The 72,089-nt window shown below is 44.0% G+C and overlaps 2 protein-coding genes across 3 annotated transcripts in view; one reads left to right on the top strand and one right to left on the bottom strand.

Annotated features, from left to right (window-relative positions):
* The window catches only part of AFF1 (ALF transcription elongation factor 1), a 280,369-nt gene extending 277,562 nt beyond the window's left edge, over positions 1-2,807 (top strand). For both annotated transcript variants that reach the window (XM_075544047.1, XM_075544046.1), the window contains exon 21: positions 1-2,807. This exon is cut by the window's left edge and continues 2,503 nt beyond it. The gene's annotated coding sequence lies outside the window, so the exon portion shown is untranslated.
* Positions 2,808-20,482: 17,675 nt separating this feature from the next.
* On the bottom strand, positions 20,483-62,550 carry KLHL8 (kelch like family member 8). The gene is made up of 10 exons (XM_075544045.1): positions 62,374-62,550; positions 49,814-50,127; positions 43,626-44,174; positions 41,600-41,786; positions 35,808-35,951; positions 34,438-34,549; positions 27,381-27,549; positions 26,779-26,938; positions 23,270-23,471; positions 20,483-23,113 (listed from the first exon to the last, which is right to left on the bottom strand). Exons 2-10 carry the CDS (start codon positions 50,024-50,026, stop codon positions 22,990-22,992), a joined length of 1,860 nt encoding a protein of 619 aa, XP_075400160.1. The 5' UTR covers positions 50,027-50,127; positions 62,374-62,550; the 3' UTR covers positions 20,483-22,989.
* Positions 62,551-72,089: the final 9,539 nt, after the last annotated feature.

The following is a 72,089-nucleotide window of genomic DNA, read 5'->3' as shown; positions in this document are numbered from 1 at the left end:
ATCATTTGCACTTTTTCACTGCATGCTGAAGTTCCCAAAGGCAAAATTTGTAGCGAGGCAGATAATCGAGAGACCGGACTGTACGATCAAGCCTTTAAAATAGATTAGTTTCTTATTACAACAATAATCATAGACTAATACAGAATTCAAATTTATCTAAGGAGTGAAAATGAGCGTATAAAATCTTGCCTTTGGCACTACAGATTTATGAGTGTGTGTGTGTGTGTGTGTGTGTGTCTAGTAAATGGGAGAACACTTTCACTTTTTAAAATGTTGAGTATTTCTATCCTCTCTGGAGATCATTAAAATGTGAATGATTTGAACTTGGTATTTTAGTCGGACTCAGAGTCCTGCTGAGCAAAGGGAAAACACTTGTACAACACAGTTGACCAAACTACACAGAGGGAAGGAAGCATGTGAAGGGGGCCGCGTGCCCCTGGTGTGGAAGTGAGGAGGGCGCTTGGTGGGGAGGGTGACAGCAGGGTAATCCGATGGTCAGACATTGTGGGTTGACCAGTAGACCGAATGGGAAAAGCATCCGAGTGTTTTCAACGCAAGGACCGTCACAGGCCTGTGCTGACCCACAGCGTGCCTCCCACGTACATTGCAGCGCGCGGACTGCTATATTATTCTGTATCCTTCAGTTCCAGGTCGCAGGATGTTTAGAAGAAACTCTGTCTTAATTGCTATCATACATATTAATGTTAGTAGGGAGTCCTCGTCTACTGATGATTCCTGGTCAGTAATTTGTAGGCGAATAAGAGGAGACCTCTGAGCCCTCCCTCGTCTACAGGAACCTTGTAGGGAGGGAGGGGGTTAGAGAGCATCTATTTATATTTATGTGAACACATGCTCAGAGGAAGAGGCTCACTGAGCAGGATGTATTTATCGGCAGCACCACATGCTGAAATGCAGCCGCATTTCATTTATCGTGGCTCCAAGGGATGGTGCCCGTGGAGCTTGTACCTTTTATTCTGCCTGACTTGTGATCTTTGGGGTCTCTTTGTCCATCTCAAGTGAGGCCTGAAGTCAGGCTCGCAAAATACAGACACACACACATATGTGTATGCATATAGACACATAACGTATGTGCGTATCATTTTAAAAGTTTGTATATAATATACTTAAGAAAATCCTTACTATGCCTCCCACCAGTGATCAACTATTTTCCCAGACACTACGCAAGATCTTTGTCAAGCGCTGCTTTGTAAACTGCGCCAACTGGTCCACCCTCCACCAGCACCACCACCGTTGAGCAGTATTGAACTCTCGTCACCATAGTCCGAGCTTCTCTCAGAAACACGCGTATAGGCTTCCTCATGGGAAGAGCGAGCCGCGGAGTTAGCCAGGATCTGCTGTGGCCGTACCTGCACCCCCATTTGATCACCCTCACCCCAGCATTGCGGGGACTCACCCAGTTTGTGCTTTCTCTTGGTGCCATTTGGAATGAATGGGTATGTGAGCTTTCCCCAGTGCCACTCTCAGCCTGTCATTCTGCTGTGGGGACACGGAGTTGGCAGGCTTCTGTTCTAGGCATGTGCAAGTGGTGTCTGCGGGCGTCAAGCCTCACGTGTGTGGGTGTCGCCAACCCAGCGCAGTTGTGTATTTCTTGGTGACTTGTGAGCACCGGCCGCGTCCTCTAGTCCAGTTCATCATGAGCAGACAGGCACCATCTTTCCGCAAGGGGCTGTGGATTTCACATGGGCGTGGGGCGGGGTGGGGCGGGGGGGGTGCACCATGCTAAATTGGGTCCCAGGGCACATCCTATCTCAATAGGTACGGGGATGGGTCAGGAAGGGCCAGCACAAGTTGTCCCATGTGGCAGGGAGGAAACACCTTGGCATCTGAGCCCGGCCTGGTAGCACAGGGCAGAGCACACCCCGACAGTGAGGCTGGCCGTGCTGCCCCACAGACAGACCAGGCCGAGGCGGCTTTGCATTCGAGTAGCTGTTTCACACAGACAGTATTAACTCTGCCTTCTGTTCTGTCCTCGGCCATGAATTGTTAACAACGCTGCACACCCCTTCAGACATCAACTATACACTGTCGGTGGTGCGTGCGTGCATGTGTGTGTCCCCATTCTTGTTTTAAATTTTTTTCTCTCTCTCTGAATGTGATCATGTTTGGATGATACCTGAGCAGGGTTCCCTACCCCCTTTTTTATTTATTGCCATTATATATTATATATATTATATATATATTTTTTGCTTTCTTATAACTTTAGAGGAAAGTCAAATCTTGGTATTATTAAATTTGTTTAAATGAATAAATGGAATAAAAGTGAATAGAGTGTCCAGTCGATCAGATGAAGATCACTGGCCTATCTTTAAAATACTATGGGTTTTTCTTTTATCACTGCGGAAGAATGTGCCAGCTGTGTTGTGCACACACACCATGACGTTTGTACGTGACGTAGAATGGAGAAGCAGCAACGCTCTCACGGGAAGATGTGCAACACGTGTTAATACGGGGGCTTCCGTGGATTTTTGTCTATGTCAGCAGCCTGGGGCTTTTGTGAATATAACTTAGCTGCCTTGTATAGTCTTTTAAAAGAGACATACTGATCTGTGAGAGAACTATAGAATGTTTGCTTTTTCTTTTTTCTTTATACACATAAATATATTTTTAGAAGAAAACGTTGCAAAAGATCTCTCCAAAGATAATGTGCCACAGATCTTTTGTTCCTTGTTCTGTTATGAGGATTAATTACTGTTAAAAAATGTCATTGACTTGTTCATCTTTAAATTCCTTTTCACAAGAGGATCGAGCTGTAAAAAAAAAAATTAAAATCTAGAGATAACACTGGAGTTGAAAGCCTGCTTTCCTTTGGTCTGACTGGTACGGTTCTTAGCAGTCACAGCCACACGGGAGCTAGGGTGGATGGACCAGACCTGGCCCCCCCCCCCCCGCACAACCCAGTCCCTTGTCACGCCCAAAGACCACCTGGCCTCAGAATCCCGCACCTGCCCTGTGGGTCAGGGAGAAGGGAGAGCAGGGAGAAGCACCGCTTTCTGCCTGGTCTTTCTGCAGGTCCCCTCACACAGGCTGTGTGGCTTCATACCAGGGGGCTTTGCTCTGTGCCCCGCTGCCCCCAGTGCTCCCTCGCAACTACTGGTGGGGCCAGGCGGGAGGTGGGTGGATGAGGACCCCAGGGTGCTTCATTTACATTTTAAGGCCTTTTGTACCAAAATTTTATCTTCCTCACCCTGTTCTGTGTCAAATCTCATGGTTCTGTGAGCAGTTCACGTGTCTGCCCTGGTTGCGGGTGGAGGGTGGGGGGAAACTGTCTTAATCACATGGTGGAAGAGACACTGAGCGGGAAAAACAGGTGACCCCCACCCTTGGTGGCATTAGCTGGGATAGATCCAGGACATGAACCTTTTAGGCCACCGATATTTCCCACCAAATCACTTTTTGCTCCCTCGGTTTCCTATGCGGGGTCTCCGTCATGTGATTTGGGCTCTGTTCAGTAGGCAGGCTTCTGATGACGTCCTGCGTGTCACCCTTGGGTGTCCTTACTGCGCCCGGCTGCGCCTTTCTGGACGCGGCAGGTGCGGCAGCCACCCCAGGCGAGATCCGTCTCAGACTTCCCGAGGAGGAGCACGTGTTCAGGTGTTTGGGGGCCTGGGGTTATTTGAGGATCGACATCTGTTCACTGTTGGCCAGGTTGGGTGCGACAGGGAATTTTCACAGTCCCGGCTATTTTTCATCCACCGTTTCGGCAGGATCTGGACGTTTCACAGCTGCCCCAAACAGCCGTGAGGCCCGCGGTATTCCCGGCCTGGGATCGGAGATGAAGTCGAGGGTCAGAGCACAGTCCTTTCTCAGCATTGTGCAGCAAGACTGACCGGGCCCAAGCCCAAGCCCAGAGAGCACAGGCGCCCTCCCCTCTGGCAGCCTGGGCACCGGCCTTGAACACTTTCCAAACATTTTGGCGCTTTCAAGGGCTCTGTGCCTGCACTAGATAAGTACCTTTAAGGCACCTCTCTCTGTTCCCGGGACCTGGCGCTTACATCTCCTTGACCTTCCTGCGTGTGCTGAAGGCAGCTACATGGAGGGGTTGATGTCTTTCTACTGCTAAGTGGTCCTGTAAATGACACTCCGAACTGCAGCCCACACAGCTACGGCCTCACGCACAGTTCGCTACGTGTGTGCTTACGCTCTGGGAGTCGCCGGGTGGCATCACGTGAGCTCACATACTCAGTCCCTACCAGAGAGGTATAGTAGGTTCAAGCCCACACAAGAAACTGAAAAGAAAAAAGATCCAGCCATTGAAACCCCCACGGTGGTTCGTCACGGAGAGTCAGACTTGTCTTCAACGGGGAGGGGCTTAGGGAGCCCAGCTGGCGTAGTGGTTACGTGTTGGGCTGCTAACTGCAAGGTCGGTGGTTTAAAACCACCAGCCACCTCTTGGAAAAAATAAAGGGTTGACTACTACCAGAATGAGTCAATTTTCTGGCTATGTGACTATCAGACACCCTGCAATGCCATCTGCAGGAGGTAGTCTTTGAAGGGATGCCCCAAGCCATGCCCCGTGGGACCCAGGATGGCAACAGGACTTCATGACCAGCCCAGTGTGAGCTGGAGAGTAGAACCTTGGTGACAGCCATGAAGCTGGGGAGCGAGTGACAGGCATTCACAATGACTTCGATATACATGTGAGCCTCACCAGTCGGAATACAAAGGAATTAAATATATCCATGGGAAGAAACCATTGTGGGGCTCTTTATAAGATTTATCTCCCAGTTAAAAAAGACAAAGACAAAAATTTTGCAAACTTGTGATTGAGTAATTGGGACACTTGATAAGTAGTTTGTCATTGTTGAATATAAAATTGATCTGAAATGTGTATCTCCACTTGGGAGAGGGGGAGGTGGGAGAAAAGAAGTGGGTGTTAACAAATCCAGGGACAAGGGAACAAAAAGTGATCCAAATCGGTGGTGAGGAGGGTGTAGGAGGCCTGGTGACATGATCAAGGGTATAGTAACCAAACAGAATTACTGAGACCCAAATGAAGGCTGAGCATGATAGGGGGACAAGAGGAAAGTAAAAGGAAATAGAGGAAAGAACTAGGAAGCAAAGGGCATTTATAGAGGTCTAAATAAAGGCATGTAAATATATTTATATAGGATGGCAGTGAAATAGATCCCTGTGCATATATTTATAGGTTTCGAATTAAGGTAGCAGATCGGACATTTGGCTTCTACTCAAGTACTCCCTCAATGCAAGAACACTTTGTTCTATTAAACTGGCATTCCATGATGCTCACCTTCCCGACATGATAGCTGAATACAAAGCGGGTACACAAGCAAGTATGGTGAAGAAAGCTGATGGTGCCCGGCTATCAAAAGATAGCATCTGGGGTCTTAAAGGCTCGAAGGTAAACAAGCGGTCATCTAGCTCAGAAGCAACAAAGCCCACATGGAAGAAGCACACCAGCCTGTGTGATCACGAGGTATCAAAGGGATCAGGTATCAGGCATCAAAGAACAAATCATATCATTTTTAATGAGGGGGAGTGCGGAGTAGAGACCCAAAGCCCATCTGTAGACAACTGGACATCCCCTTACAGAAGGGTCTCGGGAAGGAGACGAGCCAGCCAGGGTACGGTATAGCACCGATGAAACATACAACTTTCCTCTAGTTCTTTAATGCTCCTACCCCCCACCCCACCCACACACACTATCATGATCCCAATTCTACCTTACAAATCTGGCTAGACCAGAAGATGCACACTGGCACAGATAAGAACTGGAAACACAGGAAATCCAGGACAGATATACCCCTCAGGACCAATAATGAGAGTAGCCATACCGGGAGGGGAAGGTGGGGGAGAGAGGGTGAACCGATTACAAGGGTCTACATATAACCTCTTCCCTGGGGGATGGACAACAGAAAAGTGGGTGAAGGGAAACATCAGACAGTGTAAGACATGACAAAATAATTTATAAATCATCAAGGTTGCGTGAGGGAAGAAGGGTGGGGGAGGGAGGGGGAAAATGAGGCACTGATACCAAGGGTTCAAGTAGAAAGAAAATGTTTTGAAAATGATGGTGGCAACATATGTACAAATGTGCTCGACACAATGGATGGATGTATGGATTGTGATAAGAGCTGTATGAGCCCCCAATAAAATGATTTAAAAAGAAGAAGAAAGAAAGACATGTTGAGTCGGGAACCCAAAGGAGCAAGATTAGTAATGCGGCTGGAGAATCCCAATTAAAATCCAGTAGGACAGCTGCTGTGGCGACCTTCCGTGCACCGGGAGCCAGGGGTGGTGGTGTGATTTTTGTGATTTAGGACAAAAGAAAGTGGCCGTTTTCTCATCAATGCCACTTGCAATTTTCTTGAAATGCCCCAAGTCCTCATGATCCTCCTGTGTCTGAGGAAAGCTATGGAGATGACCCCGTTGGGGATCAGTCACCCCAACCTTCTGAGCCGGGCCCCCTGCCCTGGATGAATCCGGCCACCAGATGGCCTCCGAAAGCAGTTTGAATTGGGCCAGCGGTGGGGGTGGGGGGTGGGCAGAGGCCCCCAAATCCACGCTCAGAGTTCCTGAAGGAACTTGGCTGCAGCCCCCCCCCCCCCCCCCCCCCCCGCGCGGCCGCGGCTGTGAGCCCATTGCATGCCTGTACGGGAGCCCTGAGGGGCATGATTTCCCTCCTCCCCTCTGTGTTTATAGTCTATGATATCCGGACAGGAAAATGCATCCTCCGGTCATTTGGGCGCCTCCAGTGCCAGAGGTCGGAAAATTTCATGTACCTACATTCTTTCTATATAATAAAAAAGTCTGACACGAATCCTGTGATATCCTGTTACATGAAGGGCCAGAGCCTTGGGTTCTCGAAGTCATTAACTGCTTGGTTCTACTACCCTCATTTCCTGAAGCCACATCTTTCTTCACTTAGCTGACACACACACACACACACACACACACACACACACACACACTCCCCCCACACACCCCCCAATGCCTTAAGCCCGCCTGCTCTGGCCAGGCCCAGCGAGGGGCTGCCAGCTGCCGGCCCCTCCCAGGGCTCCCTGCTGTCAGCAGAGCTGCAGCGGGGACAGCTGGGAGGGAGCAGCCTCCTCCAAGGTTACAGCTCTCCCCAGGCTCCAATTTACAAAGTGTTACCTGACAAGACCAAGGAGCCGCGGGGCAGCCCTCTGTGCGGCTCATTTAGAAAGCACTGACATTCATTCTGTTTGTGAGAATGACTTACTTCTCTGGCTCTGTCTTGAAAAGAGGAGTAGGTTTGAGGGGAAAGAAAGCATCTCAGGGGTGTTTCCTCCCCTTGGGTGTCACCATCAGTTACAACCCAGGTGCAAGCCCGGCTACCAAGAGCTCTCAGTGCAGTGAGAGCATGAGACAGGACGCTCCCAAGCCTAAGTGTGTTTGTTTGTTTTGGGGGGTACCTTCTTGGAGCCGCTGTGGTGCAGTGGTTACGAGGTTGGCTGTTAACCTAAAGGTTAGCAGTTCAAACATAGCAGCCACTGGAAGGCTTGGCATTCGGCTTCCACAAAGATGTGCAGCCCTGGAAAATAATAGCGCAGCCGTGCTGTGAGCAGAGGGTCTCCGTGAGTCAGTAAGATGCAACTGGACAGCGAAGAGGTTAAATAAAAACCACAGCCAGCTCAGCTCCTGAAACGGAAAGAAACCAAAACCTTAAGCATCTTGTTGTTGTTGCTGTGTGCCATGGAGCCGGCCCCGAGCCATAAGGACCCTCTGAGGGCACCCCGGGCACAGCAGAGGAACCACTGGCAGCGTTCCTCTTTTTCTCGGCCCCCCTTACCGAGCATGGCGCCAACTCCGGAGACCGTCTCTCCTGACAACACGCCCAAAGTCTGGGAGACGGAGCCTGCCATGCTTGCACTCTGGTGCTTCTTCCAGGACAGACTTGTCTCTTCTTGGGGCCTCCATGGGACGTGGAATAGTCGTCACCAGCGCCGCAATTCATGGGTCTTGATAAGCATGAATGTTGAGGTTTTCAAAAGGAGTATCCATGCCAGTGTGGATGGGCGTGGGGAACCGGGGCGGGGGGGGGGGGGGCGTGAAAGAGAGGACGGAATTCTGCCTTTTTGGTGATAAAACGCCCAAGTCCATCCCTTGGTGGGTCTCATAGTGGCCATATGCAGGTGGCCTTAAAAATGGACTCCCACTTCTGAGTGGCACAACCTCCTCGTGAGGGTGCAGTCAGTTCGTCAAGTCTCTGGTGGTCTCATCCGTGTGGTGTTTGCCACGGGCCTTCTTCCCCAGATGGTCGTTGCCAACTGGCCCGATCATCCTGCTGCAGCTCAATTCTCCTCAAAAATACAGATGCCACAACCTTCTCGGCTTGAAACCAAGCAATCAGAGAAACACTTTGCCCTCGGGCTTCCTCTGACTGCCACGGAGTCTGGGTGAACTCACAGTGACCCTAGGGGACAGGGTCGAACTGCCCCGTGTGTTTCTTTACCGGAGTGGAAAGCCCGTCTATTCTCTCGGGGTGCAGGTGATGGTTTCGAACTGCTGACCTCGCAGTTCGCAGTCCGGCACGTAACCACCGCGCCTCCAGGGCTCCTTAAACTTTGAAGGCACCGGTGAAATGAATGTAAATTTTATCAAGAGCTTCAGGCGTCCTAGTACTCCCTCCAAGTGCAATGCGCAGAATCGCCACCAGAGGGCAACCACTCCTTCATTTAAGCAAACACACAGCCGCTGCGGGAGCACGCGGGTCCCGCCTCCGCGGGGCCACTTCACGCTGCAGCTAAGCGAGAGGCAACACCCAGGGCTGGCGAGGCTGTGCGGACTCTGGACCGCGCACGTTCCCGCTGGGAAAGTAATTTGGTACAACTCGGCTGTGCCCGCAAGACTTAAACAGCAATTGACCGCCCACCCCAGCAAATTCACTTACAAGCCTAATCAAGAAAAGGGAAAACATATGGCCACATGAAGACACGCTCATGGAAGAATGATGCATAACGGCGCCAAATGTCCAAATGCCCGACATGTGAACACTTCAAACTCCACTGCTGTCCACTTGATGCCAACGCACGGCAATGCAGGGTAGACCCGGGCCTGTGGGTTTCCCAGGCAGACCGTGGCTGGCCTTTTCAAAGGGGCCACAAAGACGGGCGGCTGCGTGGAAGGAGCCCGCGGCCACACTGCGCGCAGTGCCACGCCGGTTACCGCAAACAGCGCCTGGGGTGGGCGGAGGGAGGGGGCTGCCCGGGGTGTGGGGACAAGTCTGCTGGTGCTGGCCACGCGGGCGGCCGTGGGCATTCACTCCCTGGGAAATGGAGAGAGACGCGGCGAGGAAAGCCAACGAGGGCCCTGGCGCGGGGCTGTAAGAAATGGCCGCGGGTCCTGCCGGTGCCCAGACAGGAAAAGGGATTAGTGTTTGCAAGTGGAGAGAGGAAAACTGGGAAATTTATGGCCAGGTAAGAATTTTATTACTTTTGGCCAAAGGCCATTAAAACAGAAACAGCTTAATTTTGTTATTTAAGAAAAGTGTCCGTTTCCGGCAAAATGCAGTTATTCTCTGAGTCTGCCTCCGTTCTTAGGAGCCCCATCCACGCCGGGATTTGTAAGGAATCAAACTAAAGGGGCTAAGGGAAGTCGGCAAAGTGGCGCTGCCCCGGTGAGGCATGCCCGGCAGAGAGAGGCCTTCGAGGGACAAGGCGTGTCTGCCCAGGAAAACCTCGCGCCTAGTAGAGCTGCCCCTGTGGGTTGGGGAGGCTGCCTTTCTACGGGAGTAGAAAGCCCTGTCTTTCTCCAGCAGCGCAGCTGGTGGTTTCCCACTGCTGACTTCGCTGTTAGCAGCCTAGTTTGTAAACCATTATGGCACCGAGACTCCTCCAGTGCGCCTATGCCAAGTTATCCATCTCTTACATTTCCTGAATCGTCCGTTTATAATCTCTAGTTTTGACTCCAAGAAATGGCATGCACAGTGATAAATGCACAAAGCTCCTTCTGTCAAGGACTGTGTGCAGTAAATGGTGGAGGGGGGCATATCTGACCGCCCCTGGCTTCCCTATAGCCAAGAGGCGGAGTCAGAGAAGTCCACGCTGCACACTTGTTTCCCTATGCTGACGCTGACGGTTCCGTGCTGGCTCTGAGAATTCATTGCCATGGTCCATAGAGCTCACATGATACAATCATGGGAGTCTGCTGGGAATTAACAGGTTAGCACAAGTTAGGATCGGTAAACAGTATGGATACAATTCTCGATCCACAGCAGTGTTTCTCCTCACACAGCAGCCAAGCCACTCGGGTCCTCAGCCTCTCGGCCACATGGTGCCTCAGTGTGCCGGGAAGCCAGCCTGTCACAGCGCCGCCCCATGGTCTCTGTGGCACAGCCTGTGGTGCCTCCTGTCTTGGCCTCTGCCACTTCCAGCAGAGAGTTGGAAAGTGCTCCTCCAATGGGCTCTCTCTCTCTCTCTGCTGCTGCTTCAAAGGCATCCTTATGGTCGGGGTGGGAGTTGAGTGTGGTAGTGATGGACTGATCAACCCCTTTATTAATGTTACATCACTGTGTCAATCCCTCTCATTGAGGGCCTATAGAGACTTGCTTAGAACAACCATGGGAAGCAATTTCACTCCACCCCACGACTAACGGAGGTTTTTGACGGCTGCCCGGCAGGTCTACTGAGAAAGTGAAGGGGGTGCCCCTGCTGACTAGCAGCAGTGACACCGGCCACTCTGCTGCTGGGCCTTGTGAAAAACTTGCAGCCCGGAGGGCTCCACCGCTGTTGTTAGCTACTCAATTCCTTACAAACCAAATCCTTTCAAAGGTTTTACCAGGCCCGTGGGCAAGAAAGAAGTCTCTAGTGGCCAGTTTACAAGGGGGCTCCTGAGCAGGGTGCTCACAAACAGTAGTGATTCCACAAAGAAACTCACTGCCATCGTGTCAATGCTGACTCATGGCACCACCCACAGGGCAGGCTAGAACTACCCCCTGTGAGTTCTGTTTACGTGGGAGCAGAAAGCCTGGTCTTTCTCGCTTGGAGCAATGGGTAGTTTCGAACTGCTGACCTTGTGAATCACAGGCCAACACCAAACCCAAGCTCCCACCAAATGATTAGCACTGGCGACATTTAGGACAAATGAACACTTCCACTCAAAATTCAAGGAAAGCCCTTCTAGACTACTGTGAGACCAAGTTAAAACATCCCTTGTCCCACAGAAGCGGTGTAGATAAACTGGATTGAGTCTCAACTGTTAAAAACATATTAAGACTTGCTAAAAAAAATTTTTTTTAATTGTACAACTACTCTCCTTTATCAGAGGGAGTGGGCCTTATTGGTTGTATGATAAACAGTGGTGACTGCTTGCTCTAGATGGCTGATATGCTCCCTCAAGGAGAATAACTGACCTACTTCTGATGGCCTTTAAGTGCATAGTCATTCGTAAGCAGCTAAGTTTGGCATATATTTGGGGGAGTCAGCTTGGGAGAAATCCTTCTGTATCCCACAATTCCCCCTTTTGTTTTATACATAAAATTTAAAAGAGCCACAGTGGCTACATGGTCGTTTTCCATACATTAAAAGCTGTCAAGGCAAAACTTCATGATCTAATTAATATAGCCCAAAAGTCAGACTTAATAGAAACATTTAGAATCCAGGCGCTGGGGATAAAGACCCCTTATGGCCATCTGCTATTGGAGAAAGGTATGAGAGAGATTGGACACCGTGGCAGGAAGAAATAGAGCCAAATAGGAATGTGTGTTTCTATAGTTAAAGCTGCCGGCCACACAGCAAACAGCTATGTGCTTATAAGAGACAACCTCAGATCAGCACCATATGGGAGGGTAACGTGAGGAACAATCCTATGAGAATGTGATTAGGACTTACCTATAACTCGCAAGGGGGGAGGTCCCCCTCCAGGACTAGAAACCTAGCCTTCCAGGCTCCTTTGCGAGACAATGAAGGATTCGTCCTTAAACACCCTCTTCCCGTTCTCTGCTCCTCACGGTATTTGCCTTTAAAAGTGCCATAGAGGCCGCATGACTCTCCTTCACATGCCTTAGCTTTCTATAGAAGCAACACGTGAAGCCAGGACAAAAATTGTGATAATGAGCAGCACTGTTAGGCTGGAACCCAGGCTATGAGAAATACTTTGAACCCAAGCACGAGGGTCCAATCCTTCCATGCCCTTCACCAATTGCTTAATTATGTCAGAGCCAGGAGATGCCTCAAGCCTCTTTGAATGTATAGAAAATATCCTTTTTAAGCTGATCAACATCCAATGAAATGTTTCCCTTAAACCCTTGCAAATGCTTCCTGATCAAATCCCAATCATGCAATGTTACATTATATAGGTAAGGAGTTATACAGAAATCAGTTACATTCCAATCACATTATAGCATTGACAAGTCCAAAATCTTAATCTTTCAGTAAAACAGTCTGTAGTAATAGTCCAGTCACTATTGTATAAAATGTTTAGTTATGATAGAGTCCCAGAGTTTCTCTTAGACCACGTCAGCAATGGAAGAAATATCTCAGCAGTCAGCAATCGCCATTCTTGGGAATCTGCGAGGTCTCCTTGACGTTTTGGATAACTTCAGTAGCAGGACACACATCAGCTTCCCTGCTTTCTTCTGGGCCTTGCTGGCTGAAGAGAAACCCACGTATCTCCTTTGCTTGTGAAAATATAAACAAATAGCCCCTCTCTTCGGGGTGTCATTAACCTGAAAAAGGAATTATGATTAATATTGGGTGGCTTTTCCATATATTCCTAGCCCATCTTTCGCCAAACATGGTTGTGTCCTTCTAAGCAGAGTCCATCAGCTTTATTCTGTAAAAAGATAAATGCATAGCCCTTTCTCCAGGTGGATGGACCTGGATCCCAAACGCAGTTTCCATCAGCTTCGGATTTCTTAGGATCAATTTCTTTTTTTTTTTTTTAACAGTTTTTTAGGGACTCATACAACTTTTATCACAATCCATACATATATCAATTGTGTAAAGCACATCTGTACATTCTTTGCCCTCATCAATTTCAAAGCATTTGCTCTCCACGTAAGCCCTTTGCATCAGGTACTTTTTTTCCCACTCCCTCCCCGTTCCCCCCTCAGAATCAATTTTCTCTGTAGAATTATCTGCCCTAATTTTGTTACAAGTCTTTAGTAAGGAGGAAATTTTTTTGATAAAATGACCAAATGAAATTCATCATATATAAGATTCCTCTTCTCCCCCTTCTGTTTTAATAACTTAGATTTCAAAGCACTGCTCGCAATCTCAGTTAACTTGGTAGGCTCAGACCCAGGAAAACTACTAGTTAGATAGCCTTCATTGTTATGTAAATTTTCACTCCCAGCTCTAAGAGAACTAAGAGAGCTAAATTGTGAGAACTTCTTACCATACTTTGAAAGACTGAAAAAATTCTTAATACATTTGTTCAGCTGTTCTTTAAGTAACTTACCAAACAGACATTTTTTTCTCCAAGTTTACCAATAAGGTCACAGGCTCAATTCAGCCGCTTTGTTCTTCAGGCTTCTTACACTATATTTTACAAACTTGCAATAGTCTCTCTTGGTTAACTTCAATCATTCCTTCCATGCTGGATTTAGAGGAAGTTAATGGGAGGGTCTTAGGCCCTCTTGATTGCTCTAAGGAAATCTCTCTGTATCCAAAGTTTAGAAACCTTTTCCCTTCAATTTCTGATTCCACGTGGGGGCGCTGGTGTTTCCACACACAGCATTCCAGAAGACCCCTTGATTTAAAGGGTGGTCAGATTTCTTAAGTACTCTTTCCTGAGAGGAATGCAAGGAAGCAAAAATTGGCTTAAGCAATCTTTTATAAACCATGATATATCAGAATTCATCACTGCCTTAACTTTTTCATAATCCTGTGCAATAATTCCAGCAACAATCACAACACCTTGAGGATTTACATTAGACTTTCCTAATAAACAGGTAGCGGACCCCAATTACCGCTCTTAATAATTTGATTTAATCACAGCTTTTGGCTTTACTTCACAACTCTGATCAACTACAGTATTTTTAATTTATTGGGTACTTAGGTTAAAACTGTTAGGCAGCTTAGCCTAGGAAATTGGGAAGTCCATTTACGCATGCCCAGGAGAGCCAGCAAAGGACAAAGCTGGATTTTTCCGCGGGTGGGCCCAGATGGGCGTTACACCTGGAGCAGCCCACCTGGGCCAGGTGACTACAATTCAGCCAATGGGATCAACCTGGGGTCGTTCACCATGCCTCCCCCGGGAATCCTTGAAAAGGCAGGGACCGAGAGGGAGAGGGGCTTGCTTGGCTGATCTGGTCATCTTCGTGGGAGGAGAGAGATCCTTGCGTGACCCGGAGCAGTCTCTGCCAGGCCACATGGTCAAAGGAATCGTATGGGTGCCACGTAAAACCTGAAGCTTCTTTTAACTCTCATTAAATTCACTTGGATCATGAGTCCAACTTCGGGGTGAAATCTTTCTCACGCGGAGCCAAGGACAGAGGCTGAAACCTAGCCGGGAAGAGAGAGACCTAAGAAAACTTCCCGATAGAAACTGTATTACTCTTTCAATAGGAGGTTCCTGCTTTTTAGAGTCAACAGGCTGCTGCAAGAGCTTCTGAGCCCTTGGTCAGTCAAGCCAACTGCCATGAGAACAGAGGCTGGGCTTTTGCCTGTTTGGCGAGGTCTGGTCTCCTGCTGTGAGGCTGGGAGATACCTGAGATTTCTGACATTCAGATTCTCTTGCTGGGTTAGGCCCAGGCCTTGCTCTCTGAGCTCTGTTAGGCCGGACTTGATTAAGCTCCTTCCTCTATTTTCCCTCCCGGAATCCTTTGCTAATGGCAAGCCTTCACTGTTGAACTTTGAGCGACATTGACTCAACCCATGAGTTCCTTTCCTGCAGTGTGGGCAAAGTTCAGGGTTTTTTAAACCTGATTTCGATGGCTGCGGCCTGCTCTCCCTACACTGTCTTTGAAGATGGATGACCTGTCTTCCCACAACTAAAGCGCTTTCTTCTAGGTCTAATATAATTTGCCAATGCAGCTGCCATGAGGTTGGCTTTGTTTTCCTCTGTCTCTACATTCCTGCATATCCTGAGATAATCTAGCAGTGCCATGTTCCCTGTAGGGGCGCAAGGCATTTACAGTGCTTATTAGAGAAATCATCAGATAACTTATGCACTAGGTCTCTTACTGCCTGGACATTCTTTACACACTTGGAAACAGCATCTTCCAGTCGGGACACAAAGTCAGCATAAGGCTCATCATTCCGTTGTTTTATAGCCATGTAACTCGGCTTTCTCTCTTCTGATGGAATTACCTTTTCCTAGGCCCTTAAGCAAACTTCATGTATCTGTCTTATTGTCTGTTCAGTAAACTGCAGTTGAGGCTCAACTGTGATATAATTCTCATCTCCTAGCAATTGATGAATTCCTATATCTATCCCATCCTCAGCATTCTTGCGTGCTCGTACAAGCTTCCTTCCATAGCATTTGATATTGCAAGGATTCTGAAGAGTAAAGGCAAGTTTTCGCCACAACTCTCTAGTCTGTAGGCGTCCAGCTCTCGCATGCTCCTAAGGCCCTTGCCATGCTGATTACAAAATGTGAGTCTGGGCCATAATCACTGCTTGAGATCTTTTAGCAACTTGAAGGGACAGGCACTGTGAATTCCTTGTGGGTATTTCCCGCTAGGCTGTCTGCTAGCAACCCTAACAGGATGAGATATTTGAAATTCTAAATCCCCTTCTTCTGCAATCCCTCTTTCTCCTCTCTACAGGAAAGGTGCTTTCCTGTACTTTGCTTTACGTCTATTCTCCGAGCTGCTCTTTTCAATCTGTAGATCTAGGAGTTCCACTTCCCGAACTTCATCTTCTGTGCCAGCTCTCCTAGTTTGCATTTCTTTGGAGCTGATCTACCTCCAGCCCTGGCTTGTTTAATTGTCTTACAAACGCTAGTCTTTCTTACACTAAATTCCAACAGGGGAGCAGATGCTTTTACTATGTCCCCTTCTGACTCAAGCTGTTTTTTCAGTTGTGCCTAAAATATTCTCATCTGCCTGAAACCCATTCTGACTGCTTCTCATCTAATTTAAGTTTTGCGTAGCTTAGATGCTTCTCACTAGACTGGTCATCCTCATTCTCTTCCTCCTGCAAAAGTTTCAAAACCATCTTAACTTGAACTCACAGAGACCACGTCTCCATAGGGATCCTCTCCCCATCTCTGTGCTTTAAGTTTACAATGACATCCTCCAAGGTCTCTAGATCAAAAATTCCTTTCTCCGGGAACCATGGATTATACCTTTTTACTACTTTCAGAAAATATTGCATCTTTTTTTACTATCCTTATCAGAAGGGAGTGGGCCCTATTTGTTGTGGGATAAACAGTGGTGACTGCTTGCTCTAGATGGTTGATAGCTCTCAAGGAGAATAAACCCTGATCTACTGATGACCCCCAAGTGTAGTCATTCACAAGCAGCTGTTTGGCATATACTTGGGGGAGAAAGCTTGGGAGAAATTCTTCTGTATCCCACATCCCAAGAGACTTAATTCACCAATGTTGCTGTTCCTTAGAGTGATTTTAGCAATCTTCGATTGAAAGGGTTCACATTTGGAACATTTCACCAGTGGAGGTAAACCCTACTTCTCTGAGGGAAGCTCTCACTCATAGAAGCAACCAGGATGTATTTGCGTGCTGTCCAGTGAAGAGAGAATCGCGGTTGATCATCACGTGCAGTCTAGTAAGGCGGAGAGCATGGCGATGATGGGGCGCCTACACCACCACTTGTCTGTCACATTGCCGCGCTGCAGTGACTTAGTGTTGCCATGACTTTCTTTTCTTAGGAATCTCAACTGTTTTATATATTTATTAAAAAATCATTTTATTGGGGGCTCGTATAACTCATCACAATCCATACATCCATTGTGTCAAGCACATGTGTACATTTGTTGTCATTTTCAAAATATTTGCTTTCTACTTGAGCCCTTGATATCAGCTCATTTTCCCCTCCCTCCCCCTCCCTCATGAACACTTTTTCTGTTGTCCATCCCCCAGGAAGGAGGTTCTATGTAGATCCATGTGATTGGTTTCCCCTTTCTCCCTCACCTTCCCTCCACTCTCCTGGTATCGTCCCTCTCACCATGGTTCTGAGGGGTTCATCTGTCCTGCACTCCGTTTCCAGTTTCTAGTCACTGGTATTTTCAAATGCCAGCTAGTTCACCAAGAGAACAGGTTTCGGCAGAGCTCCCAGACTAAGACGCTATGAATAAGGAATAGATTTTCCACTTCCGAGGCACGAGTCACTGCAAATCTTATGGAGAGCAGCAGAAAACTGTCAGATACTGCAAACCTTCTCAGAATAGCCCAGGACAGTGCCAGAGGCAGAGGCAGAGGCAGAGGCAGAGCCAGAAGATGAGCCCCGCAGGTTGGAAGGCACTCAAAGTACAATGAGTGGAAAAGAGTGGTCTTTTCAAAGTAGAATCGACCAGAATGACATAGATGTAGTAGTCTTCGGGTAAAGACTCCCTAAGCCGCTAGTTTCCTCGGTCCTTGTGGTGGCGGCGCCTCCATTTCGGAAGAAAGTTTGAGAAGGGTAGTTGGGTTGGTACCAAGCAAGTCAAGAAACTGAGGGGCAAAGCGCCCCTGCCAAGCTGGTTTGCATGAGAGGGTCCAGGGCCCCAGGAGCGCTCCCAGACCAAGCTGCTGGCCAGGCCAAGCCCCTGGCCACAAACGCCAGCTATCTAACAGCGGGATGGAGGCCGTCAACAATAGGCACCTGGCCAGACTGCGGGGAGCAGCTCCAAGGTCTGTCTGTGCGGACCTGCAGGCCAGTCCCGCCAGGGCCCCCTCTCTGGCCGCTCAGTACATCACCAGGTCAAACCAAGGGACATACTGGGGAAGGGAAAATAAAACCAACTGTGAAAACAATCGAAAGCCCATCACGCGAATTCCAGAGTTGGGATTGTTTTTTTCTCCTCCCTAATGAGAAAACAAACCATTGAACAAGAACATTAAAGAAAATCACCAGAGATGGGATTCAGCCAACTCACATCCGTCTGCCAAGCCCAGTCCTCGCTCAAAAGACGGGCACTCTGGATAGCTGCGGTGCTGAGCTATATATAAAACGGGCCGCACCAGGAGGGTGGTTAAGGAAGATGGACTGTCTCTCTCTGCCTTGTGTCATGTTCCATTCATATCCCGACCTCACCCAGCCCCCGGTGAGGCAGAAGGCAGCACAGGGGGGTGCCCAGCCAGGCGAGGGGGGATGGTGCGGTTCTTTTCTCATGTCCAGGCTGCTGCCTTTGAGCTCACTGTGGTGATCTCACACATGGACGGGCTGGGGGAAAGGCTGTCCCTCTTGATGATTACAAGTAAAATAGGGGCCTTTAAAAATTTAATCAATGTAAAGGCACCTTGGCTTATACCAACCCCTTTTCTATCATGAATACTGACGCCTCGATTCCAGCTCAGTATCAATAAATGTATTTTTTGACAAAGGGAAAACATATATATAAGGAATACACAGTCACTGTACCAAAAAGAACTAGTCAACATTCAAGCATTGCAGAAAGTGGCATATGATCAAGAACCGATGGTGCTGCGTCCAAGCTGCACTGAAGGCATCAGCAAGACAAGCCTCCAGGGAGGACGGAATACCGATGGAAGCGTTTCAACACGCTGATGAAACACTGGAAGCACTCGCCCATGCCAGGCAATTTGGAAGACTGCTACTTGGCAGAGATCCCTATTTGTACCTACTCCACACGGTGACCCAACAAAATGCTCAGATCATAAGCACGTCATTGACATCACATACAAGTAAACTTTTGCTGAAGATCATCCAAAAACGGTTGCAACAGTACATTGATAGGGAGCTGCCAGTTCAGGCCAGATTCAGAAGAGGACACGGAACAAGGACTATCATTGCGATGTCAGATGGATCATGGCTCAAAGCTGGGAATACAAACAGAAAGATGTCTGCCTGTGCGTTAGAGACGATGCAAAGGCCTAACAAACTATGGATAGCCTTGAGAAGAGAATCCCAGAAAACGGCAAAGCTTAGTCAAGAAAGGTGTGCATCAGCGTTGTAACCTCTCACCAGACCTACTCAATCTGTATACCAATCAGAGATGCTGGGTTGGTAGCATAGACTACGGCAGGAGCATTGGAGGAGCCTTATTAACTACCTGGGATATGCAGAGGATACAGGCTTGCTTGCTGAAAGTGACACCTTGAAGCATTTGATGAAGATCAAGGATTACAGCCTTCAGTGTGAATTACAACTCAATGTAAAGAAAACCAAAATCCTCACAAAGGGCCTAGCAGGTAACAGAGAAAAAGATTAGTTATTAAGGTTTCAGTCTTGCTTGGACATAGACTCGGTGCTGGTAGCCATCAGCAGTCAAGAGATCAAAGGATGCATTACATTGTGTAAATACGCTACTCAAGACCTTTTTAACATGTTGAAAAACAAATGTCAGAGGACTCAAGTACGCGTGACCATGGTGTGCATGGGTTTTTGATGAGCTCATATGCATGAGTTGAGTACTGAATACGGAAGACCTACGGAGAATTGATGTATTTGCATCGGGGTGCTGGTGAAGAACATTGCAAGTACCAGGAGCTGCCTAAAGAACAAACGGATCTGCCTCGGAATGTAAGCAAGGATGGCAGGATCGGAGCTCTTACTTTGGACTGTCATCAGGAGAGAGCAGTCCCTGGAAAAGGGCACACTTGCTAAAAGGGCAGAGACAAAGAAGACACTTGACAAGGTGGGTTGACACAGTGATGGCAACAATGGGCTCTGATGTGGCACTTTGTGAGGCCGTGTGGGACCAGGCAGTGTTTGGTTCTGCTGCGCAAGTCGCTCTGCGCTAGAACCAACTCCTGGGCACTTAACGACACGTGACGGATCTGATGCTCTCGGTGGCTCGGAATTGACTTTTCAAAGAGTGCCGGGACCGTTATTAAGCAACGGCAGCGCTGGTGTGAGTGTGTGTGGAGCTACAGCTTTGCCGGGGACAACGTTCGAGTTATGTGGCCTCATTTCTACACAGTGAAAGGCTCGTGTTCTGAGAGACAAGTGCTTACCTTCAGTCACTAAGATTAATGAGACACTATCCCTGCCTTTAACCTTTCGTTTCTGAGCAGGAAACAAACCCTACCATCTTCATTCAAACATCCAAAAAACAACCTCATGGCCATTAAGGCGCTTCCTACTTAGGGTGACCCTATAGGACAGAGAAAACGGCTCCTGTGGGTTTGGGCGCGTCCATCTTTACAGGCGTGCAAAGCCTCTCTATTCTCCCTCCAAGTGGCTGGTGGCTTCAAACTTCTGACAAGCTGTTGGCAGCCCCATGTGTAAGTCATTACATCACCAGGGCTCCTCAGTGAAAGATATTCCAGAGATGAAAGACTATTACAGCCAACTGATTAACACAGATTTGCACTGATGTGAATCCAATTCTTTGATCCATACGAAGGTCATATGTACGTACCATTTTTACTTTTGATTCTCCAGAGAGTTATCACACATTTATAAATGGTTTCAAGAAAACATCAGTTTTATTGCCAGTCATTTCACAGGAAGGAGCAGAACCATTGACATCGCAGTAATGGCTTCTTTCCATAGGGAATCAGAGACCATGGATAAAACACGAACTGGATTCTAAATGCATGTCTTCTTTATCAGACAAGAGATGGGGGAAAGAGAATTAAGAACAAGTTTACCATTTGTAAAAGTGGATCCAAGTCCGCTTACTCCTTACCTGGGCATTTGCTGTATTATACATTCAAAGTTCACTTGGGAATTCAGAGTGACAATATCCCTTTGGGGGAGTACAGTTTATTCAGTAACTTAAAAAACAGTCAACTAATTGATGACACAGGAATACAGTGAAGTTAGCCCAAGGCAGTATCAAGTAACTGGTCTTAAAGTGGCAGTGCAACAAAAAGCAGCGACATTAACGATGATGGGAAAATCACACGAAAGTACCTGAAACATTTCTTGAAGAAACAATATATACATTTTCACCCATGTTTTCTCCACCTGTAATTTTAGCTCTATTTCACATCACTTTTGGGCAGGTGCTATGAGCATCGGGGGTTGACCTGAGGGGCCATACCACAAATTTCCCATCTTCTGTGAACAGTTCATCTCTTCATTCCTATAGACTGTAATTGATTGTCCCAAGCTCGGCAGGTGCTGCTCTTGTGCGCTATAATGGACAACTCCATGCACCCCTGAGATCTCACAAGCACCGCCTCTTTTACAAGTGTGACCTGGGTGCCGGTCTAGTATGTGAAAGCCAGAAATAACCACATCCTAGTCTGATGCACTTCCAACCTCTGTACGCGTAACAAAATCAAAGACATGTTCAAGAGAACAACATTGTAGATGATCTTAGGAAACAACAATAATATGAAGTCCCGTTTCCCACTTATGAAAATAAATGATCACAAACACTAGTAACCACAGCTAGGCAAGCACTGCACGTCCTCCTCTGGACAGGAGAGATTAACCGTTTCACCCATGTTTTGAGACCTATTCTATTAAACCATTGGAAGTCAGTTCTGAAGAGCCAACTCCTTCGGGTGACTGAAGTATGGTTATAGCTATGCGAGAGAGCATTGTTTCAGATCCAGCAGTGACTTGTGAACTTGTCCAGTGGCTCACAGTAGAAAAATAACATAATTTGAGAACACTGGAACCTGCTTTGTGGAAAGAGCTCTATCAGCCAGCCTGGGCTCTCATCTGCTTATTGCTGCTGTGACATAACCAGTCACTCGGCGTCTGCAGTCTGGTTTCTGCTTAGCTGGGCTGCAGACTGTCTCAAGGGCTGTTAGAGGTCTCAGTCGTGAAGTTCAGGGCTGGTGGACAGGCGGGCGGGCTGCCTGGCAGAAGTGACCCTGATGACTGACAGGCAGTGAACTAGGCTTAAGTCTAAGGTGTGACCAAAGGAAGGTCAGAAAGGTCTGAGGGGTGATAGGGGTGATGCCAAACTACATGGCAAACAGAAAATACAACAGGGTAATATTCCTAATAAATATGTATAAAAAGATACACATATAACCAGTAGGCTATTTTACAATGCTGGTTATTAAACCATGAGTTGATTCAGTCAGTAGTTATGTCAATATCCTGGCTTCAAAGTCATGGGTAGAAATATTTTAAATTAGAGTTCAATAAATATACACAGGGGCAGTAAGTACAACTGGAGAAGCTGAGGTTTAAAGCGTTTTCTTTTTTATCAACAATGCCTTTTATTGGCTGATGAAGGGCTTGCAACAATCCATCTTGGGTTCAAAACCAAGTGATGGCATCAAAGACAGGAGGCTGTCAGGGACCCTCGTCACAGTTAGAGAACCCCACTGAGCCCTACAATAGCATCCTCCCATAACCACTGTAGCTCAGGTTTTATTGTTTATAAAATGAGTGCTTCTTTTAGAAGATGAGAAAGAAAATCAAACTGTTGACTCACTCAGAGGGAATCAGATCAGCTAAGTCTGCTGCTGTCCTAACAATTCAAACTTAGATCCAGGGCATCGTAGCGACTCCCATAAACACCGGTAAGCGCAGCCAGATGGCACTGCACAAGATGGGACGCTTTTCCTATGCGTGCACATGACCGAGGACGGGACTCCTCAGCAATCACCTCTAACGAGAGCAGCTCCCGCCTGTGGCTGGTCCTCGACCCAGGAGAAGGAGCTACTCCCACTCCCCACCCCACCCGGAAAAATCCACTGCCCGAGTCTAACACCTTTAGGAAACATCAAGGAAAAAACCACTAAATGGCTCCTCGTAACAATCTGATTCACACAATTTAAAAAAAAATATTTCAAGGATTTGGCACTACTATGAACATCTTTTAGAGCAGGTGTGTTTTCAAGTGAGGCTGTTTTCCGTTTCTACTCCAGAAGTTGTGCTTTGTCACAACACAACAGGTCCCATTTAAAGACGACTCCAGTCGTCGTGTGAACTGTCCAGAGTCCTGGCTGGACTTGTCCTGGCTTTCTTGTTTACTAGGTGAGATGACTGGCTGGTGGCTGCAACACACGTCACATGCAGTCAACCACATTACTGGATCCGTGGCCCACATCTCGGATCTGGCTCGTTAAGCAGTCACACACAGTCACCCCTGCTCCTGCTCGGCAGTGGGACACAGATCCAACAAGCTCCCACCTGGAAAGACAGAGGAGAAAGGACATTTTGAAACAAGAGCATATTGAATTCTGGCGAAACAGTAACCAGAGACAACATCTCCTTACTGTGGGGCTAGTAGAAATAAGGTTCGGAGCAATTATTGTTCCTGGGAGCTCCCGCAAACCCGGAGATTACCTATTCAGCACCGGATCGAAAGCTTCCACTGTGTTCAGGTAGGCATTGCCATTGTGGCCACCCACGGCGAAGATCTTTCCCATCACTGTGGCGATCCCCACTCCGCCCCGGGGAGTGGTCAGTGCAGCTACGTAATCCCACCTGTTGCTTCGAGGGTCATACCGCTCAACTGAACTCAGGGGAGAATTGTCATCAAATCCACCTGTGTGGAAAAATGTTTTAAAAATAGCATTACTGTTCATGGCGCTCTCAATCCAATCATTTCTCTCAGTCGTCTTTCAAAATAGAGAAAACGCACAACAAATGACAACGATTAAAAACCTTAAAATGGGCAGAATGAAAATCTCCTCCGTAAGCCAGTGGATGCTTTAGGAGAGAGGGACAAATCCACAAACATTCCTTATCCCGGCTTCCCAAGGCCAAGGAGGACGCTACTGGAATGCTTGCCTTCTGTGTGTCCGCGGGTCCCTTTACTTGTTTAAATAACAAGAGGTCTTGAGAAGGGAATCAACTACACCGAATCACATGAGTCTCATCAAAGATAGAACAGTTTCTCACTGTTTCCCTTAATACCCTAACTGCCCACTTCAACGGCGAAAATGGCAGACTACGATTGAATTCTAGCAATGCAATTGCTAAGATTGTAAAGTAAAAACGGTGTGCCTTCTATGCAGGCCTGCAAAATAGCTTGCTCAAGCTGAGGAGGTGCTTCCCCAAGCAGCCAGGCCGTTTGCACAGTGCTGCCGCAGGAGAAATGAGCACAGCACAGGGGCCGCAATCCCTCTGGGGACAGGGGTGGTAGGCAAGCGCGCTCGGAGGGTAGAAAGAGACCGTGTATGTCTGAGGGTGAAGCACAAAGTCTGTTACCGTAATACTGCTCTTTCCATTAAAAATAAGCGTGTCTCTTTTCAGGCTCTAGTTCATCTAAATGAGTAACAGCTCTCTTTGGTGACTCAGCCTACTTTCTGTGAGCAGGAGGTGGGGGGGATGAGGAGCCATCTGTTTGGGGGCAATTCTCTGTCACACGCGTCATTACGAGTCAGTCAACCCGACAACACTTACACCACCACCAACAACCTCATGTAGAAACAAGGTCACTAACAAAATATCACTATAGGCAACTTCTCTAATGGGATTCGTTTTTATTAAATCAGACCTATTTGAGATGCAATGTAATTACAATAAAATTCACCACATGAAATTTTACAATTAAACAAATTGTGACAGATGCATACGGTACTGTCATAATCACTAAAACTAGAATACAAAACGCTCTCAATATATGAAGTTTTAGCTGTTCCACGGGAGAAAGACCAGGCTTTCTACTCCCCTAAGAGTCAGTCATGGAAACCCTACAGGGGCAGTTCCACCGATGCTAGAGGATCACCATGAATGGCGCTGTAGTTGGTTAGCCATTTCTGGGGTTACTGCAGTGTGCCAGACTCTGAGATGTTAACATGCATCATTCCTAATCCGTAAGACAATTCTGAAAAACAGGCATCCTGTTCACCTTTCACAATCCTTTAAAGGGCTCGCTAATGATGGCAGAGTAACACACTCAGGAGCTGTTGAAAATGCAGACTCAGATCTCTCCTGTGCAGGTCAGCCAGGTCCCCAGCTACTTCCTGTGCGCATGAAGGTTCTCGGCGGCACTACTTGTCGCTTTGTTTATCCCACTGTGGTGACTTCTGTGTGGCTGTGACGTACGAAGCTAAGCTACCGGCTTTTCAAATAGCAGGGTCAACCACGGAGGATAGGGTGAGCACAGCTTCCAGATGAAGACCGACTGGGAGGGAAGACCCGGAGGTCGACTTCTAAAATAACTGGCCACTGGAAACCTCAGCAAGTGCAGCAGAACACCTGGAAGACTAAGGTGCGCCTGACTTTCGCTATGGTGTCTTCTACTACCACCTGGGGATGCAAATGCTGGACGGGGAAAAGGAAAACTGAAGAAGAGATGGTGGTCTGAGCATTGGTGCTGGTGGAGAACACCGAGTATGCCACGCACCGCCAGGAGGAGGAGCACAGCTGTGTGGGAGGAAGCAGAAGAGAGGAGTGGTTTCGCATCGCATGCCATCAGGAGCGACCAGTCCCTGAATAAGGACATCGTGCTTGGTGGAGGGGAGTGAAGAAGAGGAAGACCCTCAACAAGATGGGGTGACACAGCAGGGCCAACAAAGGGCTCCAGCACAGGAAGGGCGGTCAGGGTGGCAAAGGCGCAGGCAGTGTTTCATCTTATTGTACACTCGGGGTGCTGTGAGTCAGAACCAACTTCAGGCCACCAAACAATAACTAGGTTCCTTCTCACTCTGGATATCCATAGGCAAAAAGCAATCTATCAATAGCCTTTATGCATACGGCTTGCTAAAAACGCTCAACATGACGTCCCTTGAAACAAAGATAAGAAAAACAAATCTAAGACTTGATTTATGCCAGCAAAGCATATTCCCTTGGTGTGCGAATATAAGGCAAAAAAACCCAACTAATTTAAATGTAATCCCCTACTTTAAATATACTTGCGAATCCTATTAAAAATGAGACAGTTTAAACATTGAAAATAGATTTCAACAAGTAAAAGAAACAAATATAAGCTTAAGAGTTCAAAAGTGTATCTTAAAATGTTGTTGGTAGCTGACCCACAGTGCCCCTACACCCAACAGAAGGACACGCTGCTTGGTGCAGCGCCTCCCTCACAATGGGGCCTGTGTTCGCGCCCACTGCTGCAGCCACTGTGTCCACCCAGCTCCTGGACGGCCTCCCTCTCGTTCCCTGCCCTCTACTTTGCCAAGCATGTCGTCCTTCTCCAGGCATGGTCTCTCCTGTGAGACAGTCTCACCATCTTCCTTTAGCAGACCACGGTACCCATAATTCTCCATCAGCACCGCAGTTCAAACACATCAATTTTTCGCTCAAAAAACTTAAAAAAAAAACACAACTTACCCTATATACTCGAATATAAGCCGACCGAGTATAAGCCGAGGTACCTAATTATTATCTGAGAAATCAGAAAAACTGATTGACTCGAATATAAGCCTAGGCTGGGAAATGCAGGATGTGAATTAACACAGAGACCAGAGGGGAGAGACGGAGCGCAGCCACAGACACAGAGACCAGAGGGGAGAGACGGAGCGCAGCCACAGACACATCCTTACCAGTTCAGCTGCCAGCGTAAGTGAATCACTACAGGTGCTTCTGCGAATTGGAGCCGTCCACGTCATAGGACGGCTCTGATTGGTTAGATGTGAGTAAACAGACATTCAAAGCCCTGCAGTGTCAGCAGGGCGTTGAATTGAACAGCAGAGGAACGGTAATCACGCACGAGATGTTACACCTCGCTGGGGTACCACTGACCCGTGTGTAAGCCGAACCCATTTTTCAGCACATTTACACGAGTATATACTGCAGGTATAAAGGCAATATACTTTTTGTTACTGTGTTGTAGATGACATTGTTGCATTGTGTCCTGGAATAAATTAAGCTAGAAAGTGTGAGAAAAATTGTCCACTCACCCACAACATACAAGCACCCATGGAGCTCACTAACTCCGTTGCCTGCTCTTCGCTGGCCCATTTCTTTCACTTCTATCCACTTATCCAGATGTGGGTCATACTTCTCCACACTGGACAAAGAAGCCACTCCATCATTTCCACCAACTGCATAAACATGGTTCTCAATGGAAAAGAACGACAAACGCAAGACATTAGACTTTGCATCGATTTAGATGCCCTCCTCCCTCGTGGGCACTGTGAGGGGGAAGCAACTGGACAGCCCTAACAGCAGCAGCAACAGGAAGGTCAGTGGCTTGACACCAGCAGGTGCTCTGAGGGAGGAAGACAGGCGTGCTTCTCCCCTAGGGAGCTACAGTCTCGGAAACCCAAGGAGCAGCTCTACCTTGGCTTTCGGGGTCCCTGTCAGGTGGAATGGATCCCACGGCAGCGAGCTGAGTTGAGATCAAAGACCAATGGCAGGCTAGAGGGTGCTGACGCCAGTACATGGTCATTAACAGCTGCATACTGGCGACATGAACACGTGCACACACACTGGCTCTGTTCTGACTCAGCTAGAGATGTGATGGGACGCCTTGCCCTGGGCAAGCTGCCACATGACTTACGATGAGAGCCACTGAGCCAACGCCTCCTCGGGGAGTGTTCATTGGCGCCACAGTACTCCACTGATCAGACTCTATGTCATATCTCTCCACATCGTTGAAACAAGTGTTGTCATCTAACCCTCCGATTGCATAAATCGGGCCTCCCAAGGAAGCCAGGGCAATCCCACGCCTGTGAAGACAAGAGCACACACATGAGTCTCTGGGTTTGTTCCCAGGAGGAAAACATCAAAAACTTGTTGATGAGAATGCATTTGTGATGCTAGCGTTCAAATCATCTGTGGGGACAGTTTGTTATTTTCAGATTTAGCAAAGCTGCTGAAGAGGTGTGATGACAAGGTGCCTGTGAATTGAGCCCCTGGGGCTATGCAGTGAGTGCAGTCTGCAGAAGCCCTGGACTCGGACTAACTATAATGCCAAGAAAACCCTAAAAAACAGAGTCCAAAAGATCCAGCTGGGAAAGCATCAAGTTGCCTAATTCACAAGTTCATGGATTTGCAGAGATGGGTCTGTGTGGCGTGCAGAGGCCAGCCTTAGTTCTGAGTTCAGTTCATTGTAGAGCTCTGTCTTCAGTTTCACTGAATCAATAATAAGAACATTAACTTTTACACAGAAGTTCAACACCGCACTGCTTTATTCCTGAAGGACAATTATCCCTCCTCCTGGAAAAGGAGGAGAGTCCACATTAAGAGCTAACTGGGAGTGGGGGAACCAACCCGGGAACAACAAGTGAACTGAAATCAGTGGAAAGAAGGGCTTAGGATGCCCAGTGGGGCTTAATCAAGGGCAATGTAGCAGCGAGGAATTACTAAACTCGAATGAAGGTCGAACATGATAGTGGGACAAGAGGAAAGTAAAAGGAAATAGAGGAAAGAACCAGGAGGCCAAGGACATTTACAGAGGTCTAAATACAGGAAGGTATATATGTTATTATATTTATATATAATGAGGGGAATAGAACTATGTTTTCATATCTATAAGTTAAGAATTAAGGATGCAGATGGACACTGGGCCTCGACTCAAGTACTCCCTCAACACAAGAACACTTTGTTCTAACAATCCAGCACTCTATGATGCTCACTTTCAAAATGGGTACATAAGCAAAACTGGTGAAGAAAGCTGATGGTGCCTGGCTCTCAAAAGATATAGCATCCTGGGTCTTAAAGGCTTAAAGATAAATAAGCAGCCATCTAGCTCAGAAGCAACAAAGCCCACAGGAAAGCACACTAGCCTGCGTGACCACAAGGTGTTGATGGGAGCAGTTATCAGACATCTAAGACCCACAACAAAATCATACCTAATGTGAATGGGGGTGGGGGTGGGTTTCCTGGAATGGAGACCCAATGCCCATCTGTAGACAATTGGACATCCCCTCACAGAGGGGTCACAGGGAAGAGATGAGCCAGTCAGGGTGCAGTATAGCACTGATGAAACATGCAACTTTCCTGTAGTTCTTCAGTGCTTCCTTCTCCCTACAATCATGACCTCAATTCTACCTTACAAATCAGATTAGACCAGAACGTGCACACTGTTACAGATAAGAGCCCCAAAACACAGGGAATCCAGGGTAGATAGAGCCAACAATGAGAGTAGAGATACCAGGAATGACTAGGGGAGAGTAGGGGAAGGAAGGCAGAACCAATCACAAGGATCAACCTACAACCCTCTCCCAAGAGGATGAACAACGGAAGTGTGGATGAGGGGTGACGGAGGGGTGGGAAGAAATGGGGAGCTGATATCAAGGCTCAAGTGGGAAGAGAATGCTTTGAAAATGATGATGGCAGCATATGTGCAAATATGCTTGACACACTGGATGGATGTATGGATTGTCCTAAGAGCTGTAAGAGACCCCAATAAAATGATTTAAAACGAAAAGAATTACAGTCTCAGGAACTCACTGGGGAAGCTCTACCCTGTCTTATGGGGTCACGGTGAGTCGACATCGACTCTGTGGCATGAGTTTGGTTCTGTTATTATTATACTCTCTTGGGAAATCTGATTATTTCCCTTAATTTATGTTACCTCAAATAGATACTTCCAAACATGTGTGTAAACTTCTCCCTCTAATCTGTCTTCCTGGTTCTTCAATCTCTATGTTAATCTACAATGTAACTTGTTCCGCAGTAGGAATAATTTTAAGACAGCTCAATAATCTTGACTCCCACGATTAAAGAAAAGAAAGAGGGCTTGGTGGGTCTGATTAAATCACTTGAAGTCCTTTATTTAAAATTTTTATTTATTTATTATGAATTAGGTGAAAAGTTTATAGAACGGATTATCAGTTTTATATCCAACAATGTAGTTTACTAAATCTATGATTTTTTAGTGTGATAATTTTATTCTTTAAAATTATGCTATAATTTATTCATTTCCTCTCAAGTTTAAAAGTCTGTTACATCTGGAAATCTACTTGACTTCCCCTCTATTTGAAAATTTATAACTACTCTATTGCTTCTATTTACTTTTAAATTGTATTCATTACTTTTTTTACATGAGCCCTTTCACAGCAGACAATGCTCTCTGGTTAGCAGCAGCAGAGGAAGGCAGAGGGTCCAAACAGGCGGGCACTGCGGTGTGGCACTGCAGGTCTGCAGAGGATGGGACTCCAAGGGAAAGGCCAGAGGAGGTTTCTGGGCCGGGGAGCTACCACCACCCAGCAGTCCAGGCCTATACAAAAGCAAGGAACGAATTCTGTTGGCAAGAATGAGTTTAGGTGTGGTTTCCTTTCAGCCAAGAGCTCAAAGTTCAGCCCACACCTTGTTTTGGTGAGACCCTAAAGTAGGAAAACCAGTCTAACGTGCCCAGATTTGACTTACAAAACTATAGGCGGTTATTTCAACAGCTAAATGTGTGGTACTTTGTTTTACAGCAACAGAAAACTACTATGCCCCATCCTAAGTCAAGCAAACATTTCATCCTGTTTACTACCTAGTTTTTTCCAAGTGACAAACACCATAAATACCCTATTTTTACATAAATACTGTTTGTGTTATACATTTTTTCCACAAGCGATGCGATGGTGTCCTGTGCGTGCTATGCATGGTGTATGGATGTGCATATTCTTTCCATGGGGCCTGCCTCTCTCTCTCTCTCTCTCTCTCTCTCTCTCACACACACACACACACACACACACACACACACACACACAGTTTTATTTAGTTCAGAAAGCTAAGGACCATCCTTGTCTCTATGTTTTCCTTCCACCTCTCATATCTAATCACCATAAACCCACTTTCGCTTCATTGCTGCTCTGCAGGAGAAAGATGGGGGCTTTCTTCAGTCACAGTCTTCCTGAGGTACACTCTTCGGAAACCCACAGGGGCAGTTGGTTCTGCTCTGTCCTACAGGGTCACTATGCGTCCTTCCTGACTCTATGGCAGTGAACTGTCTCTCAGAGAAGCCCTGGTGGGTAGTGTCGTGGATTGTAGGTTGGGCAGCAAGGCCAGCAGTTCAAAACACCAGAAAGAAGAGGCTTTCTACGCTCATAAAAATGTACAGTCTCGTGAACGCACAGGAGTAACAAGAAGACGGGGCTTTCTACTCCTATAAAGAGTTACAGTCTTGAGGGGGGTGGGGAAAGAGGAGCTGATACCAAGGGCTCAAGTAAAAAGGCAATGTTTTGAAAATGATGGTGACAAGAAAAAGAAAATGATTAGGGCAAAGAATGTACAGATGTGCTTTATAGAAAAGATGTATGTTTATGTATGGATTGTGATAAGAGTTGTATGAGCCCCTAATAAAATGTTTAACAAACAAACAAAAAAAGAAATGTATAAATCGTGAAGAAAGCGGATGGTGCCCGGCTATCAAAAGATATAGCATCTAGGGTCTTAAAGGCTTGAAGGTAAACAAGTGGCCATCTAGCTCAGAAGCAACAAAGCCCACATGAAAGAAGCACATTAGCCTATGTGATGATGAGGTGTTGAAGGGATCAGGTATCAGGCATAAAAGAACAAAAAATCTTATCTTTGTGAAAGAGGGGGAGTGTGGAGTGTAGACCCAAAGCCCATCTGTAGGCAACTGGACACCCACGTACAGAAGGGTCAGTCAGGGTACAGTGTGACAACGATGAAACATACAACTTTCCTCTAGTTAAATGCTTCCTCGCCCCCCCCCCCCCGCCCCACTATCATGATCCCAATTCTACCTTATAAATCCAGCTAGACCAGAGGATATAGAGTGGTACAGATGGGAGTGGAAACACAGGGACTCCAGGGCGGATGACCCTTTCAGGACTAGTGCTGAGATGAGAGTGGTGATACCAGGAGGGTAGAGAGAAGGTGGAGTACAGAGGGGGAACCAATTACAGTGGATGGGCATAAAGATTGTGATAAGAATTGTACGAGCCCCCAATAAAATGATTAAAAAACCAAAAGTCTCAGAAACTCTGAAGGGCAGTTCTACCCTGCCTTATGGGGGTCACCCTGCGCTGGCATGGACTGGATGGCAGTGAGTGAGTGAACATCTCTCATGCTGGGCCCCTGTTTTCTCTGGCTCTCTTGTTTTAGCATGTGCTTTACCCTGCACCGGGGACTTAACCAGTGCTTGTTGAATCAATCAATCAATTGAGTTCCTGGAGATGTTACAATCATGGTGTTGGTAAAACCGCAGCTTGAAAACCAGTGTTCATGAGATGAGAGCAAAGGATAATATATTTTTAAACTTGGTTATTTTACATGTGAAAACTGTCTTGGAATGTATACTAAAAAGACTTGGGGAAATACAACTAATAAATAATTTGGAAAAATCATAACAGATGTATATTTGCACAGTTGGAAAACTGTTGTAAATGCTCTCAGTACATATTTTAGAAGATTAAAAACATTCAACTATTTTGACAGAAGTTCAATTCATTCCTTGGCTAAAAAATAGTGTAACCGCATGACAAAATAAAGATATAAAGATAAAAATTTAACTTTGGGATTTTCCTCACCATTAATTCATGTATCAGAATTAAAACAAATCATGGATCGTTCCTCTGTAGCATCAAACCCCATGAGAGTACTAAAATATAATCAGTACATCAGCGGGAAGTCCTTGTGTATTTTACCACTGGCTCTCAGATCTCCCTCTAATCTTTCTTCTTTGAGTCGTGGAGAAACCTCAGAAATACTTCTGGTCAAATCCGTCAAGAACAGCAACTAACGGGAACGTGTGCTCATGTGCTCTGCCTAAAATGGCTTTTATAATAAATTAACTTTTATAGAATGTTGCTACAACTTGCAAACCTATCAAACCACTGTGTATGAGCTATGTGGCTTTTGGTAGTCTTAAATCCATTTATTTTTAAAAATAATACTGCAATTGAGAATATTTATATGTTTTGTTCTCTAAACAAAGCTAATCTTAAACAGTATTTTCCTCATTTACTGTTCTCTTTTCTCTGTACTGTATTTTCAATGTGTAACAAAGAGCAGAATATCTATGTTAGTTTAGTAGGCAGGTTAAATGAATCACTCCTCAAATCTTTGAGACCTTCATCCATTTGCTGAATTTTAAATTTGAGTTAGAAAAGGGGAAATCTAATTTAATCTATTTGTATAAAACACCAAAGATCTTCCTGACATACCCAGCCACCATTCCAGGCACTGGAAGGAATTAATTACTGCATGCTCTATTGCTATTGTGTTGCACAATCAACCAATAAGTATGTTTATGCCTATGAATCCTCCTAAAGCGGCAGTCTCAACCTTTGGGTCGCGACCCCTTTGGGGGTCAAAGGACCCTTTTGCAGGGGTCGACTGATTCATAACAGTAGTAAATTACAGTTATGAAGTTGCAACGAAATAACTTTATGGTTGGGGGGGAGGGCTCACCACAACATGAGGAATTGTATTAAAGGGTCACGGCATTAGGAAGGTTGAGAACCAGTGTCCTGTCCTAAAGCAACGTTCATTCTCTTAACCAGATATACCCAGTGAGCCCTCCCTCTCCAGACTAAAACTTTTACTATGTTTTAAATGACATGGCTTTCAGATGTCTAACTAACCTGCCACCCCTTTTGTTATGACCCGTTATCACTGTCACCTTCCTAACAATAAATCTTTGTGGACCCTCCTGAGAGCATAACTATCAACATTGATACTATACTAATAGATTATTCAACATCCACCCAAAATAAAAATGTTAGGAGTATTTTTGAAGCTGCACAAAGAGTCTGACTCTTTTACTCCTGGCCCCTTTGAGAGCACTTGGAGGCCACTAAGAGGCACAGTGAAAAAGGCGGCTACCACCGTACAGCTCTCACCTGTTCCCGTGGAGACAGCTACAGCTCTTTGCCCGTAAGAGCCGGTTCAGATTGGTCTATATATACTTTCTAAAACATATGAAACAATCAAGCCTGATTTTATAAGTAAATGAGACTTTAATAAGAAACTCTTCAAATTAAAAAACTTTAGGGTTTTCTTATAAATCTGAAGTATATTTAGCAGATTGTGGCTTTTGAACTCTGATTTGATCACATGATACAAGCTATCCTTCCCACTTTGGGATATCTGAAAATTTCATACTAATATCACTAATAAAAGTGTTGAACAGGTTAGTTCTAAATCATGCTGCTATAGATTTTCTCCCCTTAGATGAGGGAAATTAGTCTACATGTTTTAATTTATTGTAGAGAAAAATTGTAAGCATTAATACTCAGCAGATTTAACTAATGCAACTCTTGATTTCCTGACTGCTGCTTCCAGAAGTATTGACTGAGATCCACTCAAGGAGGCAAAATCACCTTTGGCTGAAAACTAGCAGTACTCAAGAAAGTCTACTAGCTTTGTAACTTTTCTGAAAAACCTCAATTATTTTAAAACAAATTTAGAAAGCAACAATACTCTAGTGTAGTGAAAATGTCGGCTACTGTTATAGTACTCTAAAAGATGAATTCATTTTTAATTTTAAAAAAGATATCAACAGTTATTATAAAGCATCACCTTAAATGCTTTACCAAAATGTGTTCAGGAAGGTATTCAAAATTTCTGAAACTGTGAAAGTTATGATATTCAATTTTAAGAAACTTCCTCCACTTTTTACCATCCAGTGTAAAGAAATCTCCAGGCTGACCTACCTCTTTGTGTTCATTGATGCCTTCGTCACCCACTTATTAGTGAGTGGGTCAAACATCTCCATGCTGCCCAAGTGCTCATTTCCATCATGTCCACCCACGGCATACACTTTCCCTGTCCAAATAGAAAAGTGCTCTCATTTGATTCCTAATATACAACCTGATAATATCGTTAGTTTAAAAAGACAATATAGCATTAAAATGTCTATGGTAAACAATTCTCAACAACTGTTACTTTGTTCAAGATTATGATCGGCCACTTTAGCAAATAAATGTAAGCTTCCCTATTATAGGAGGGCTGGAGCATAATGACCTACACAACCTTATCTAAATGCTCAAACATTATCCTGTAGATTTGCAAAACTGTTATAATCATGCTATAAATCATCATTTCAAAGAATGTTTAATAAAATTGGGAGTGGGGTGCTCTTAATATATTATATAAAGAAAATATAAAACTATAAATATCATCTACTTTTTCAAAAGATAACAAAGCAAAACACACAAAGATTATAGATCATGAAAAAATAATTTACAAATTATCAAGTGTTAAGGAGGGTGGGAGGGGAGGGGAGGGAGGGGGAAAATGAGGAGCTGATACCAAGGGGTCAAGTAGAAAGAAAATGTTTTGAGAACGATGAGGGCAACAAATGTACAAATTGCTTGACACAATGGATGTATGTATGGATTGTGATATGCAGTATACGCGTTCCCAATAAAATGATTTTTTTAAAAAGAAAGATTATATATCAAAATGTTAACTGTGACTTTGGATGTTCGGGTTATAGATGTTTTTTAATTAAAATGTTTTATATTTTTCAAAATGAGGATTTATGCTTTTATAATCAGAAAAATAGTATTTTAAAGTCTTTTAAACTTTTACTGATGATTCTGTAAATAATTCATTAGATTAACCAGTAAAAAAAAATCTAATTTTAGTAGTAGCAGTGATATGGGCGTAGGAAAAAAAGCGGGCATATATTATTCTTGTGTAATGGACGATTTTAATCGGAAAATTTTTTATTTTCTGCAACTGTAACTCTTTATGGGAGCAGAAAGCCCCATCTTTCTTTCCATGAGCAGTTAATGGTTTTTGAACTGCAGACCTTGGGGGTAGCAGCCCAATGCTTAATCACTACACCAACAGAGCTCCCAAATATAACTTAGAATAGTTTATTTTAATTCTTTACCTTTTTCTTATTCATTTCCACATTATTCACAAATTGTACACACCGAACAAGTGAATTATCACTAAACAAATATATTAGTGATAAGTTAAGAAATATGATTTCACAATTTTCTTCCGTAAAGAAACTCAATGTTCAAATATTAGAGATTATGATAACATGATGTGATTTGAAACAGTGTACTACCTTCCACAGAAATCACACCAACATGGCGCCTTCGGCTATTCATCTCTGGTCCAAAGAACCAAGTGTTCCTGTGGATAGAATAGCACTCAATGCTGCGGAAGGGGTCACCAGACCCGCCTCGGCCACCAACACAGAAAAGCACACCTAAAGGCAAAACCACAAAGATCAACATTCACTGGCAATGCTTATTTGTAAAACTCATACAGAAAAGTATTTAGGCAACTGGAATTTTGTTTGATGACCAAGATAAATGAAACATAATCTAGTGGTACCATTCGGTAGTGCTGTCACAGTACTAGATGTTCTTTCTTTTTTCCCCATCAGAGAATAGGTTCTTTCTGCTTGTTAACATCCCATCACAGTAGGCTTTATTCCTCCTCACCAACTCTGTGAAAGTCCTCCTGCTTGCTAAGGTCATTACAAAATCCAACAAATTCCCATCATGTCAAAGTTGCCTTTTGGTTCAGTCATCTCCTTTTTCTCTCATGTTTTCCATATTCCACTCTATATCTTAGCCCACTTCTCACAAATTTCAGGCTCACGCTCAAAAACATCAGCCCTTCGCTTTCAGAATCACGTCTCATGCTCTCCAGTCTACATTTCTTCTTCAGGTCGGTCCCACAGGCATTTCAAACCCAAGATGTTCGACTCCAAATGCTTCTCCCTTTCCTTGCCTAAGTAAGCAACATCTTTCCCTACTGGGTCCTCCCTCTCCCTCTCCATTCCCACTGCCAACCTTTCAGTCCAGGCACATCAACTCATCACTCAATATCTTGTTTTAAAACTCACTTTTTACACTATCATTCGAGTAATTCACTAAAAATTCTTTCAACCACTTTCCTCCTGACATTAACAGAACTATATACTTTAAAATGGTTATAATGCCAAATGTTATGGTACAGACCAGGGGAAGTCAAAAAGCACTGCTATCAAGGTTCCAATTCTTTTTTCCCCTGTTACTTATTTTTTTTAATCGTTTTTTAGGGCTTATACACCTCTATCACAATCCATACATACATCAATTGTGTAAAGCATATTTGTATATTCATTGCCCACACCCTTCTCAAAACATTTGCTCTCCACTTAAGCTCCTGGCATCAGGTCCTCATTTTCCCCCTCCCTCCCCACTCGACCCTCCCTCATAAACCCTTGATAATTTATAAATTATTATTTTGTCATATCTTGCCCTATCTGGCGTCTCCCTCCATCCACCTTTCTGTTGTCCGTCCCCCAGGGAGGAGGTTACATGTAGATCCTTGTAATTGGTTCCCCCCTTCCAACCCACCCTCCCAGTTCCATTTCTTATGTGCACAAGCTTATTCCAAATAAAATAAAACAAGCTTAAAGCATGTTTCTGTGCTTGTAGGTGGCTACAGAGAAGTTCTATAGCAATACACTTACCCCAGTCTTACTGGGTCCCTTCAATAAGAAAAGGAAACAACAATTGTGAGGTCAAGGATTATATCAAATTTTAAACAAGACTCAAGTGGCCATCTTCCTAAGTCACTGAAGCTTTGCATCAAGTTTATAGGAATGCTGCCCATATAAAACAGCAGATTCTTAGTTGAATCAAGAATGCTAAAGTCAAGAAGATGTCAAGCAGAAGGCAAGAGAACGTGATTAACATCCCCGTCTCCCTGTGAGCAGGACTCGCAACATCCTGTTTGCTCCTGTCTGATTTTTTAAAAAAAAGAAAGAAAAGCCAAGAGAAGGAAGGCTGTCAGCTCTGATGAATGAAGAAACTGTGGACAAAGTCCAGAACTGGTGCAAGAAGGCCACAGAATTCAAGACCAGCTCCCCCAAACTGTCTCCAAATAAACTTGCTCGACTGTCTCTATGAACAGCTGTCCCCTTTCCCAGGAGACCACAAGGAGGACACAGTGTCCAGTTCCTATGACTGAAGCGTTTGATCAAAGTCTACAGACTGCTGATCAAAAGTAGGAAACACAGAAAAGAATGTCAAATTCTCTTAAAATTCAGATTTGTTTTGTCTTTTTGGTTACATGAAGGCTGGATGGGATGAACCCCCTCAACTACTGCCCTGAGATAATCTTTGAAATTTAAATGAAAAATATCTCCCAAGGTCTTCTTAAGACCCAACCACAGTTTAGCGCAACAATTAAATGTCTGCCTTGAGTACTGTGCTCTCTTTAGCTCTATCTATATAGACTTCCAGTAAGATGACATACTGTGTGAACCCTCTTCACCAAAGATAAAAAAATTAATGAAGAAAAATCTGGAGCTCTGAATCTCTAGACCAGCAGTTCTCAACCTGTGGGCTGCAACCCCTTTGGGGGTTGAACGACCCTGTCACAGGGGTTGCCTGATTCATAACAGTAGCAAAAGTACAGTTATAAAGTAGCAACGAAAATAATTTCATTGTTGGGGGTGTCACCACAACATGAGGAACCATATTAAAGGTTCCTGGCATTAGGAAGGCTGAGAACCACTGCTCTAGACCACAGAAAGACTACGTATCCCTGGCACGTGGAATGGCCATGGGCCCACATTGAGGTGTTTGGGCAGCTAACAAGGGCTGCCATGGTCCCAGGCCCAACAAGCTCGGCTTAGGGCTATTTTAAAGTGGCAGAGCAATGGAATGCACACATTTATGGGCCCGAAGGTCTCGCCTGAGTGGTGAGTCAAGAGGAGAAAAACCGTGAGTCTTATAGTAACATTTATTTATTTATTTTACTTTCATCAACAAACACACACACCCTCCCCAAAAAGTTCAGGAAACAAAACCACAATGTCTCAGAGAAAACAATTGATTACAGCTCATACAAAGAAACAAGGCAGAATGACACAAACTAGCAACCATTATACAGAGTAAAAGGCCTTTCTGGAGAAGGCATGGCCTTGGGACAATCTGAAAATGAATTCAGAAGAATAATTCCTAAGTGCTTTAAAAAGAGGGAGAAAAAGATCAAGACCGGCAAAGAAAAGAAAAAGGAAAACTATGGAATTCTGGAAAACACTAACAAATCTGACGAAAACAAATGAAATATGAAAAACCATACAAAAAGAGCAAAGGTAAATCCAGAAGACTCATGCTACAATCTCTGTAATAAATAATACATTACAAGAACAACGCTGTAGAACTGAAGCAACAGAACAATGAATTAGCTTGAACACAATCTTCTCAAAATCAAACTACAAGAACAATTCAACAAAAGAACCCAAAAATCCATAGAATATCTAAAAATTATGTGAGATAGTATCAACAGGAATAAGATATACATGACAGGAATTCCATAGCAGGAAGAAACATTAAACACACACAGAAAACTGTCTAAGAACTTTTGGAAGAAAATTTCCCAAATATAGTAAGAAGAAAATAACCATACAAGAAGCCGAAAGAAGCACAAACAAGATAGACCCCCAAAGACAATCACAATGTACCAAGTCAAAGAGACCCAAATTGTCAAAAAAGAAGTTACACTCTATTTTTAGATAGTACAATATACGCAAAAAACCTAGATTGAACAAGAAAACTCAGCTAATTTAAAAGATTTAGCAATGTGGTAGGGTAGAAAATCAACATAAAATAAATTGCATTCTTATATATTAATAGAGAGCTCTGAAATCAAGAAAACAATACAATTTACAATAGCTACGTGAAAGATAAAATACTTAGGAATAAACTTGACCAGTGAAACAAGAGACTTGTACAAAGAAAACTACAAAACATTCCTACAAGAAACCAAGAGACCTATAAAAATGTACCATTATACTAGGTTCATGGATAGGAAGGTTTAACATTGTGAAAATGTCAAGAGCACTCAAAGTGGTCTATAAATGAAATGCAATTCTGGTACAAATCTCAACACCATTCTTACAGAGACGGGAAAAGTAATCAAGATTAGCAAAGTACTACTGAAGAAAAGCAAAGCAGGAGGCTCTCACATCCGAATCTCAGCACCTTCTACATAGTTATGGTGGTCAAACAGTCTGGAACTGGTATTTAAGATGAATAAGATAATGGGATAGAATGAAGAACAAAGAAATCAAGCCATCTACCTAGAGTAACCAAGTTTTGACACATCTGTTAGGAAAGAGATTGTTTTGGTGCCGTTGTTCATAGATTGTGAACCAATCCAATGGCACCTGAAAACACTAACTTTCAACAGGAGCCCTGGTAGTACAGTGGCTAAGCATTCAGGATTCAAACTTAATTAAAGGTCAGTAGTGTGAACCCACAGCTACTTCATGTGGAGAAACACATGGCAGCCTGTTTATGTAAAGACTTAACCACCCTGGAAACCCCATGGGTTTCAACTATAACCGGCTTGTTTGGGGTATGACTTTAAAATTTTAACTATACTACCTCGATGAAACCCCATTTTCCTCACAGCCAGGTACTGTTTTGTTGTCCTGAAAGATGTTCCATAGGTTTCTTTCATAATTCTACATTGTTATTGTGACATGCTGTTGAGTCAATTCTGACTCTATAGGATAGAGAATTGTCCGATAGTGTTTCTTCGTGTTAATATTTATAGGAGTAGATCACTAGGTCTTTCTCCCTCAAAACTGATGGTGGGCTCAAACTCCTGACCTCTGGTTATTAGCTAAGCACTTAATAATTCCACAACCAGGATTCCTAACTCTATATTCCGAGTGGCACTGAGTCAATTACAACTCACAGTAACCCTGTATAGGGTTTCTGTGTCTGCAAATCTTTACAGGAGAAGCAGCCTTATTATCTCTCTCCTGGGGAGCAACTAGTAGATTTGGACTGCCAATCTGAAGAGTTGGCAGCCTAGTACACAGGCCAATCCCTAACCACCAGCAGCCAATGTAGATCTCTCTATCCAGAATTCATTCTGAATTCCTGGACCTCACTTAAATTTTCTCATTTTTCAAATATATTCTCAGCCTACTTCCTGCCCTTCCTTCTGATTCACAGATGTACCTTAATTATTTCCCTTTGACTTTCTTGTTGTTGTTAAAGTGCCATCAAGTCAGTTCCTACCCATCGCAATCCTATGCACAACAGAATAAAACACTGCCTAGCCCTAAGCCTTCAGCTTTTGATCAAACAAATCAATAGAGTTTATGGGATATGGAAGTCTCTGTTTCAGATCAAATTATTCATTCTGAAATGGGAATACAGCATTGTATCTGAGAGCTTGTGTGAACTGTTTATAAAATCTGAAAAGTGTGGAAAGTAGAGGTAAAAAACTTAAAGGCATGTCTCTTAAAATGCAGGCACACTTCAGATTCTAATAAGCTCTACTTTACACATGTTAAGATCCATTTATTAGTGTTTTTCTAATATAAAAACTAATATTCAACACATAGTATGTGTCAAGTTCCATACTTGACCATGGGGATACAAACCTAAAAAAACCCAATTTCTGTCTTTGGAGAACCCAAGCCTGTTATGTAAGTAAAATAAAACACAATAGCCAACGTGGTACAATAAATGCCAGTGGAGTGCTCTGGAAGCTCAAATAGTAGAGCAGTTAATTCTGCTTAGAAGAATCCAGGAAGATAGGAGCCCAGATGGCATAGTGGTTTCCCATTGGGCTGTGATCCATAAGAACCCAGGAAGGCCTCAAAGAAAAGATCTTTCAGTGGGCTCTTCAGTGTGCATAGGATGTCCTGTGACTTTTATAAAAACTGTCATTCATGATAATAATTATGTATATAAAATCTCATTTTAACCTACTACTGTAAAGTAATCCAATGTTAATGATCTTACTATTAAATTTGGGCATCTACAACCAACCCTCAAATATGTCCAACAGAGATCCTTCCTGAAAAGTTGATAAAATAAATGATTTAATTACCAGCAGTATGCTTTCTTGGTGTAGTCCGAATGGAGTATTCAAAGTCAGGTATGGCTCTGCTACTCAAGTGAAGGTGGTAATTTCTTGCTTCATCCAATAAATCTCTACATTTAAGATTTTGTTTGACAATCTGTTCTTTTGCCACAACACCCATAAGAAAGTCAATTGGCAACAACGGCAGCCGAACCTAAGATCATTAATAGTTACTGATACAAACACTTAAGTTGTCATTGGATAGTTTATTCACTATTTTCATTGTAGAAGGTCTCTTTTTAAAATTCATGGCAACTCCCCTGGCTTTTCTAGCACATAAATGAAATTCAATATGCCAAACTCTAAGCAATTTCTTGTGTTGGTCTAAACTTATGAAATCAGAGTGCATGTTAAGAGAATATATCTGCTCTTCTGAGTCAGATAAAGTAGTTCCTATCACCATTCAAACTGCTCAGCTCCAAAAATGGTACTGAAATAATCACAAGGACCCCTTTACCACTACAGACATAATCAAAGCAAAATTGTCACGCTTGTCCTTTTGATTCTTCAGGCTAAGATTTAACATCCAGAAACGTGATGCATTTCTTACTTAACAAACAAATGTCCCTATCAGAACAAATGAATTCAGTTTTCTTTAAATCATTTAGGAAAGCTATAACTCTTTCCCATCATATGTCTCTTAAAAGATGCGTTGATTTTCTAAGGTACTGAAAGGAATGATCAAGCTAGCTAATAGTAATTTTTAATTTAAAAGCACGCAAACAAGTAAGACATAGCTGCAAGATAATGAAACTTTGTTTCTGTTGACAAACTTATTTTCAGAGTAATTCTAAGACAGACATTCCAGAAGGGTGCTGGAAGTAGATAAACACTTAACTGCAAAAAACCCCCAAAACAGAGATATTGCTCTATGAGCTTGAAAAACATCAGTCTCACTTGCAATATCTATGATGAGAACACTAGTAATGACAAACAACTCTACTCTCTGTAATATTTATATGCTAAAATTTATGATAATCCTGTTTTACATGATAAAATAGTTAGCATAATTATTGCAATCAAGTGCTGCTCTCAGGCACAATGTTAACAGCATTTAAATTTGCAAAGCAAGAACAATCCTCTTTAAAGCAGTTTCACTTTTATTTCTCAGAAATAAATGAAGGAAGAAACAGGAGAAAAGAAATAAAAAGCAAAGTGTACATTTTTAAAGGGCCTATTTATGCTCTTCTTATCCAAAAAAAACCTAGTTAAGTAAAGCAGTAATAAATACATTTTGAAGTTAGACAAGTCAAACTACGGACAAAGTAAAGAAATAAGTAGCTAAAGTCTCATCTCTCTTTTTGCCCAAAGTATTGTCTTGTGATTCTTACCAGAATGAATTTATGTGCACTCAAACTCAAATTCACTGCCACTGAGTCAATTCTGACTCATGGTGACCTGGAGGCTAGAGCAGTTACTGTAGGTTTCAGAGACAGTTACTCTTTAAGGAGTAGAAAGTCTCATTTTTCTCCCTCAGAAGGCTGATGGTTTTGAAGCTGACCTTGAGGTTAGTAGTCCAACAGATAACACTATACCAGCAGGGCTTCTTTATGTACACTAGGACTGAGTATATTTTAAATAGATAGCTCAGTTTAATTTAGAACCTTCATTATGAAACCATTAAGCTATAAATTTTATCAATTTAGACTTATTTCCTCAGAATGAAGTTCTATTAGCAAAAATAAAATACTTATACCAAAAGTTTCAAATCAAAGTGACTTATAAGAAAAAAAATCAAAGTGACTCAGTTATCCCAAGTTATCTTCAGCGATCTCAAAAGAATATTCTAAATATTCATATGAAAAAACAGAATATTGATTCAAATGCACAAATTCAGACATCTTTAAAGTGAATAAGTCAAAGCCATTTTCATCAATGGATTATGCTAACGATTTCTAAATTCCTTCCAATAATATATCCTTTTTCTAAGAATGAAACATGTTCACCTGCTTCCTTTTCACTTCATTTCTGCACAGCATCTTTCAGCCCCTACCTGTGCAAGTGTTTCATCCAGCCATTTGGAATGATGCTGAGGATTAGCAAGAAGCCACTTGATGGCAGCACTATAGACCAGCTTTTCGTTCTCAATATTCAAATCACTGGAAGACAAAAGCTTATGGAGATGCTGGGGTGACACACTTACGAAGTCCTCACACTCCACCACTTCAGTAAAGTGCTCACAGGCATACTGGTCAGCCATGTCCATTAAGTCGATTCGATTGTGACTTTCTGCAAAGGCTCTTACTGCCAGGCAATTCGAAGGATGAAAATGTAACTTCATGTACTCACAGCAAGCTCTAGCTACCAGTTCAACCTGCAGAATACAGGCTGCATATAAGAGAGGCTGGACGTTGTCAACAGTCAAAGTGAGCCGAGAAGAATAGACAAACTTTACCAAGTCTTCTATTGCATCACCATCAAAATCTCTGATCTCAATCAGTGTCTGCTTGGCTTCAGCCATTTCAGAGAGAAACATGGCTCGGAAGTAGGGAATAACACATGCCAATACCAGCTTGTGGCAAGAGATTAGCTTTGAGCCAACCTGTACAAGACAGATAAAAATAAAGTAAAATTTATTCAGCTTACCATCAAAATCAGCATCAGATCAGCATAAAGCATGTGTTGAGGCAGAAACCTCAAAGATAATGTCGAACTGTAGTGTATTTATTTTAACAATGTAAGTTTTTGGTTCCTTACTTTTCCTCTAGGCCAGTTTCTTTCTTTTTTTTTTTTAATAATCATTTTATTGGGGGCTCATACAACTCTTATCACAATCCATACATAAATTGTATACAGTACATTTGTACATTCGTTACGCTTATCATTCTCAAAACATTTGCTCTCCACTTAAGCCCCTGGTATCAGCTCATTTCCCCCCCTCCCCTTCACTCATGAACCCTTGGTAATTTATAAATTATTATTTTGTCATATCTTACTCTGTCTGACATCTCCTTTCACCCACTTTTCTGTTGTCTGTCCCCTAGGGAGGAGGTTATATGTAGATCCTTATAATTGGTTCCCCCTCTCTACTCACTCTCACCACTGGTCCTGAAGGGCTCATCCTCCCTGGATTCCCTGTGTTTCCAGTTCCTATCTGTACCAATGTACATCGTCTAGTCTAGCCAGACTTGCAAGGTCAAATTGGGATCATGATGGTGGGGAGGAAGCATTTAGGAACTAGAGGAAAGTTCTATGTGTCATTGTTGCTACACTGCTCCCTGAATGCCTCCTCTCTCCTCCCCGCGACCCTTCCATAAGGGGATGTTATGGGTTTTTTCCCTTGTATATGCTGATATAAATAAAAAACAGAAATTTCCTTTTATTTTCATTTAAAATCTCAAACAAGAAGTTGTTTGAAGGGGCAAGATAGTGGCTATAGTGAGGAGGGCGTGGGGTTTCCCAACAAAATTCTCCTAAGACAGCCTTTGCCGCCCTCAAGAATGAGCGGATGCACTGTTAGAAGAACCCAAGTCTCCTGGCCTCTTTCTCATCAACGCTATTTTCAGTTTTCGTAAAACTTCTTCATAATAGGCCCCTTTCATCATCTCTGAACTCTGAGAAAAATCTATCAAGACTATTCCTTGGGAGTCCCAAGATGCAGTCACGTTAGCATCAGAGGGGCCTGTCTGCCTTGGTGTTAAATGGTCTACCAGATCCTCTGGAAGCCATTGCTCCCATTGGACCTTTGTATTTTCAAAAGCATTCTAATGAGACTGTGCTTTTGAAAAAACTTGTCTGCAACTATCCACTGATTACAGAGCTGTGTTTAGACCCACTTTGTTTGGAATGCACCTGTCTATATGAACGAGAACCCTTGCAGCAATGATTTTTGAATTATCTTCATATAATAAATTGTGATTTTTTCCATATTGGCTCATATTTAAGAACATTTTATGAGTATATTATCTATCACTTATATCCAGGCATGATTCTAAGTGTTTTTCCACATAGTAACACATCAACACTCTTATGAGTGGATATTATTATCCTCAATTTATCGGTGAGAAGATTAATGAAGAACACAAATACATCAATATTTAGTTGAGGTGACTGAAAGATCTTATGTCACTAATGTAGAAGAAGGAATATCATTAATTTAAACAAACACAAAATGTCTGTCGATGTGATACTATATTTAACTGAACAGAATTCATGAAGCATGGTTTAGATTTTATTGAGACTAAAATTTTAGCTCATACTGTAACACGGAGCTTGGCATGTTTTCAAATTCACTTAAGACATAAAATGGGGTTTTAAATCTCATATAAGATATTCAAAAAATATAAAAATCACACATTAAACATTATTGTTCAATTAAAATTATACAAAGAATAAATACTACGTGTCCTAAATATGAATGAATCTGCTAATTAACATGGTTTTTATTAGATCTGTAAACATGAACAATGCAAAATGTCTGGGGCTAGGGAGAAAAAATAGGTTATGAAATTAAGTATGTTGAATATTAGTATTAATAAAATGAACTCTTACACTGATAAAAAGTATGAAATATAATCTACTAATCAAAATGTGAGTAATTTCCTTCAGATTGCTTAATAAAATGAGACAAAGGCAAAATAAAGCACTTTCTTTTCAACATGGGATGTAGCTCATAGGATTTAAGCATTCTTAGTTTTATTGCTGATCTAACATTTTAGTCCAACCAGAAAAACTATATGACAAGCCAAGCAGATATCCGTTTGAATACACTAAATAATCTTCTGGATTAGAGGTGAACCAAACTAAAAACGAGCTTAAATGCAGACCAACTCAACACAGAATTTCAGAAATTTCATTGACTTTCAATTCTGATTTACAAAATGAGTCTAACATCCAAAGGAAAAGTTGGAGGTAAAAAATTATCCATGATTCAATTAACTACTGTCAACTCACTGGTATTTATTATCCAAATGATTTGGAACATAACAGATTATTCTGAAATTTAAAATCTTTCCCTAAATTTGCAGAAAGTGAAAAACCCTTGAATCCTCATACTTACTGGGGCTGATAGATTGTTCTTAATTTGTTCACAAGTATTGGTATCCCAAACAATATACACACATATATATCTATTAATAAATCATTTTATTGGGGGTTCTTACATATAATAGTGCATGTGTCCATTATATTAAGTGGATATATGCAGATATTGCCATCAACAATTTCAAAACATCGTCCTGCTTCTTAAGCCCCTTGATGTCAGTTCCTCTTTTTTCTTTCCAGGCCCTGCCACCCTCGCAAACCCTTAATATATTATGTATTGTTATTTATACATGTCTTCCAATGCCCCTTCTATCCCTTCACCTACAATCCTGGTACTCGTCCCCCTGGAGGGGTTATTTCACCATCATTGCTATCAGCTGCCCCTACCCACCTTCCCTCTCATTACTCGTGTTACTGTTTCTGAGGGGTCTGTCTATCCTGAATTCTGTGAATTGAGAGCTCTCGTCTGTACCAATGTATGTAAGCCAAACTAGCTGGATTTGGGAGGGAGGACGGAGATCATAATAGTGGGGGGCAGAAGGATTAAGGACCTAGAGAAGTGTTGTGTTTTTCGTTGGTGCTATACTGCCCCTGGATGTATCTTTTCTTCCGTGTGGTCCCTCTGTGCTGGAATGTCCAATTATCCCTGGATGGGCTGTAGGTCTCTACCTCAAGCCCTCTTCGTCACCTAGATGAGGTTGTTTATTTTTGAACTTCTGATGCCTGTTCCCATCAACACCTCATGATCACACATGGTGGTGTGCTTCTTGCATGTGGGCTTTGTCGATTCTCTCCTAGATGGCCACTTGTTTGGCTTCAAGCCTTTAAGACCCTAAACACTATACTTTTAATAGCTGGGCACTATCTGCTTTCTTTGCCACATTTTCTTATGCACCCAGTTTGTCTTCAGAGATCACGTCGGGAAGGTGGGCATCACCCATTGCTAGATTGTTAGAACCAAGTGTTCTTGTGTGGAGGGAAAACTTGAGTAGAGGCCTAGAGTCCATCTACTACCTCAATGCCTTATAAATATATGTACAGAGGCCAATGCTCCAATTTTTATGTATTAATATATTTACATATGTACATATCTATGTATACACAGTAAAACTCTATAAATAGTTTTGCTTCCTAGTTCTCTTCTACTTCCTTTTACCGTCCTCCTTGTCCCACTATCATGCTCACTCATATTTGACTCTCTGTAGTTCCTCTCAGTTAGATGACAGTAGCTGCAACCCCTCCAGAAACTCTCTACAGTATTTTTAAGCAGAATTTTCCTCAGCATTTGAAAACATTTCCTTTAAGTAAACTCTGAAAAATAGAATTAATTTTTAAAAGTTTTAAAATAACTCCTGATATGACTGCCAAATTGCAACCAAAAACACTGAACCAACTAGAAAGCCACCAAATATGTTTGAGAATACCCATTTTGTCAAATTTTAAAAGCACTAAACATTTTAAATCATCACTATTTTAAGAAGCTATTTTTAAAATTCAATCTCACTTATTTTAGCACTTTTAAAGTTCTCTAAAAGGCCTTTTCATCCAAGTCTAAACTGTCAACTTCAGAAAAATCAGCCAATGCGCATCCTCTGGAGCACAGATCTACTCTGACAATCGGGCTCGCCACCACAAGCAATCAGCTTAGCTCCACAGGAAATTGTTGTCTGGTTAGCCTGCATCCCAGGGTGAGTGAACACAGTAAGATTCCTAAACTCCAAGTCAAAAGCTTACCTGGTCAATAGCAATTCCTTAACTTCACTCATAATAACTGCTGCTCTGGAATTCCAGAAGTCAAATTAACTAAGAAATAATAAATTTAATTAATAGCCATTTTTCCCTCTGCTTACTCCCCTCATTTATTCTCACTTATGTCCCTTCAAAATAGTACCCAAATTTTTCTCTTTTGTTGTCTGAGAAGCACTTGTTTTCCAAAACCTTGTTTATCGTAAAGGTTTATATACAAGCAGATGAGTTTCCTTTCTATTCAAAAATTGTGTTTAATGTCGTTGATTGTAATCCCCACAGTGTAACAAGCACTCATCCCATTTCCTCCTTCTTTCCGAATTCTTATGAACTTTGTCCTTAAGTAAATGCTGTCCTTTGGATCTCAAATGGTTGATTATTCTAAACTGCATGTACCTTTCCCCACTGAGACCTGTCTGTTTGGCTGAAAACTGAGCCATGGAAGTGAATGCTTTCCCATACCTAAGGGCCTTAGTCTTGGGGGTTCCACCAGTCCCTACCTAACCAGTAAGTCTTTTTACACACAAAAACTCCACTTTTATTGACATAGAATTCATGTACCATACAATTCGATGATTTAAATATATTAAAGAGTTGTGTAGTCACCACCATCAATTTGAAAACATGTTCTTCGTTCTTGTATGCATTATGATTAGCTCCCCTTTCCTCCCCCCCCCAGCCCCCAAAGCTCTGCTGCTGTAACCCTAAGAAACTATTACTCTAATTCTATATATCTAGCTATCCTGAATTTCACACCAGAGCCTTGGTGGCAGTGGTTATGCATGGGGCTGCTAACCACAACGCAGGCAGGCAGTTCAAAAACCACCAGCCACCCCACAGGACAAAGACAAGGCTTTTTCTTCCATAAAGTCTCTGGACTAAAGATCTCTGCATAGTGGACTTCCTGGATGCAGACTCAGGAGATCTCTGCATAGTGGACTTCCTGGAATAGTGATGGGCATCGCACCCCATGAGCAAGTTAAGATGAGAGCCTTTTTGCAGGATTCTGGCTTGAGTGGGGTGCCTCCGGGCATTTAAGGGGGGAAGTTGGACTTGATGACCCACATTAGTGCAGCTGAGTGCCTGTGGGCTGGGGTACACTAGAATGGGGGGCTTCTGGGCACTGAATTCAGGGAGCTGGGTTTGCTGACCCATGGAGCTTGAGCTGAATGCCTTCAGGGTGACCCTTATAACAGAATTGTATGCCCTTTGGACATTTATTGGCAGAGTAGAATCTTTTTAAACATGTCCTGGTAAGCAACTATCCTGAGCATTTCTCACTGGTATTACAACTGGCTACCTTCCTTAATACACCCTTTAATCATGAGTTTTGTCCATGAGGTTCTGTGCAGTCCCTACAGTGGATATTAGAACCCGAAGAAGGAAAACAAAGAGCATTACTTAAGAGAGTAAAATAACACATTAGAGATAAAGAAAAAAAGGCAACCTTACCTTTAAGGTGACATCACAGAGTTCTCCATTTTCATAAAATCGCAGGAGAGAACCATGAAAATCTCTCCATGCTTCATTTGCTTCAAAAACAAAGGTGTCATCGCCATCAGCATCACTAACTGAAGATCTGTTCCTTACTGGCTGGTGCTGCTGCCTTTTCCCTTTAGTGAAGTGATTCTTAGCTTGTTTTGCACTTGTAGGTTCTGAAGCCATTTGAGAGATTCTCCTTTTAATATAGCGCTCTTCTCAAACATTCCATTAAACTTCAGACACGTGCCAAAATCAACTCAACTTCCATTTCCAGGTTGCTGAGACTAAGAAACAATAAAGTACACATTAAAAATCCCTAAGAGAATAAATAAAAAACAAAAATTATTATTAGTAATTATAATTTACTGGACCAACAGGTAATATCACAATAAATGGAGAAAAGACTGAAGTTATCAAAGAGTTTGTCTTACTTGGATCCACAATCAATGTTTATGGAAGCACCAGTACGGAAAGCAAACGATGTACTGCACTGGGTAAATCGTGGCACAAGACCTCCTTCAAAAAGCAAGGATGTTACTTGGATGAGTAAGGTGTGCCTGACCCAAGCCACGGCAGTTGCTCTTTGCCTCATATGCACGTGAAAGTTGGACAATGAGTAAGGAAGACTAAAAAAGAACTGAGGCATTTGAATTCTGGTGCTAGAGAACTATGTTGGAAGTATTATGAACTGCTGAAAGGACAACGCAATCTGTCTTGGAAGAAGGCCAGAGTGTTCCTTAGAGGCAAGGATGGCAAGACTTTGTCTTGCATCCTTTGGACACAGTGTTAGGAGAGATGAGTCTCTGGAGAAGGACATCATTGTTGATAAAGTGAAGAGGCAGAATAAACAGGAAGGCCCTCAAGGAAGCGACTGACATCGGGGTGCCCCCTGCGCTGAATCATGCACAGAAACAGGCAGTGTTTAGTTCTGTTGTCGAAAGGTCACTATAGGTTGGAACCAACCTGATGGCAACAATGAATAGGTCAAATAAGCACAGTCCTAATTTTACAATACAAATTTAAAGGGAATTTTCTAGTTTTTATGTGCAGTGTTACACAATTCACCTCAGCTTGAGTTAGTCGCCAAAATAAACAATAACCTGGGCCAATAAGCAACTCTTAACTATACATAATAGTTTATCTGACCAAAATGGACTGACTACAAATAACAGTAAAGATAACACAACAATCTCTAAATGCTTAAGAATATACTTCTAAGTATAGAAAAAGTCTCAAGGGAAATTAGAAAACATTTTTAATAGAACAAAATGAAAATGCAAAGTATCAAAATGTGTTAGATGTAGCTAAAACAGAGCTAGGGAGGGAATTATACCATCTTACGGTACCAATAAAATAAAATAGAAATTATAAGGCTCCACAAGCATTGAAAATTTTGTTAGGTAAATACTATGAAAAACTCTACATGCAAGCATAAGCATGACAACTTGAAATGGGTCAATTCCTTAAAAACCACAATCTATAAAACACATCCAAGAGCTATCGCAAGTATTACTGTCACTATTAAAGAAAGTGAAGTTTAAAAACTAGTTTCTAAACTCAAATGGTTTCTAGCAAATTCTAACAAACATTTGAAGAAATCACATCAACTCTACATTCTCTCTTAGAATACAAGAGTACTTTTATATTCATTTTATGAAATATTACCAATACTAAAATCAAACAGTGTATAATGAGAAAGCAAACTACAAATACCATATATACTCTTGTATAAACTGCATATTTTTAATGCAGTTTTTGTGGTAAAATTAGGTGCCTCGGCTGATATTTGGGCCGACTAATACTCGAGTATATATGGTATCTCTCATGAACTTAAACAAAAATAGCTGCAAAATGTTAGCAAAAATAATCCAGCTGTACACGGGTACAGACAGGTACTGGAAACAGAGAATCCAGGAGAGATGAACCCCTCAGGACCAGTGGTGAGAGAGGAGACACTGGGAGGGTGGAGTAGAAAGGGGGAACCGATGACAAGGATCTACATATAACCCCATCCCTGGGGATGGACAACAGAAAGGTGGGTGAAGGGAGACGTTGGACAGTGTAAGACATGACAAAATAATAATTTATAAATTATCAAGGGTTCATGGGGGGCGCAGAGGGAGATGGAAAAATGAGGAGCTGATACCAAGGGCTGAAGTAGAAAGCAAATGCTTTGAGAATGATGATGGCAACAAATATGTAAAGTGCTTGACACAACGAACGGATGGATGGATTGTGATAAGAATTGTACAAGCCCCCAATAAAATGATTTTTAAAATTGAAAATAAGATAGTAAAGAAAAACCACACAGATACATTAACTGATGCAGAAAAAAAATCTTTGACAAAAACTCATCATTAATAAAAACTCTCAGTAAAATGGGAATAAAGGGAGCATCTTAAATTTGATCAAGGGGTAGACAGACAAAAACCAAAACAAGAAACTATTGCTAAAATCTGACTTCACAGTAAAAGAACAAGCGAAAGCAGGCAGGCTGTTCAACCTCTCCAGCAAGTGCTACTCCACGTCATATGGAAAGTTCTCTCCAGTGCAATCAGGCAAACAGGTTTGATTCGTAAAGGAACACAATTTGGACTTTTTAAAATGAACAAGCCTGTTTATGATTATCTTTTTTGTCAGGTGCTGTCGAGTAGGTTCAGACTCTGACTCCGTGTGCAAAAGAAGGAAACACTGCCCATTCCTGCGTTATCGTCACGATTGTTGTTCATTTTTGCCCCCCACCCCGTGATATTCCATCAAGTTGAGAGTTTTCCTTTCTCAAATCCAAAACCCAAACTCACTGCCACTGAGTTGAATCTAACTCAAAGACCCTGTTGTAGGACAGTGTTATTTCTATGCGCCTCTCATGTCATTCCAAATTGCGTTCCTTTAAAATAGAACTGTTCTTGCCGGATGGTGCTGCAGGAACTTTGTGTGTGATGTGGAGTAGCACTCACAGGAGAGAGTGAATGAATACCACTGCCTGCTTCCTTTCCTGCCTGGCAGGAAAGCACTAGCGCTTTCACTGTTAAGTAATAAATTATCTACTCATATCTTGTGCCCATTTTTATTAGGTTATTTGTATTTTTCTCTTTGTGGTGATATAGTTTTCCACAGATTTTTGAAAGTGGCCCTTTATCTGAAATATTGCTGTTTCCCCCCAACCTGTGGGTCCTCGTTTTACCCTTTGGATGAAATCTTTTTATGCACATAAATGTCTCTGAGCTGTATTTACTGTGGGGGACACCCTTCACAACCCAACAGGTCCTAAGGGGAGCAATCTATGATCCTTATCAGGAGAGAGTGGGCCCTACTTAGGGTGGGGAGGCCTGCTGTGGATGGCAGACAACTTTCAGACAAATAACCTTCAAGCAACCATTTGCTTGCAAGCAACATCTTGAAATTGTCGTTATTACGGGGGACATTGTGGGGAATAGCTTTTATTTAGGAGAATGTAACTTGGATTCATCTCCAACTCAGGAATGTGAAGGCCTTCCTCCACCAGTCTATGCCTCCCAGCCTCCTTAAATATGAGTGTAGAGAATTTGTCCACATACACTCTCTTCTGGGTTCTCAGTTTCCCACAATGTATGCCTTGTACTAGGTTTTTCCCCAGTTTTTCATTGATGGTCCTTATGGTTCCAGGGTTTATAGTTAGATCTTTAATAGATCTTGAGTTAATCGTTGTCTATGGTGTGAAGTATGGGTCTTGTTTCATTCTTTAATAAGTGGAGATTCATTTTTTCCACGGATTGAAAAGGCTATCTCTTTCCCACTTAATATGTTTTAGTCCTTTATCAAATATCACGTGTCTGGAAGTACTTGATTCTACAGGTGCTAGTTCTGATTCTTGATCCTAATCCACTGGTCTTCATGTCTAACACTGCACCAATACTAAGTTGTTTAGATTAGTGTGGCTACATAGTAGGGGTTTTTTAATTGCTATTGAGGATTTGTCTATTTTTAAAAATCATTTTATTAGAGGCTCATACAACTCATCACAATCCATACATACATCATTGTGTAAAGCACATCTGTACATTCACTGCCCTCATCATTCTCAAAAGATTTGCTCTCCACTTAAGCCCTTGGCATCAGGTCCTCATTTTCCCCCCTCCCTCCCCGTCTTCCCCCTCCTTCATGAGCCCTTGATAATTTATAAATTTTTATTTTGTCATATTTTGCCCTGTCCGACGTCTCCCTTCACCCACTTTTCTGTTGTCCGTCCCTCAGGGAGGAGGTCACATGTAGATCCTGGTAATCGGTTCCCCCTTTCCACTCCACCTTCCTTCCACCCTCCCAACATTGCCTCTCTCATCACTGGTCCTGAAGGTATCATCCACCCTGGATTCCCCGTGCTTCCAGTTCCTATCTGTACCAGTGTACATCCTCTGGTCTAGCCAGACTTGCAAGGTACAATTCAGTTCATGATAGTGGCGGGGGGGGGGGGGGGGGGGGGGGGGAGGAAGCATTTAGGAACTAGAGGAAAGTTGTATTTTTCATCAGTGCTACATCGCACCTTGACTGGCTCGTCTCCTCCCCTAAACCCCTCTGCAAGGGGACCTATAGTAGGTTTTATCCTGGGTTTCTCTCCTAGGTTGTATCCTGGGTTTCTCAGATAAAATTGGTGACTTTGTCCATTTCTTTTACAAATTGTGCTGGGATTTGGATTGGAATTGCAGATAATTTATATAGTGTTTTGGGTAATCCTAGGCTATGCTCATTATCTCCTTTTAACTTATAAAAGCAAACGGGCGTCACAGAACTTTACTCACTTCCATTCAGTCCATTCTGAATTAGTGACCCTCATAGCTTATGACACCACCCACTCTTCTCACCCCAGAGAGCCTGCCCCGTGGGGTGTGGACTGTCAACTCTGCAGCAGCAACGGGGCTCCTCATTGAACTCCAGGGCATGAGAAACACAGGTTAGATTCCTGAAGCTCTCAGTATCAAAGAAGAAAGGATAATTGGCCCAGTGTTACATTACAGCTAGTATGTTTGCTTTAAAAATTTTCATATACTATAAACATTTTATAGTACTTTGAAGTCACCTATATAATGATTACATGATACACTTGATTTTGTAGGACTTTACAAAGAAGGAGCAGAAATGACATTAAGTTGTGTTTCAGGAAATTGGGAGTTTAACTAGCTATATTATTGGAAAGTGAGTTTAACTAGCTAAATTATTGGAAAGTACCTAAACGCTGAGCCTCAGTTTCTTTATTTATTCAAAAATCAGGGTTGGCCTGGGTCAGCAAACTTTTCTGTACAGAAAAGCAATATAATCTGTAGCAAGTACTCAACTATGCTTTGTGGTAAAAAGACAGCCAGATAATACATGAATATGTAAGTATAGCTGCGTTCCAATAAAACTTTATTTATATAAACAGTCAGCAGGTTGGATGAATTTGGCATATGGGCAGTGATTTGTTGGCCCTGGTTTAATCACTAAATTTCCTTCTAGTTCTGGACTTTGAGAGTACCGTTTCTCCATTTAAAATGACAAAATTTAGAGAAATCTCTTGGTCATAAGGAAAATTTAAAGTCTCACATTGGGACCAATAAGTAACATAGCAAACAGAGGAAAGATTGAAGTTTCCAAAGATTCCATTTCACTCTGATGCATAATGAACACTCACGGAAGTAGCAATCAAGAAATGAAATGATACGTTACATTGGAAACATCTGCTGCTAAGGACCTTTTCAAAACCTTAAACTACGGTGCACCTGACTCAAGGTGTGGTACCTTCAATAGCCTCACCTGCACAGAAAAGCTGGATAAGTAAGAAAGGCCAAAAAAGATGGATGCATTTGAATTAGTGTTGATGAAAAATGCTGAACTGACATGGGCTGACAGGAAAATCAATCTGTCTTGAAAGCAATCTAGCCAGATGCTCTTTAGCAAAGAGGATGGCGAGACTTCCTCTCGTGCACTTTTGACACATTCTAAGAAGGGACCACGGCCTGGGAAAAGGATCTTGGAACAGGAGAGAGACACTCAACCAGACGGTGTGGCACAGTGACTGCAGCCACGGGCTCAAACAGAGTAATTCTGAGCATGGAACAAGAGAGGGGCATGTCTCCTTCTGTGGCAGTGTTTTTGTTAGTGGATGTTGTGCTGTGCAACAACAGGAATACATTTAAAGGACAAGGAAGGATTTAGCATGTACAATTTGGCAGTAACTAAACAATAACGAGCGGATGGTCACCTGTGTGGGCGCCTAGGCCTATAGGAGGATGCCTCAAAAAGTTTGTGAAAACTTTTCATTATTTTCATCCCATTTCTCCATGAGATGCTGGAAGCCCTTGTATAGACACAGTTGACGATACTTTTTAGACAAAATCAAACACCTTGTGAGATAGGTTTTCTGGATTTGAAGTCTCCTTAGAAAACTCAACTGGCCTCCTAAAATTCACAAAGTTCACGTTCTGCCCTCATGGAGTGAGCAGGACCTGAATCTTAGAACTTCTGGTCTCTGCTTATTAGGAACAAAAGAGAAAGAAGGAAGGCAAGTCTCAGAGAAGCAGCTACTCTACAGGCTAGCAGCGTACAAGAGCCAAGACCTCATTTGTCCTGAGAACAGAAGAACTTGATGGTGCCTGGCCCAAACTGACAACCATTATCAGGGGCACAAGAGAGAGACCCTCATAGAAAGGGAGACCCACACGGAACAGAACTCAAGTTCTTAAAAGTTCACCCTTACTAGAACGTTGAAATGAGGGAAGTCCTAAGACTATAGCCCTGAGATCCACTGCAAACCTCAAATGGAAACTATTTGAAGGTGACCTTTTAGTGAAGTACCAGATAAAACACATTTTTTAAAATTAAACAAAAATAAAACTACAAACTTCTGTAATGGAAGCTGCCTGAACAATTGAAGTTCTAAAGAAAAACATACTGACATCAAGTCAATTCTGGCTCAGAGCAACCCTATAGGGCAGGATAGACTTAGCCCTGTGGGTTTCCAAGACAGTAAGTTTTCATGGGAACAGAAAGCCTTTCCCGGGCAGAGGGGCTTGTGGTTTCAAACAGCTGATCTGTGGTTAGTAGCCCAACGTATAACCATTACATGACCAAAGCCCCTCCACTGAAGCCAGTGATTCTGAATTCCTTGGGCGTGGGAAGAACGAGCCCTTTAGAGCATCTGTTCAAAGTTGTGGGTCTTCTCCCTCCACAGAGCTCACAGACCCTGCGAAGACCTTTACGGACAGCCATAGCGCCAGGCTAAGAATCACTAAATAAAGTAGAAAAGGTTCTTTTGACAGTCTTTGATATCACAAAATCATTCATAATCAAGCAAACTTTGACACATACACACAATGGAGTATTATGCAGCACTGAAAAGCACCGATGAGCACATGAAACACGTTATTTCATGGGAAGAGCTGGAAGGAATTATATTAAACGAGGTAAGCCAGACCCAAAGGGACAGGTACAACATGAGTCCCCTGAGGTAAGTACAATCAGCATGACAGAAATAGAAGAATAAACATCCATCCCACAATAAACGGGAGGAAGCATAGATAGTTGGAGGGAGGGCAGGCCACACCTAGGGAGGAACATGAGAGCCCAGCATAAAGAAGGAGTAGTGGGGTAGGGAGAGGGAGAGCAGGGAGGGGGAGAATCTGAATGGATGGTATGGGGGGGGCAGGGTACTAACCCACCCAGGGGAGAGTATCGGTTGTGTCCCCACAGATCTGGAACATGCATACAGACCCCAACACAACACACCAAACAAGGAGGGCAACGCAAAGTACAGAGGTCTACACAAAGAGGCTGGACGACAAGCCGGCCCAAACCAGAATTAGGCCGACCCCCACACTCGAAGGGAATACCACAGAAAACAAAAATAGATCATCTGGAGTGGGAAAGGAACTGACCCACCACACCACATCCAGAAGGAAGCTGAAACAAAAGAAGGAGAAAGGACGTAGGGGAGTACACCTGGGTCCACCAAGCCCAAGGTCGATAGACCAGCTAGAAGGGCCAGTCATACAGAGAGGACCATTCAGCTGACCACACTACGAGATACGACATCCTGCACCAACACATGGCCCTACATGGGACAGCACCTGAGACACAATGGGGGATGGGCGACTGAGCTGACCCCGCCACACTGAGGCAAACACTGGGGGCGTGCAATGGAGCAGCGGAGGAAGCAGAGCAAAGGGATCCCGAGGGAGTATAAAGGATGGTCTTCCGGGCCAGGACGTGGCGCCTCACAAGCTACACCTAGAAAACACTCCTCAAGGCCAACGAACTGACCTTGAACTACTAGCAATTTTTCTTTTAATATTTGCTATCTTTTTGTTTAGTCTTTTTTTAACTTGTTTTGTTTTTTACCTTGTAAATTTTGTATGTTAGTGGCTTTTCTGCTTATCAGTGTGTCGATGTTGCTTCTGTCAAACCCATGTTCATATGGGCCACTTGGGCGCAGTCAAAGTCATATGCATTTGTATGCAAATATTACTATGTCAGCAGGTCCACCTAGACAAGATAGGTTGGACAAATAATGAGAGAAGAAAACAACATGACCAACGGTCCTGGAGGGACATGAGAGTGTGGGAGGTAGGGGAAGGGAGGAGGTGTCACCCAACACAGGGACAAGGGAACAGCGAGTGGTTCAAAACCAGAGGAGGGAGGGGAGGGGAGGACTGGAAGGGAGTGACCAAGAGCAAGGTAACTGAGAGGAACTACTGAATCCAGAATGAAGGCCAAACATGGTAATGGGTCGGGAGGAAAGCGAAAGGAAAGAGAGGAAAGGAGTAGGAGGCAAAGTGCATACAGAGAAGCCTAAATACAGACATGTACATATGTAAATATATTTATTATGGGGGCAATAGATTTATATGCATATATTTATAGGTTCAGTAGTAGGGTAGCAGATGGACATTGGGCCTCCTCATGCATAATTCCCCAATACAATAGCACCTCGCCCTGCTAAACAGCCATTGCAGGATACCCATCTTCCCGACATGATCACTGAAGACAGACGTGTGTGTAAGCAAATGTGGTGAAGAAAGCTGATGGTGCCCGGCTATCAAAAAGATATAGCATCTGGGGTCTTAAAGGCTTGAAGGCAAATAAGCGGCCATCTAGCTCAGAAGCAACAAAGCCCACAGAGAAGAAGCACACGGCCTAAGCGAATACAAGGTGTTGAATGGACCATGTAGCAGATACAAAGGAACAAAAACAATCATTGTGTGATCACCTTCCTCACATAATTGCTGAAGACGAAAGTGTGCATAAGCAAGTGTGGTGAAGAAGGCTGATGGTGCCCGGCTACTGAGAGATATAGCGTCTGGGGACTTAAAGGCTTGAAAGCAAACAAGCGGCCATCTAGCCCAGAAGCAACCGAGCCCACACAGAAGCAGCACACCAACATAGGTGACCGTGAAGGACAGAGGAGACCAGGTCTCCAACAACAAAGGTGGGGTGGTGGTGAGAATCACATCACCGTGAAAGAGGGGGAGTGCATGATGGGGACCCAATGCCCACCTGTAGACAGCTGGACACCCCTTCCAGAGGGGTAGTGAGGAGGAGATGGGCCACTCAGGGTTCAGTGTAGCAACAATGAAACTCAAAACCTTCCTCTAGTTCCTGAACGCTTCCTCCCCTCCCAGTCATCATGACCCCAATTCTACCTTGCCTTGCGGACCTGGTTATACCAGAGGATGTACAGCGGTGCAGTGGGGATCTGGAGGCACAGGGAATCTAGGACAGACGAACCCCTCAGCACCAGCAGTGGGAGTGGCAACACCAGGAGGGAAGGGCATGTAGAAAGGGAGAACCGATCTCGGAGAGATCTATGTGTAACCTCCTCTCTGGGAGATGGGCAATGGGGAGGCAGGTGAGGGGAGACACCAGGGAGTGTAAGATAAGATATAATAATTATTTATAAACTATCAAGGGACCAGGGGTGGGATCTGGGAGGGAGGGGGATGGGGGAAAAAAAGGGAAACCGAGCTGATTCCAGGAACCCAAGTGGAAGGTGAATTATGAGAATGACGAGTGCAATGAATGTTGATGTATGTACAGATTGTGATAAGAGCCTTATGAGCCCCAATAAAAAGATTTAAAAAAATCATTCATAATCAGACATCGTGCTCTCTTGTACAGCCACCAACCCTGTAAAAATGGAATTTGATGAACCAGGGGGATGAGCTGCACCACCAGCTTTTCAAAAACAGCAGTTGGGCAGTGACAGTTTATAAAACACTCTCACATATAATAACAACCCTTACACCAAAGCCGGATGATAGACGCAGGGATTGTTTTATTCCCTTTTACAGATTAGGAAATGGAGGTCTAGAAAATAATTTGCTCACAGCCACACATGAGTAGATCTGGGACTCTAATCTGGGCTTATCTAATGCCAGGATTGTGCTGAGCATGTGACCTGTTATTTCCACAAAGGCCCCTCAAAATAAACAAATTTTTAAAAGCCATAATGGATCACAAGGTACTGCACACATATCACGGCATGAATACATAAAAAACCACATGTTCTTTAAATGCTCTGTTGCAGTGGTTCTCAACCTGTGGGTCGTGACTCCTTTGGGGGTTGAACGACCTTTTCACAGGGGTCACCCAATTTATAACAGCAGCAAAACTACAGTTATAAATTAGTAACAAAACTAATGTTATGGTTGGGGGTCACCACAACATGAAAAACTGTATTAATGGGCCGTGGCATTAGGAAGGTTGAGACCCACTGCTCTATTTTCTCATGCTCACTGATTAACAAAAACTGCCTCACCCACCCCTTCCCCCTAGAGAGAGCACTGCTTAAGCGCTGAGTTTTTGAACTGAAAAACCTGCTCTCTCATTACTCTATGAAGCATACTCTTCTCCCTCATCTCTTTAGGTTCTTACCATACAAAAAATAATGCTCTGCTGAGAATTTAAAGAGAATAACTCAAAATTTTAAATGTCCAAATTTTAAACCAGGAAAGCTACCTGAAATTCATTTATAGATGTTCAAAGTATCTATTTAGTCTTTTAAAAAATGACAATACCTTTTTCAGTTTTGTAGAACTCTGAAAAATTAGTAAGTGAAAAGGGGAAAAATGTTTTTAACAAAAAAAAGGGTCAAACTTTACCTACTTCTTTTCTTAATGAATGAGGAAATAGGCTTCTGTTTTGTTTTAAATACTACTTTCTGTGAATTAAGTTCCCTGCCAGGATGCAGAACATGAAATTCTTACAGGAAAGAGGCAATAATAATAACCTTATCACATGCAAAAAGAAGTCCGAGCTTTGATGTTAAGATGCTAAAGGTCAGCGCACAGAGTTTAGGGCTGTACACTGGGGCATTTCTTTTAATATTGTGTACACACTAGCTGGCATCTTAAGGCTATATCTAAAGTAATTTTAAAGTCTGAAGCGGCTCACAGGTGGAAAAGGAACGCAACAGTCAACCAAAGACGACGCCAAGCAGGTCTTCCCCACTGTCCTCTGCTTGCTCAAGGCTAGCCTCTGGTAAGGCCGGGGCGAGAAGGAGAGGGAGGGAGAGGTTTCCAGAGCAAGAATGAAGCACGCCAAGTGTCTAACAATGATCAAACCAACTGAGAGAGAAAACACTGAGAAAGACTGGGTGCTTTCAGCTGATCAAACACTAGCGCCAACCTGGGTTCCTGCTACTTAACTGTTCCCAAAGTATTTTCCCAAACTTGCAATATTAGCAGAAGGGACCAGGCCTAAAAAAATAAAAGTACACAATTACAACAAATTAACAGGAATACTGAGAGAGGCTAAATGTGCGATGGAAAGGTACCTGATGAAACGCTGTCAAGAAGGAAAAAAAATACAGAAAAAGCTTCTCAAACCCTGGCGCTGAAAGGCAAGCCCAGGAGAGAGAGAGGACAGAGGCGCGGAGAGGCGAGAGGAGAGAAGAGAGAGTGTGTGTCTTGGCTGGAACACTGAAGACAAAGCGCCCTCCCTAAAACCACCAGCCAGCTAATTATGCCCCGCAGAGGGGCAGGCGAGAGAGCGGTCGCCCGTGGCAGTAAAACCATTTCCGCGAGCGGCTGCAGGCACTTGGGGACGCAGCCGTGCCCTCCGCGCCGGGCAGCCCCGGGGCCGGGCAGCCAGGCCCCCGCGGCGTCGCCCGGACACCGCACACCTGCGCGAGCCCCGCAGGCCGCAGATGCCAACGGCGCGAACGGCCGCCAGCCCCGCGCGCCGGAGCCAGCCGAGCGGGAGCCCGCGCCGTACCTGGCCGCCCCCGTCTCCCGCCCGCGCCGCAGACGCGCGAGCCCAGGGGCTCCCTGCTCCCCGCCGCCCGCCGGCGGACGGAGACGGACGCGGGGGACGGGAGCAGCCCGCGCGGCTCGGGCCCCCAGCCCGGTGAGCACGGACTGGGCGGGCCCGTCGGACGGCTCGAGCTCCTGCGCTGAGCGCGCCAGCACGCACGCGTGACGGGCTGCCGCCCGGGGAAGGGAGGGCTCGGCGGCGTGGGTCTCCCGGCGACGGCCGCCGCACAAAGGGGAGGCGCGGGGTTGAGGGAAGCGGCGTCCCGTTACCTCGCTCCTCGGCTCGCCCCGTCTACTCGGCTCCCCCCGCACCGGCTTCGTCCGGGTTTCGGCTCCGCTACCCGGCGCCCAGAGCCCGCCCGCACGCCGCCGGCCGCCGCGACAGCTGCAGCCCGGCTCTGCGCTAGCGCTCGACGGACGCGCGCCCTCCCGCTCCAGCCCCCGAGAGCGGCGACCTCGCGGGGCGGGGCGGGGCGGGGCGGGGCGAGGAGCGCGCCGGGGCCCGCGCGCGGCACTCTGGGAAGTGTGGTTTCGGCGCCCGCCTCCGGGCGTCCGGCGTCCTTAGACTCCCGGACTCCTGGACCCAACTCGCCCGCACGCTCAAGTCGGCTCTGCGACCGCGGGCCGGGCCTCGCGGCAATTGCTTGGACGTTGTTTTGTGCTGTCGAATAGGCTGCCACTCGCAGCGACTTTCTGGGACAGGGTAGATCGGCCCCAGAAAATTTCCTTGCTTTCTAAGCCGCGGGTGTTTTCTCCATTTAAGCGGCCAATGAAGCTTCAACTCATTGTTTAAGCTTTGCGTCACTAGTGCTCCTTACGTTGTTTTGTTTTTAAAATTAGACATCACATAAATACTTCAGAAATTATCCCTTGCTTCATTTCTGTGGCAGCATAGAACTTAAGTTTCCTTGGATACTCGTGTTATATCCTCTTCTACATTGTGAATGTTCTTAGGGTTTAACGTCTTTTTAAAAATGGAACACAAAAGGCTAGGCGCTTTTACCCATGTCATTGTCACCCCATGCTCTACAAAGGGATAAGCAAAACGGCCAATGTTTATAAAGGAATGCTCATAGTTTATAAGCCCAAGGAAGCAGTTGATTGACCTAATCACTCCCAGTTAACCACTGCCACTGTTGAAATAAACCTGTTTGTCAACAAAGCCAGTGGAATATGGGAGGAGATGGGCCAAGTGAACGCAGAAACAAAAGTTTAAAGAGATTCCCAAACGTGCCTTTTGCCAGACAGTCTCAAACTTTTACTGTCCTAGAAATCTATTTCAGAATAAATTCAAACCTGGTGCATTTGTGACTAGTAACACATAGGTTTGCATCTACTTTTCTAGAAATGAGCCTTTTTAATTTCAAGATCAAGATGTAGAACCCTCCAAATGACCAATTATGAAATTAAAAAAATTATTTTCTTCTGGACCTGGGAGAAAGAAAAAATGAGAAACTGCTGCCTAAATAACTATGGATACTATCCCATTATCAACTGGTGGTCAGTACAGGTTCCAGTTCCAGGGGTGTGAAAACTCCTTTGCAAATGAATTGCATTTAAAAAGGGCAGGAGGTGGGAGGAGGGTGCATTTAAAGAAACTCATAAGTTGGGCCCTTGCAAATCACAAGGTCAGCAGTTTGAAACTGCCAGCCCCTCCTCTGGAGAAACACAAGCCTTTCTACTCCAGTTAAGAGTTAGTTTCGAAAACTACTCTGTGGACTCATTGGCAGTGAGTTTGGTTTTTGATTTGGAGTAAACAGGGCTCACTGGTTGGGCTGCTAATTGTAAAGCCTGAAGTTGTTAGCCACACTCTGCTGCTCGGAAGAAAGATGAGGTTTTCTGCTCCCACAAAGATTTACAGCCTCAGAAACCCACCAGGGTAGTTCTACTCTGTCTCACAGTCTGAATCCACTCTACCAGCATGATGTCCTTCTCCAAGACTGATCAGACTTGATAGTGCCTAAAGAGCTCTCGTGGCAGTGGTTTTGAGTTGAGCTGTGATCAGCAAGCCGGTTGGAAACCACCAGCAGCTCCGGGGGGAGAAAGACTGGGCTTTCTACTCCCATACACAGTTACAGCCTCAGGAACCCACACCAGGTCACTATGAGTCAGCACTAACTGGATGGCGGTGAGTTTGGTTTGGAATAGCCTTGGTGGTGTAGTGGGTTTTTTGTAGGGAACTTGTAACACAAGTTCAGCAGTTCAAAACCACCAGCAGCTCCGGAAAGATTGTGTCTCAGACACCCACAGGGATGGTTTTACTCTGCCTAGTAAGGTTGTTATCAGCCAGAATTGAGTGGATGGCCCTGAACAAAAGAACATACATTTCATAAATCTGACAAGTGTCTCCTAAAGTTTTATGTATTCTTCCTTAGCAGTGCACTTGCAAACAAATGCACTGATCCTTAAGTAGCTTTCACTGAAGACTCAGTTGCTTTTCCTAAAGTCTTGTAAACCAAAGCAGGACTGAATCTCTTATCTGTGGGCTCATTGTCGGATTGCACTTTGTTCAGAATAAATTGCAATATTTTAACTTTAATCAACATTGGTGTTTTAAGTTCTCATCTCTAATCTTGGAATAACAAGCTTTATACCTCCAAGAGAACCTCACATATTGGCAGCAGAGGAACGTGGGCAGATGGATGAAGAGGCCAATTGTATCTCCATTAATGATGGAGTCCCAGTTAACAGCCAGAGGAAGATTCCCCAGAGAGCTGTTGAAAAGCAGAGGGCCTGGGGAAAAGACAAAGCCCACAGGAGACCAATTGCCATAGTGACTTTAGCAAGAGGGCCAAACATAGCAGCAACAATTAGGAGGAGGTTGCAGCATTAGGCAGCATTTCGGTCTGTTTTTGTGTATAGAAGCACGAACATCACCAACAGGGCCTCCTTCCTCCCTGTCTACATCAAGGTCACTAGCATGTAGTTATCTTTCATCCCACCCCCTTGGCTTCCCCTCCTATTGTCCTTTCCACATATACACCACACAAAACAAACTCACTGTGGAGGAGTTGTTGCCAACTCATCGTGACCCTATAGGACAGGGTAGAACTGCCCCTGGGCGTTTCTGAACCTACAACTCTTTACAGGAGCAGACAGCCTTGTCTTTCTGCTGTAGAGGGTCTCCTGGTTTCAAACTGCTAAGCTGGCAGCAATCCACTCATCTCCACTTTGCACCAGGGCTCCACAGCCAATCTTTACTGTGCTTCTTTGACTTTCCTTATCAGTAATCACTCCTGCTTTAAGTCTCAACACACACTATAGTGCTATTGTTTTCCCACCTTGGGCTCATGCCTAGTTTAGACTATTTTCATTTTTAATGACAATTTCCACATTCATCACTTACTTGGTCAATTTGATAGCAATCTCTCTCCAATTTTGCTGGCTGCTACTCCCTAGCAGCTCTGAAATTATTTCAGTTGCCATTTCTGGGCCCACAAGCTTGTTCTTTGTCTTTGGCTGACTTCTGCTCATCGTCCATTATCAACTTTGACACCCTTTTCCATCATGAAGCCTTTCTTGGTTACTCCCTTTCTCCCCCCACAGTGTTGGCGGCAACCAGTGGTCATCCAGTGGATTCCAGTTCACGGTCACTTCCTCAAACATCCGTCCAATGACACACTTCATTTGCTGTGTGTGATACTCTGGCGGTAAGGCATTCTGTTGCTCTGTTGTTGAGAGTTTGGCCAGTGTGAAGGGAAGTCACGTCCCCATCCGGAATATCGAATCCAATAAGAATGAATGTCTACCCTTTCCATGATGGAAGTCGCCCAATGGAATCAACTTGTCACTTGGTTGCTGGTTGATCTCCTAGAGGAATGGTCCCATATCGTGGACTCAGTGTTGATTTCCACTGCTGGCAGATTGAACATTCAGCAGTGGCAGTAGCTCAGCCTTGGAGATTGAAGGCAATGTTGCTGAGCCCATGCATAACCTCCACCCCTGGCACCATGGCCACTTTTTTTGGTGACAAGAGTGACTGGGGAAAAGAGGGTGATTGGTTCCCACAGAAAGCTCCATCTTACTCCCCTGGTTGTTACAATCTTCCTCTGCAGAGATAATCCTTTGGTAAAGAGGCACCGGAGACACAATTGTCTTCCCCTTTTTGTAAACTCAGAGAGGTCAGTTCACCCTCTTTCTGACATCTTGTCACCAATTTTCCAATCATGTTCCTTCCAAGTCTCTGGTCATCCAGTCAAGTTATTGGCCACAGCCCATGAGTCAGAATACAGTCACACATCTCGCTAACCATTTCTCCTAAGCAAAATAAATAACTACGTGCATGGCTTGAAATTCTGCTCACTGGGAGAATTTTTCTGCACCACTGTCATTCTGGGAGGTGCCGGAGAAGGGCTGCCATGCTAGAGCTGCGCAGGTTTAAGTGGTGCTTGCATATTGAGCAGAACTACAAATTAAGCCTGAGTTTTCTCTACTTCAGTCAAGTGATCCTAAGGAACTCCCTAGGAGGCTACAGGTGCAAACGGGAAAAGGGTGGAATGTGGCAAGAGTGGAGGCTGTGGACATTTGAGCCACTTCCTCCTGCAAGTTACGTGTGCCTTCAGGTTCATCTCAAGCCTGAGCTCATCTATCTCGCTTCCTTAGTGATGGAGTGTTATTGTGAATGTCCAACTTCATGACTCTGGGAGTTAGACAACACCTAGTCCATGAGGGGCAGCCCAAGCCACATGGGAACTTGGTGGCTCATAGACATTCACTCTCTAATTAAAGCCCCAAACCCAGTCAAAGCCATTTTACAAAAAAAGGGAGTAGCTTTACTCTACAGCCCTAAGAGTCTGTGCTATGATTCTCCGATAGGGGCCTGCCAAAGACCCCAAACAGCATGTCCATCTGCTACTGACACTTCTTGAAGCACTAACTTAAGAAAAATCATTTTATTGGGGCTCATAGAGCTCTTATCACAATCCATCCAACCATCCACTGTGTCAGACACATTTGTACATATGTTGCCATCATCATTTAAAACATTTTTTTTCTTTCCACTTGAGCCCTTGGTACAAGCTCATTCCCACCCCCACCCCCCACCCCCGCCCCCAGCACTATTGGAACAGCCGGGTCTGTGACCACAGAGCAGAGCAGTGTGGATGGCTGACTGAAAGGTCACAGAGCCTTCTCATGTCTCAGGACCCATTCAAACCTAATCGTTTTGGGGTCACTTGGTAAGTGGGTTAGCATAGCACCTCAACATGAGGGATATGTTGTCTCCCAAATCCAAAGAGGCCCCCAGGGGTTGTACCTTCTTCTTAGTTGTATCAGAGGTCAGATGCAATAACTTATCCTTTAGTACGAATTATGTGAACATGCGCCACACCACCGAACCACTAGAAGTTTCACTGAAGTTGAAAGAGCTCATTTCCAACCCTCTCACACACCGGTGTATGTATTTTTTATCCATAAGAGTAGAGCCATTACTTCTTCTTCCTGAATAGGTGTAGTCAGCATAATAACATCAATTTTATAGACCGGTGGAGGGGGTGTCTCAGGGAAGGGGGAGCTGATCAAGATCTCTGGAGATGGAATTAGGACATAGTGCTGGAAAGGTGACACACCCTGAAGGAGAACACTTAGACAAAATACTTGTGATAAGCCTTCGAAGCCGGAATTGAGAAAGGGGCATTGGATGGGTCAATAACTGGATAGCCGTACCAGGATTTTAGTTCAGGCAATGAAACCACATCTGATAGAGCAGATGCCATGGGAGCCACCACTTGGGTAAATGTATAAACCTTGTACTAGTTATGTGATTTCATGTCAACTTGTTTAATAGGTTATAAGGGTGGAGTCTAGCCTGTCAGTCAGGTCACAGCCAATCATGCCTCTGTGTGGACATGGCCTCTCCTGAGGATTCTGGGAACTCTTGTCTTCCTTCCTGGAGACGGACACACACACTCTCTGCTGTCTCCCTGTGAGACGGTCAAGTTGGCAAGCTACAAGGAGACACACTGGTGGAGCCAGAGCCCTGGAGCTGGAGGAGCCATGTGGAGACCCATGCCAGTACTGAGATGCTTCCACTGCCACTGGATCCATAAGACTTTCCACCGCTGGCCTGTAATCTTCCTGCATTCAGCATCATTGCCTGTGCTGCCTGAGTCTGAAGAGGAATTTATAGACTGGACATATGGGATAATATTGCCCTTATTGTGCATGTCAGAGATCCTATATGGGGATGCTGCTAATTGCATATGGAGTATGTCTATGCCAATTATTCATTCTGGAGCTGGAGAAATCACTACAGGATAGATTCAGGGGCCCACTGTGAAATGAGCCTGAGCTACGATTCTCTTAACAACTTGACTTCCATATACGCCCACTTTGATGGCGGGCCACAGTGACATTTCGGGTCTTCTGGGATTATTGTTGATTTAAGATTGTTGTTCAACAATCTCCCAAAATTCTGATTCCTTTTCCCCAAGTGAAAAGCTACTCGTGTAAAAGGCTGTAGATTCCCTTGGTGGGCGGCTGGGAGAAGGACTAACAGTATAAAGTGTTGGCAGTGTAGTGGGGTCCTTCAAGGTGCCTGGCCTCCCCTTCATTCAAGGGGTTGTAACTCTGTAAACTGCCTCAAATCTGGGAATTGTTGAAGGTTTGTGACTCTCTGTTCTGGTGATTCGAGTTACCTGACCTAGAATTTTTGTTTGTATACATCAAGTAAATATTTAGTAGGGTTCCCATCGATTTCACTTCTAGGGACACCCTGCCTAAGTAGCCAATGCCATAAATCCGTATGACAGACGATTCTGATCGCGACTGCGGCTCTGCTGTCCGTTATGGTGACCACGCCCACCTTGTCTCTTTGGGTTAAGTGCTGCCACATGGCCCCTCCCACCAAGGGGCCCAGTCAGGTATTTTAATTCAAGGAAGGCCATTCCCATGGTCAATTCCGACCTAAAGAAAATGGTGCCCACCCCAGTCAGTCTTCAAGGATGTCCGGACCCCTTCAAAATGGGTTCCTCACCATAATTTACATCCTCTGGCTTTAGTTCAAGATTTCCTTTTTTTAAAATTAGATTCGTATCCTTTTCCTGATGAATGAAGAGGGTTCTTTAATATTATTATTCTGCATTAAATACCTGCTTCCGGATTGTGGTTTGTCTTTTTACGTTTACGGAGTGTCTTGTGGGCTGCTAACCACAGGATAGGAACTCAAAGGTGCCAGTCAAGTCTGTGGGCGAGCCGTGAGCTGGGGAGCTGCTGCAGGAGGCGCAGTACCCGACACCCTGCACAGGTTGTCCATGAGTCAGAATCAACTCAGTGACAGTGGCTTTGAAAATATAGAGAATTCGCAGTTTGAAATGAGAATGTAGTGCAATATTTTAATCTTTTAATTAGCAGCTCAGCGTCTAATATCTTGTTTAACTTTCCTAAACAGAAATGTCGTAGCACCCTGGGATGTAAAGGTGCTTTCCGCTTGAGCTTTTCAGTTGTACATGTCAGTGATTCATCTCCTTAGAGCTGATTTTTGTCAATGAAAATGCTGTCATGGGTGATGGGGGTGGGGTGAGGGGATGGTCAGTGAAAAAAAATGCTGTCATATTTCTATTAAAACCCAACAGAAGCTACTCTGTGGACAATACTCAGCAAGTATGTTTCCACTTTGACTTTCATGCTTTCATTTATCACTTCAAAGTAATGTTTTCAATGCCTACTTCACTGTACACAGATCTTTCAGAGAAACTTTACAATGCATTCATTGCTATAGTTTTGACCTTTAATAAGCTTGTTAAAAACAAGCAAGTCAACTATTTGCCAGAATGAGTATCCAGTTCTTGCATTGATCCCCAGATTTATGAAGCCATTAGGTCTAGGCCCGATTTTAGATCAGTGGATCTCAACCTTCCTCATGCCATGACCCTTTAATACAGTTCCTCATGTTGTGGTGAGCCCCAACCACAAAATTATGTTCATTACTACTTAACTAATTTTGCTACTGTTATGAATTGTCATGTAAATATCTGATAGGCAGGATGTATTTTCATTGTTACAAGTTGAATATAATTAAAGTATAGTGATTAATCACAGACAATATGTAATTATATATTGTGAAATATTTATTTCTAATGACAAATAAATGAAATTTTGTCTTGAAGCATGGTGCAGCATGGATAACAGTCTTCATGCCAGCTACTCGTATGTGGGCATATCTGCATGTGGGCAGACCCGCCTGGAGACGGATAGTGGATCTGTGTCTAAATTCCTAAGACCATCGGGAATGGGTTTTCCCGTGGTCTTAGGTGACTTCTGTGAAGGGGTCGTTCGAACCCTTTTACAGTTGCTTGAGAATCACTGTTTTAGATGGAGATATATTTTCAATTGTTTCAATTCTGAAATGAAGAAAGTATAAAAATATAGCCATGTAATTACTTGAGATGAATTGGATAAACCACACCTTGCAGGGGAAGCATAGTTTTTACTTAATCATCATTTATTGTAATTTCTAATTATAGCAAGCCAAGTATTAGAAATCATTATCTATATTTTGCATTGAGGACTCTTGTTGGCCTAGTGGTTACATATTGTAACCTCAAGGTCAGCAATTCGAAACCACGAGCCGCTCTGCAGGAGAGCGATGGGGCTGTGTACTCCTGTAATGAGTTTCAGTCCGTATACAGTTCATGCTGTATACCTCAGTATCACCCTCTTAAGTGAATGTGAGATGTGTGATAGAAACACAGTCTTTCCCTTCATATCGTTCATAACCCGTCAGCTTTTAATGTGCCAGTAGGGAAAAGCCAGGCCCATTCAGTTGACTTGAAATCAGAATTAGGCCAAAGCGGATGTTGAAATAGGTGGGGGGTGGAAAGCGCAGGCACTGCAATCCAGGTAGTTGGAGCGCCCTCTGCTGGAATGCATTGGTGAAAGAGCAAGTGAAGGCCTAGAATTGAAAGGAAAGCTCGAAGGAAGCTTTCACACTAGGTGAGGAGAGCGTTAAAAACAATGAAGGTCTTTCTTCTAGAGTTTGTTGCATAATGTTTGTGATTTCCCCCTGCAGTTTAGGCTTCTTTCCTTTATATTAAGAAAAAGGATGAACTGTATTGGTTAGCAGACACCTCAGTGGAGGCACTTCAGGTGTGACGGTCACCATCAAAAAGGCATTTCAAGGTCTATCTGGAAACGCCATCTGTGTGTGGTAAGACATGGTCTCTATGTTTACAAGGAAGACCAGGAAACACACCTGTTATTCAGGTTTATGTACCAACCACTAAGCCCACGATGAGGGCACTGAAGGTTTCTACCAATTTCTTCCGTCTGAAATTGATCAAACACCCAATCAAGATGATTGGAATATTGGTGGTTGGTATATGAAAATGAGAAACAAAAATGAAGGACTAGTTGTTGAAAAATATGGTCTTGGTGAGAAAAACGAAGCTGGGGATCCCATAATAGAATTTTGCCAGACCAATGACTTCTTCGTTGCAAATACCTTTTTTAACAGCATAAACTATGACTATACACGTGGGCCTCACCAGACAGGAAACACAAGAATCAAACTGTTGCCATATCTGTGAAGAGATGTTGTTGGGTGCCAGTCAAGTCACCCAACAGGGACTCCACCCACGGGAGCCAAACACTGCCCCATCCTGACTCACCCTCACAATTGTTTTTCTATCTGAGCCCATCGTTTCAGCCCCGGTGGCAATCCATTTTGTCAAAGGGCTCTTCTTTGTCACGGCCTCTCTCCTTGTCCGTCAGTTTGTTTTACTGTGGTGGCTTGGGGGTTGCTGTGATGCTGGAACTGTGTCGCTGGCATTGTAAATACCACTTGGATCATCCAAAGTGAACAAGTTTCAGCAGAGCTTCCAGACTAAGAAAAGTCTCTGAAGAAGAAATGGGTTATCCACTTCTGAGGAATTAGCCACTGAAAACCCCATGGTCAGCACAGACGTGGTGACAGAGAAACTTCATATTAACAGCCCAAACCAGGTCAGAGACGAACTGTGGAGTGGATCATGCATCGCTCATATGCAAGT

The sequence above is a fragment of the Tenrec ecaudatus genome, chromosome 3 (assembly GCF_050624435.1).
Source record: "Tenrec ecaudatus isolate mTenEca1 chromosome 3, mTenEca1.hap1, whole genome shotgun sequence".
Lineage (NCBI taxonomy): Eukaryota > Metazoa > Chordata > Mammalia > Afrosoricida > Tenrecidae > Tenrec > Tenrec ecaudatus.
Note: the sequence above shows the minus strand (reverse complement) of the source record. Positions and strands in the feature narration are given on the sequence as shown.

Excerpts from the sequence above, each read along its gene's own strand:
- KLHL8 (XM_075544045.1), bottom strand. The coding sequence starts at position 50,026 with ATGGCTTCAGAACCTACAAGTGCAAAACAAGCTAAGAATCACTTCACT. Across the intron at positions 23,472-26,778 it reads TGGGTGCTTGTATGTTGTGG|GTGGATTTGATGACAATTCT; the intron begins GTGAGTGGACAA and ends TTTTCCACACAG. Across the intron at positions 23,114-23,269 it reads TTCGATCCGGTGCTGAATAG|GTGGGAGCTTGTTGGATCTG; the intron begins GTAATCTCCGGG and ends CTGTCTTTCCAG.